The sequence below is a fragment of the Vicugna pacos genome, chromosome 25 (assembly GCF_048564905.1).
Source record: "Vicugna pacos chromosome 25, VicPac4, whole genome shotgun sequence".
Lineage (NCBI taxonomy): Eukaryota > Metazoa > Chordata > Mammalia > Artiodactyla > Camelidae > Vicugna > Vicugna pacos.
Genome location: NC_133011.1, coordinates 10,195,422 through 10,267,510, shown reverse-complemented (window position 1 = coordinate 10,267,510; position 72,089 = coordinate 10,195,422). Strand labels below are relative to the sequence as shown.

The window sequence follows — 72,089 nt, the reverse complement described above, 5'->3', positions numbered from 1 at the left end:
TGATAGCCAACATCAATAATTCCATGAATATCAAAGCTTTCTGCCTATAAAATGCAGGCTTCTTAAAGCTCTTCCTTTGCCTGTTTCCTTCAGATGTCTTTCATTAGATTTTTTTTGTAATGGTTTTGTAAATGGTTATCTTCTTTTTTCAGAGGTTCATCCTGTTTTGGTAAAATCCTGTTGAGTAAATCCAAGGATTGAGGGAATCCGTTCCTCTACCCTGTTCTTTACAACTGTAGATGGTTCCCTAATAAGCATTTTAACTACATTCTTTCAGCATACCATCATCCTTGGGAAGTATCTGTAGTTTCAGGTTACAGCTTGTTTTCATCTCAAAACACCGGAGAAAGAAAAAAAAACCCAGCAAGAGATGAAACAGCAAGAAGAAAAAAAAAAGGCCTTTTTTCCAGGAGAGTCGCATTTAGTTTCCTAAACCATATACCCTCAAGTGTCCACCACATGGGTTAGTTGCTTGGCCCGGTATGTTGCCTTCAGGATTGGCCACGCCCACTCACATTTGCAAGCTTGCCGCAGGTCCCCAGAAAGGGGATCCAGAACAGGGTGAAGTTTTGTGTGCACCACTCTCGGATTTTCCCCTCCTGTCCTCCCTCTAGCCCTCTGTTCTCTCTTGTGACCTTTATTCATCTTTCCTTCCTCCCAATATGTTGTACTGAGGGCTGATAATGGGCCACATACTGTGCTGGGTACTGGAGATGAAGCCGTTGAGAAGACAAATGCACAGATGGAGGACTACGAAATCAGTCGTCAATTCATTAATCACTTCATTAATCACTTCAATTCATTAATCACTTCAATTAGGAGTGCGACGCAGGAGCGCTGCAGGGAGATAGGACAGGGTCTAAGACTGGTCTAGGGGCTGCCTTGAGAAAACAGTGTCTGAGCTGTTGCCCAAAGGTTAATTAGTGATGAGCCAGGCAAAGAAAGAGGACCTCCTTGTCCCCTGGAGGCCACCAGAGAACAGAGTGCCCCTACTCCTACTTGGCACCTCCGACTATTGACTCCACACTGACCTTGCCCAGTGCCCTCTGTGCTAACAGCTCTGCAGCCCATGCTTGGACACTTGTTTCCATTCTTGTCTGTGTCTGACCTTGGCCTGGACCATTTTCTGCCCCACTTCTCCCATATTGGTGCTGACAGCTCACAGGATCCCTCCCCAGCTGGGGAGCGAGATAACGAAGGCATCACTTTCCCCTTGGTTTATTAGAAAACACTTTTTTCCTAACAGAGTTCTTTTTTGCTCACAGGACAATAACCCAGGCTCATTGCAGGGTTTATGTGTGTGATCTGGTCAGCGGTCGTGCAGGAGATCATTTCTAACACAGCTGCATCTTCTCAGTGCCAAGTTCTCCCGCGAGGTCTCCGTGGCATGTATGGTGTGCTGGAGACCCCGTGCGTGCGGGGTCAGGTCAGGTTGCATCTTGCTGATGCCCTCACTCCGGCTGACGGAGTTTCCCATGTGCTTCTCTCTGGGTTGTACAAGCAGCGGCTGGGCTCCTCTCCCACTTTGGATAAATTCAGTTGTTTTGCTAACTGGACTTCAGCTTCTTTTTTCAGAACATCGCAGGCATATTTTGAGGCTTCTGTGAACAGGTGCTACAGAAAACACGATTCATTTGTTTATTAGGACGTTACCCTGTGTTTTGAAAAACAATTTGAAAAGGAAAATGGCCTCTCTGATGCCCTTTGCTTTTTCTCATCAGGCCCTGAGCTGTGAACAACTGCTGTTACCTTTAGTTTACAGAATCCCCATCTGGTTAGGTACTTTGATTTACGTTGGCTGGAATCCAGAATGGCTGATTTGGTTTATTTTAAGGAGTTTTATTTTAAGAAACTTTTGACATTTAAGAATTTAATTGGAACAATCTGTACCCAGAAAAAATTTTTTAATGCAGTCTAGGATTAAAAGATGTTTTTTAGCATGTGTAGGGTTTAAAAGAAAGCAGAGCTTTCCATACCTGGCTAGTCTTTCGACTTTAGGAGTTTACTCAAGATGTGGTGGGAGAATCTTCAAGTTGGGACTTTTATCGGTAATGAGATGAGACAGAACGGCTACTTCTAAAAAAAAGACTGTTCTGACCCTCAAGCCCACCCATAATTTCCACTGTCAAACTCTGCTGGAGGGACCGTCTGCCATGAGCCGGTCACAGGGAGATGGAGGCTGTGCTGTCTCACCATCTAGCCCGCTCTCATGAGACGGTCAGGCCTACACTGGGTTGGATTTAGGAAATTTGCCTCTTTCCCTTGACCAAAGGTCAGGTTTTCCTGGTTCTGAGAGGCAGACTGAGACCAGATTGGATTAGAGGGGCTCTACCTGAAAACAGAAGTCACAGCTAAAGCTCAAGAGCTTGGCGGGGTCTGCTGCTCCCAAGAAGTGCCCCAGCTTCCAGGGGCTGGCCCGAATCTCCAAGGACATTATGCACAATCCCTAGATTTCTCAGTACTTTTGGTGAGCCTCAGCTGATCTAAGATCCCCGGAATTGCTGCTTATTGAAACAAAGGGCTTCCAGCCTCTAGGAGGGGACTGAGAGAGAAAGCCCATGGTTCATCAAGCCCAGCGGAGCCTAAGAAATGGAAGACAGACTGGCGTTCACTAGGCCCTGTGAAGCGACTTGCAAACCACACCTCTAGCCCCCGCTTCTCTCTGCAACTCCGCCTGTACCGCCGGTATTGCCCCACGTATGCACGACCAGCACTCAGACTCAGAGGGTTTCCCCTAATTCTTCTACTTCCCTGTTTCCCCAGACAGCACCTCCCTTCTCCCGATGGACAATTTCTTAATCTCTCTGAAACTCAGTTTCGTCTATTTCAAAAATACCTACCTCACAGGAGCTTGGGGGGATGAAAGGTGTTCACTCTTTTTGAGCATGTCCTATAGGTCAGGCTCTATCAGACATTTTGCACTGAAGCCTTAGACTTACTTAACACATCCCGCCCTCCACTTTTCAGTTGTAACTCCTATTATTCTCAGGCAAACTAGATTACTCATTCTTTCTCACTTGAGCAAGCTTGAATTCTCTCCCAATTCTTTGTCTTCGATCATACTCTTCTACTTGGCATACCCCATCTCTCCAGAGTGAAATCCTACACATCTTTTAAGGTCCATCAGCGATGTGCTGGTAAATATTTAAAAACCAGCTCTGCAGACAGAAAAAGCCCTGGTTTATAGTGTTTGCCAATTTTTATAGTGTAAAAACTCCCACCATGGCCAATTGCAAGCTACCAACCTGACATTAACTGGCTCACAAACTTTCTTTTTTTTTTTAAGTTTTTTATTGAAGTGTAGTTGGTTTACAATGTTAGTTTCAGGTGTACAGCCAAGTGATTCAGTTATACATACATATTTTTTCTTTTCCGCTTCTTTTCCATTATATGTTATTACAAGAAATTGAATACAGTTCCTTGTGCTATAACAGTAGGTAGAAAATTTCTGAAAACATAGCCATCAGTTCTCAGAGATCAGAATGAGCTGGCTGGAGTGCCGCGCTGGACCTACAGGGTCATCTTTCTTGATAGCCACAAGGCGCAGTATTCTTTCCCTCCTCTGAACTTCGTTAGCACTTTGTTCTCTCTCACGAAAAGTATTCTTTGTTATATTATGGTTATAACGAATCCCTGTTATCATTCTTGGCTTTTCAAGGACATGAACTGTGTCTTACTCATCTATGTAGTCACAGTGCTGCCTGAAACAATGATGGTGTTCAAGAAATATTTGCTGCATCAGGACTGATGATGAAGGATTATAGCTAGGGCTTGACACACTGTTGTGGGGAGGATACAGTGACATCATGTTGTGCTCAGTTAGTGACAGCTAATTTTGCTGTCACCTGTGGCTTCTGGAATTAAGGGAGCACAAATTTTCAGTTCTAACGGTGGTTCTCAACAACTCCCCCCACCCCCAAATACACACACATTATAATCACCTGGGACACTTTCACAACTCCCAATGCCCAGGCCAATGAATCAGACATCAATATTTTCAAAATTCCCCAAGTGAGTCTGCTGGGCACCAAGGTTGAGAATCTCTCTTCTATATGTGTCCAACCCTCTTCCTGGCTGATATAAGTCAAGAATGTCAAAAAGGAAATAGAACCAGCTATTCCTTTAAAAATTCTCCTGTTCACTAAACAATTCCAGTAAATAGGAGGCAAACTCACTGGCGGGATTGCCTTATTTGGTGATCAAGTTGGGTGGAGTCATCTGGGAGGGGCAAAGCTGAGCATGAGTAATACAGCCTTCTGCAGGGGCAGGAGAGAAATACCTCTTTGTCAGCAAACTCCTGTAAGGGAAGTTTTTCAAGCTGGAGAATTTTAGAGGCATCTCATTTAAACTAGATTTGGTCCTTGTGATGATTTAATGCAGATTAAACAAAAGCAAGTTTTATTTCAGTGAGCGTGATGAGTGTGTTTGTCCTGATTCTTCCATGTCATTAGAATTCTGTCATATTAAAATAACTGAGCTATTCAAGCTCAAAATGATTCTTATTCTCATGTTTGTGGTAATGAGGATGGACTTCCCTGAAGTCAAGACAAAACTGCATTTCTGTCTTTAAGGAGCAGGCAATGCTTTCCCCTTTAGAGTTGGTGAAATTGAAATGGTGTGAAATCTAATTGGTCCAAAGTGATGTGGGGGGTGCCAAATAGGGAAGAAAAGATTCCTGTCCTGACCACTTGACACACTTCACCCTTTATGGATATTTAGTTATCATGATTTTATCATCTATTTCTCCTGTTAAAAATATTTAACAAACAAACAAAAAAATCCTTTGAAAGGATTTGATCAAAAAGTAAATTAAGCAATTTTGCTTTGGTAGGTTAGTCTCCTTGCTTTTCTTCTAAAAAATGATAGCCTGGGAGTTCACTTCAAAGAAGGGGGAATTGGGAAGAGGAGAAGACAGTCTATGTGTGCGTGTGATACAAAATCACATTTCAGAGGTCTAATGTGCTAAATTACTTTGATGTGTCACTATGGGTGAATCTTTTTTAAAAAGATATTATTTTTTGAGATACTAATGAAAATGTGTATGGAAGTGTTAGGTGGCTAATGTTAATGCTTCAGAAAGCACTGTTGGCTGCAGTGGACCCCAGATACTTTTGCAAAAACCATGTTTATTCCACACTTAGTCCAATTTGGAACTTTCTTATAGAGACTTTGGATTGTGTTTGAAATAAACATTTTTAGCACGCTATTCAGTGGATTATAATTTTTTTCTCCTATGGTATATGCATAGCATATCATTAAAATATATAGGATTTTTAAACTCTAAAATAAAATGAACTTTTAAAAGAAATCTTGGCAGAACCTCAGATTTTAGATCAAGGCTCTGTAATACCATAAACCCTTCAGATTCATGGCATCATCAGAACTCTGACTGCTGTGTGAATCACAGCCTCAAAGCCATGACCTGCCTTTCTATCACTTTTTCTCTGTTCTAAGATTATAAATCTATAAGGACATGTGTCATGATACCAACTTCTGTTATATCAAGTTTATCCCAAAGTGCCACTGACAGGGTCCACTGAACATCCTTCTGGATAGAGTTCTGAACCAAGAATCAAGTCTACTATTATCCTCAAATATCATAGTGATTTTGATTCACTGGATAAAGTTACAGATCAAGCTATAGAATCAGACTGACCAAAAGACCTAGCAGATTCCACTTGTTGCCATAAATCTAAAAACAGACAGTAGTAGTAGAAATGGAAATGTTCTCCCTACAGGTCTTATACATCATTCTTTGTTCTTTGCAGAAGGACTCTGCAATAATCTTTCAGCCAGAATGTTGTATGACCACTTAGGGAGCACCTCAGACTTCCCTTTTCTTGAGAAAATGGGAAGGGTTGTACAAGCTCCCTGAGGTCTTTTGGGGGGGAGTAATTAGGTTTATTTATTTGTTTATATAGTTATTTTTAATGGAGGTACTGGGGATTGAACCTAGGACCTCATGCATGTTAAGCAGGCACTCTACCACTGAGCTATACCCTCCTCCTGCTCCCTGAGTTTTTTGAAATAAGGGGCATGTCCAGAATCACAGTAACCTAAAGCCCCTTTGTGTTATAATCAGTGGTAAACAGGATGATAAACCAAGGTCCAGTTTGGTTGCAAAGATGAACTGGGACTAGGAAAAGAGGAAGGGGCTATTGTTATTGCAAAAATTGTCTGAAGGGGAGAAGGCGATGGATGAGTTCCACTCTCTCAGAGCCTTAAGTCAGGACCTTTTGGAAGCCTCCCTGATTGCAGCTCCTTAGGAGGGAAGCTCTGAATATACTAAAAGAGCAATTCGCCTGCAAATATGCCCCCATTTAAACCCTGGGAATGGCTAGACAGAAGCTGGCCCAAGATTTTTGGATGTTTACCTATTACGAAAGGTGTTAAGATGCAGAAATCCTGATTTCAGAAGGTCTGGCATTGTGTCAAGTTCACAACAAATAAGGACAGGACACCAAATGTCCCCAGGTGAGAGAAAGACCCTGCTTATCAGTTAAGATTGGCTTTAGCTGCACATAACAGACAGCTAACACTGGCTTGAGTAAGCCAGCAGCCTCCCTTTTCATCCTGTAAGAGGCACTCTAGGCCTGGTATGGTAATTGCATGGTTTCAGGGACCCGGCTCTGCCATCCTTGGCACATGGATTCCACTTCTTGGTTCAAGATGGCTGCTTGGGTTCCACCCAACCGGAAGGAGGAAGGGGAGAAGGAGGAAGGGGAGAAGGAGGAGGCAGAGGAGCCAAGGGTACACATCAGCTGTCTTTTTGGCAAGCCTGCCAGAAACTGCCTTCCATTCATATTACCTAGATTGACCATCTATAGCTGCAAAGGATCTTGGGAAATATGGTGTCTATAGTACATAGTCATGGCACAGGTGAAAACTGGCAGTTCTGTTATAGGCAAGAAGAAAACAGATATTGGAGGAAGAACCCGTCAGAGTCTGCCACAGCCTGAACAACATCAGGGCTGATACTCAGATTTGAGAAGCTGCCATAGTCAAGTGGAAAGCCTGGAATTCAGGAAGCCTGGATCCTGTTCTCACTTCTACCCAAGCATCCAAGTGACTAGGTAGTATCCTCTGTAAAATAGATATTTCATGGCTGAAAAACAAATGCTGTGACACATGATACTACAAGCATATAAGATAAACACTTGTTTAAAGTACCTGCTGAATTAATTACCTGATCCAAAGCACATAGCTTGTGAAATTCAAACACATCCATGGGAGAAAAGAGACGGTCAAAACTTTGAGTTGAAAGGGATATTCTAGGATGTCTAATTCAAACTCTTTCCCAATATAGGAAACTCTGTTCCTATACTGTGTTCTCTGCCACAGTAACCCTGACAGATGCCCCCCTGTCTTGTGTGTAAGCACCCAAGAGTGTGTTATTTTGCAGTTGCTTTGACGGACAGCTCTGATTGTCAGGTATTTATCTGGATGGTGCTCTAAAACCTGCCTCCCTTGAACCCCCCTCTCCTGAAACAACACAGAACAAAGCCACTCTCTCCTCTTCAAGGCAATGCTTCAGCTATTGGAAGACAGCTCTTATGTTAGCTTTTAGTCTTCGACCCTTCAAGCTAAACAATCCTGATTGTTGCGATTGTTTTTTAAGTAACTGGGTGCCTATCCCTCTCACCATCTGGGTACCTTTCTCTACATTAGTGTTTTTTGAACTCTGTTGACTCAGAGTTCTATTTTGTATATCATCAGATACGTGCATGTAACTGAAACTGAAACGATTCGTAGCCTTATTGGCTGACAGAGTCATCTGTCTTCCAGTTCACTTCTATCCTATTCGGTCTATTGTGTTCTATTTTATTTTTTTAAAAGCTGGTTGCTATCCACTAAATGGACTTCATACTTACTCATGGGTGGCAACCCATAGTGCAAAACTCACTACTCGCAAAGTACTCTGTCCTGTAAATATTCTTAGAAGGTGGCGCCTTGTTACTGCAGGCTGATCAGAGTGAGCAAAAGGGGCTTCTACTTCCTGAGTCCAGAACCGAGTGTCTTTATTTTAAGGAAATCTAAATGCATTAAATTTTAAAGTAAGCACCATCACACCATTGGCTGAACATTTGAGTCAGTTATAACTGACTTTCTCCATATGAACAGCTTCCAAAGCTGCTTCCCCCCACTCTCTCCTTGTGCGATTGATTTTTAAAAACCTAGATACAGAGTTTTAATTTAATCCTGTTAAACTTCATCTTTTTTTAGTTTCAACTTTTTTCAATGCTTCAAAAAACTTTTTGGATCATTTTTGTCATCAATCTTTCCAACTTTATAGCATATGCATGTTTTGTAAGTATATTTTCCATAGAAAAATAAGGTTGTGGTTTAGCACTTAAAAGACAACTGTTTACCTAAAGTCTCTGTCTCTGTGAGAGCCCTTATAAACAAACAGTTGGAAAAGAAGCAGGAAAGACAGAGCTGTAGGGCACGAGGCAAGAAAATCCAAGTCCCGGGAGGCTGGATTTCAGATGATTATTTTTCATATAGGCTTTCTACTTAAACTCAATTTAGATAATGTTTACCCATCATGTGGCAAGAGAATGCCAGCACGCTTCAACCTCTCGGGCATTCAATTTGTGAAGATCAAACATATGTGGATTATACTGCTAAGACCTGGGAGTCCCTCCAGAAACGCTGGAGAGGGAGGTCTCCGGATGCGGTACCCTCTCTTTGGGCTAGGAGGTAAAGTAGGGAAGTGCACACGACTTTCATTCATTTATTTATTCATCTATTGATTCTAGAGTTATCTGTTGGGCCAGACACTGAGAAGCAAAACTAGGGAGTCCTAAATTAGGCTGTGGAGATGTGGGGGCCAGAGGAAATGCAAAGCAGGAAGCCAAAGGAATCGTCTCCTACTTAGGGAGGAGTAGCCCGTACCATCAGCCACTAAGCCTCATTGAGCTCAAGAAATAAGGCCTTAAGGGTCGGTAAGAGTCCGCTAGACTAAGAGAGAGCCCCGTGCTGGGAAGTTCAGAGGTGAGAACATGGAGACTTAATGAACAGCAGAGGACAAGGGCATTGCTAAAGCTCTTCAAGAAGGGCATGGTTTTGAACACGCTGATTGCCACAGGTCCAGGCTAAGGCTGTGATGAGGGAACCAGAGGAGGTGGCCTCCATTTGTGTCCTGCAAAAGACACCCACCTGTCTACTTGGGATCCTTCAGGGTCCAGGGGCAGCTTGAGGACACTTAATGCATCTGCTACCTGTGGGTTCTAAGTTCTTATCAGATCAACAGGAGCCGAAAGCTGTCTGCCAGGGTGAAAGAAGGAATAGGGAAGAAGAGATGCAGTTAGCAAGAAAGGGAATCATTTTCATTTGATCTTTACTCCAAATTCCAGTCTCAGACGAACAAAGTATTTTTCCCCCTTAGTATTTCTTCCTTTTGTTTTTTTTAAACTGTCAGGTTTGTTTATTTTTTGCTTTTTGTATTTTTTTTTAATGAGTAGTTACATTCTTCATGGTCCAAAAACTCAAAAGTTTCCAAACAGATGGGTGGTCAAGTTTCTTTCCCTCCTCACCCACTGCCACCCAACTTCTCTACCCAGAGACAAGCAAGGTCTTTTTCATATTTCCAGAAATAGCCTATGCACATACAAGCAGTAGGTATGCATATATCCTTACGTGTTTTTTCTTTTTTTTTAGCCAAATGGCAGCGTAATGTACACACAGACAACAGATAGCATTTTCCTTTTCGTTTTACAGACTTGACCAAACCAAAAGGGGAAAAACGTTTTCAAGTGAAAAAGAGGAGACCAGTCTTCAAGGCATAAGAAAACTAGTGAATATCAAGAAGACAGCAAAAACAAATTTTTTGATATATGTATCTATTTTTTCCCCAGTTGCATCATTTATATATTTCAGTTTCTCAGGAAGAAATTTGTTGGGAACAAAATATAAAGGGAAATATTGTTGGTTCTTCTTCAAGATGTTTACTAAAATCCTTGAATTTTAAAAAAAAAAAGCTTACAATTGTTTGCTGTCAAATATAAGAAACATGATAAAAAGAACACTAAGTAGAGTTATACTTTGTACTTCAAATATTATGCAAGCCTGAGAATTCAGAAAGCTACACACGACTCTGCATGCAACCTTCAGAAATATTAACAATCTGTACCGACAAACAGGGCCATCTCATTTTCTCTTTTGTACTACCAGATTGATGCAGAAACTAGGGAAAGACTGTTCAGGCTGAAATGAATAGAAAGAACATTATAAATGAGTAACAGGGTAATTAAAGCCTGAAGCCTTCCACATCTCAAGATAATGGTAATGGAAAGAGTAGTTTTAGCTAATTAATTGGTTAAGAACAACTTGCCTCAATGACTCTCTTACATTTGAATATGGAATACTTTTTTTCTGCTAGAAACTGAGAATAGAATTGTCTTAGAGCTGGTAAAACAAACAGCTTTTGGCCACCAAAAGTATAATTACAAGTCAGAAAACCCAATCTGAATTAGTCCCACAGAGATAGTTTTCCCCTTCACACTGTGTGGTTCGTGGAGACTCAGAGAGAGAAGGTAAGTCTCCCTTCCACTAAAACATTTCCTCTTCAAAACCCTGTTACCACATAAGAAAATAAGGTCATTGCATTTTGAACTCAACGTGTTCTTAACCGGAAACGATATTGCTCAGCTTGAGGGATCATGCACCTTATTCATCAGACCTGATAACTTTTGGAAGTTTCCAAATATCAAATCCATTCTCAAAGTGGGGGAATCTGTCAATCTGATAACAGTCAAAAGAAAATGACATAGATTCAGAAAGTAATTCCATAGGAGGAATTCCAGAAACATTGTAAGCTAAGTTAACAGAATTGAAACAAATGTGTCATGATATTATGTCACTGTCTCCCAAGTTACCTTGAGGAGGACTTGCTCATTTAGATGGTTAAGTTCTGAGAGATGCTATAAATCAGCATTCTTACCTTGGAGTCAAACCTTAGAGACATACTGCAGAGGAAATCCAATCGTCCAGGCTTAGAGAATGATGAAAGGAAGCAAATTCAAGAACTATCTTGCAATTTGAAACTGATTTTCAAATTAGTTACTTTTCTAATCGAATCATAATTATGTATAAAAATCATGCATAGTAAACAAAATGGAAAGAAATTTACCAGAACTTTAAAATGAACGAGATTAAAGGGGAGTTTATTCTCCATTCCTTTAGAATTTACTTCCTGCATTTTCCACAATGATTATGTAATACTTTGGTAATCAAGATCAAAGGAAAAGTTTAAAACCAAAAAATATATATTTTTTCTCTCTACACATGTATTCCTTTTGCCCTGTGCAGTAGGATGCTCTCCTAAACATTTTTGAGCTTGTCCAAGTTCCAATTTATTGTTCTCAACAGTAGTTTCCTTGGTAGACTAGAAAAGAAATTGAGAAATAAAAAAATACAAACCACTTTTTGTAAAATAGATTTCCTTCACCTCTACTGCAAAGCAATCTAAATACTACATCTTTACTCTTAATCTTCTTAAGAGCAAAGAGAACCAAGGTGTTCTCTTCTGTTTTCCCTAAAGGGGAAAGTGGTAGATCACTTGCCTTCCCCCTTCCCTGCTCCCCCCAAAAATTTGGCCTTTTTCTATCTCATGCTGGATATTTAGAGCTCTAAATGGTCCCCTGCCTTTTACCCAGGGAAATAATTTCTGCATTTTACAACCAGTCCTGCCAGCCAGTCAGGGTAAACAGTCTTTTTAGAAGTTGGCCTCAGATTCTTCCCTCTGTCTCCCTCGGGAAATCTGCAAGGTATTGGCGGGAGGTGGGGGCACGACAGCTTTGGGGAGCTGCGGCTCTCTGACCTCCCAGCCCTCTGGCATCCAGACCCTTGAAGAGGAGGAAGAAGACTTCTTGGCCAGGTAAAAGGGCCTATGTTTACCTTGGGGCATCTCGACCTTCTCTAGAAGTCTGCTGTGGAAGGAAATTGCCCGGATTCCTCCCTCCTCCAAATCCAGTAGACCCAGGACTGGGGTGCGACCCTGAGAAGTCATTGTTCCAGTTCTTGGAGAGGGAGTTGTACTGGATGATCCCCAATGCTTCAAAAAGCCTGTGACTCCAATTCCGGTTTATCCTAATAGACTTCAGGGTATCTGAGGACACATGGGAGAACCTTGTCTCTGGCCTCGTTAGTAAAGAAAGTTGTGCTTTTCCAGGGCTGGTTTGTTTTTTTATCTGGGAATTGGGAATCTTGTAACACTTCCGACTTCTTGCGAGGAGGCTTAGTGGCCGATTTGCAGCCTCCCTGGAAGAAATATCTAGGGCTTTAAGGCATGTATTTTGTACACTAATCTCATTCTAGTTTTCACCTTACTTTCCTGTTTTTATTTTCCTTTTTGTCATTTTTCTTACTTGTTTTTATAGTACTGTCCTTACTTGTTTTATCTTGTTATATTTCATGTCCCTTTTAAAGCCTCAGAACATTTTTTCTTGAAGCAAAGTAGAATATAAATAAAGTTAAATCAATTTTGAAAATATGGATATTGGGGGTGATCAGTTTTCTTCTTCTTCTGATTATGCAAATATTTTAAACCACAAAATTTTGGTATAATTAATTATAAATCTCTAGTGGGCAGGGGTGGGGTCTGAGGAGGGGTAATGCAGCCGCGGCAGGAGGAGGGAGCTTGGGCTGGCGTTGTGTTTCCAGCTCTGCCACATACCAGGTGTCTGACCTTGGGCAGGGCCCTTCTCTCTGGATCTCAGTTTCCTTATTTATAAAACAAATAGGTTAGACCGGGTCACCTTTAAAATCCCTCCCAGCTCTGAATTTCATTGACTCTCTGACCCATGCGGGCACTTAATAAGCAACAAGCACACTTTCAGAGAACCTCAAGAATGACTTGCCTTTGGACACATCAGTCAACAAATATTTACTTGGCATTCACCCAGAATGTGGCAGCCTTGAGGGACGAATCAGAGATGGCCCCCTGGGGGTCCTGTGGATGCCCAGACCTAAAGGGGAGACCTAGACACTTGTTTGTCCTCACTGCCTGAGGGCTCCAAGTTTTTACAAGATCACTAAAAGCTGAAACTCCTTGCCAGCGCAAAGAACCAAGGGCACAGGGCATTCATTTGAAGAGGAGTTCATCTACTTTTAGAGAGATAAAATTTTGTAGTTCTTGAGAGTAAAGGGGGATAGAGAATTTTTTTAAATTAAATAAGGTCAATGTTTAATGTTAAAAGTAGCCTATTTAAGAATATGGAAGCTATTACGTGTAATGTAGTTTTGCCACAAAACTATTGTGCTTGATATATTTCCCCTTCAAAATGAATCATTGTTCATTATAAACGTGCTGATTGATTTTTGTTCTGAATTGTTTGCGCTTTGTAACACACACGGAGTCCTAGGCTGCTGATAGCATCTTTTAGGGTTTGCCAGTTTATGAGGACTGGAGCCAAGTTAAGCCTAAACCATCAACACTGTAAAAAAGCTTGTGTGTCTGTTAAGTGTCCCATAAACAAGAAGTACCCGCTCATTTTCAGGAAAAGGCAGAGAGAGAAGGAAAGGAGGAAAAAGCCTTGCCAAATGCAATCTTTGGCCCATGCAAGTTTATGTCCCTCATTTTTCTAAACTATTCCAGGAAGACTCCTAATACCCAGTGCTTCATTTAATCACCTCAGAGGATTTCTCTGGGGACATGTGTCTTTGCTTTTCTAATGACCAAGTTGTGGTGTGCATGTTTCCTCCTAAATATCCAGCGAGGCAGATTTCTGTTTGTATTTTACAGGGTAGAAGTGAGCAGTGCCAGTGGTGAAGCTGCACAGAGGACCTGCCTCCCAAGGAAAGAGGGATGCAGCTCGCAGAATCCCAGACCAAACATCTGGACCAAACATCTGAAAACCATCTCCTGTCCTGCACAGGTGAAAACTGTATCTACCCACATCAGTGGCCAAGTGTGCTTTGTGATTGCAACAAGCTCAGGAACATCATAATTGATGCTCATGCCTTCTGACTACTTCCTGCTTCATACTGAGTATTTCAGTTTGCTTCCTTCCATCCTTCCGTTACTGAGTCCAAACTCGTTCCACTCGCTGCACCATAGGCCAGTAAATTGGAAGACAAGGTTTTAGGGAAAGGATTAATGACTTTAATCAGAAGGCCTGCATACCCAGAAGATGGCAGACTAATGTCCTGGAGAACTATCTTCCTCAAGTCAGAATTCAGGCTCCTTTTATACGAAAAAGGGGAAGAGGTGTGATTGGTTGTTGCAAACTTCTTGATATCAGAATCCTTTGTGATGTTCCTGTAAACCTCCGACCAGACAGATGTTATTCTCTGTTCTGCAACTTTTTATCTCTATATGAATAGAAAAGTGTTATACCCTTGGAGGTCAGAGTCTTGAGAATGGGCCATTCTGTATATTTCAGGCTGTATGCAACATTCTTTTACAAAAGGTGCAGAACCAGCATGACTGAGCCCAGGAAACAGAGCACAGGGTTAGAACTAAAGGAACAGATCTAATATGGAGTCAGATTGGTTCTTCCCTGTTACACTTCCAAGTGGAAATGACCTTGAAGTCTGTTTTAAAAATTGTATTAACAAGGTGGTTGCCTGAGGGGCAGCTGGCAAAGGGGCATTTAGCTTGAGACAAGGCCTCTGGGAGATTAAAAAAGGCTGGAGGCACTTCCATTCTTTGAAATCCCAGGTCAAATTCCCTTTTAATGGAGACAATTGAAAATAGAGTAAAAATTGTGGGTTTTTTTTAAAATGCTTAGTTTTAACAAGTTGAAACTCATCACTCACACGCACACAAATACAATGCAATAAGTAATAGTAATATAATCAATAATAATAAGTAATAATAAAAACAATGGAATGAAATAAGGCTAGCTAATTGTGGAATTTATTAGATGTTAACTCATTGGTGTGGCATGTTGTAGGACTCAAGTCAAAGTTGTGTGAAGATCATTTTGTTTTAATTCCATCAGGCATTTCTGTGACTGTGTGTTTAACTTCATCTGAAGATAAAGAGGAAGCTCTTAAACATAAACTGGAGACCCCAGCCACATGCTCCCCTCCTCCCCGCTTTGGGTTGTGGCATGAAACTGGTTTTAAAGTCTTCAAGGCCACCTGCAGACAACACCGTCATCAGGTACAATGATCCTTAAAGCTGAGGAACTCGAAAGTGGTTGTTAATCTGTGTTTTCTTAAATAGCCTCTTTATTTTTCAGAAAATCCTAAGAATAGAACCACACCTTTTCTATCAATTTTCTAGGGTTTTCAATGACATTGTTTTATCCTTTATGAATTCTTTTCTTTTGAAGACAGCAACTTTCCTATGAATAGCTTTTTATATTCCTTATCCCATTCTTGGATCTCCTGGAGCTCTGGAGAGCACCCAACTCGATGATGTCACGAGGAAGCAAGTTCGGGCCATGAAAAGAGCATCCTGTTGTAAGCTGCATCTCCCTTCTGCTCTCCCCTACCGCGTCCCCATTTCCTGCAGAGTCAGCAAACCAGAGTCACCTCTCCCCACCTTTTGTGGGTCCTCCCACATTGATAACCCATATCTGGCATCTCTCTGGCATCTTCTACTCTCGGTGAAACAGGCTAAGCCAAACCTCACTGGGGTGCTGGATTCATATAAGCCATGACCCCTCTATCCGTTCATCTATAAATATTTTGAAAGATTGCTACTTAAGCAGATTCCCTGCCCCAATCATACTCTGACTCTAAGAGAGACTTTTCTCAGAGCCTGTCTGCAGGACAAACCATTACGCTGCTCTTAATAATTAAAGCACTTCCTGCCAGGATGCATTTTCACTTGTAGACTGGGTAAGTGTTCCAGAAAATATAGATCGGGCTCGTCATTACCCATCCCCCGCTCCCTGGATCAGAAAGGAAGCCAGGAACGTTTTTAATTTCACAGCTTCAAATATTTGATTTCTTGAGGCTAATGATGAGGTGCCCCTTGTAGCAATGCTTTAAAAACAAAAATAAAGATGCAGCAGCAGAAGTTTTAGATCAAGGACACATGGAAGAGATAAACCAACAGTTATAGGACATTATTCACTGTAAGGCTCTTTCAATCACATTTAAATTTTTTATTTTGTTAAAGATACAGATGAAAATCTTTATGAATGTCTTATTATAAATTATATTTATTAGTTTTAAAATATGCCAGGACAAAACATTTCCTCTTTTTATTTAATTTGGAGAAGAGATCTTCAGAAAAAAAAAAATGAAGCAAACAACCATAGATGCCTCCCTGTTATATCCTCGGGTCTCCACCCTCTCAATACTCTGCGGTTGCCCTCCTGCGAACATCACTGAGCAGCCAGGTGTAGTCAGAAACACACACACAGAAAGGCAGAGCTAGGTTCACATGCTGACACCAGCATTATTAGCAGTGAGACCCAGAGTAAGTTGCTAACCCCTTTGTGCCTCCATTTACTTCTAGAGCTTTCGTGAAAAGGCAAAGAAAGAAAATACCTGGATTTGCTGGAATAAATTCGTTGTAGATGGTGCTAATCCCCACCCCTCTGAGATGGTGAAGGTTCTGCAGAATATGAGAAGCTTGTTCAAGGGTCTTGGGTTGATGGAACGTCAAAGGGGAGGACGCCAGTACTACCACAAGGAGGAGCCTTTGACATTTTGCTGTGGGTAATGTGGTCCCCACCGCCAACTTCAGGTCCCTCAACCTGGCTGCCAACTGCCACTCGCCTGCAGCTGCCTGCGTTACAGTCCCTTGACATCATCTCTTCTCTTCTTCTCCCCAGGATGATGAGGCATCCAAGAGCAGATGTGGTTGATCCCACCCTGTAGAGATAGACAAGAAGCCTCAACCCTATAAGATAGACAGTAAATACATTCAAATTACCGTGAAATGGTCTTTAAAAAGTGACCTCATGCTAGCTTTTGACTATTTTTGAGAAGCGCTTTTAAGTAGAATAAGCAAACCTAATACAATTTCACATTTGCCTATGTCTGTTTCCCACTGCTGACTTTCATGATCAAGGACTTGCTATGACCCTACTCAGAACCCGCTGCACAAGCCCACATTCACTGGGCTTCCTGATCCCTCTGTCACATAAAAGGTTTGTCCCCAAGCTGCCCTTTTCCAAAGTCCATCCTTCTGATGTTAAGTACAGTGAAGATGAATTAGGATACTTGTTGTATTAGTTGTACTTGTGGGTAGAGATATAAGCTCTTGCCAGACCTTCAGGGAGAGCTATAATTGATCAAAACTAGAAATAAATTGGGATTCTCTGCCTTGGGTTTGCTACTGGATGCTCACTCGACCCCCACTGCTGCCCTACTCCCTGCTTCACAGTCTTCCTTCCAATTCTCTGAGCCTCATCAGAGTGAGAGTTTGTGGTTTTCTCCCATCACAGCCTTGAAGTTTTCTTACCAATTCATTCTCCTTTACATTTCCTTCTTGCTGTCTCTTCCTTGTTTCCTGCCATTACTTTTTCTCGTCTCCTTCTCTGACACTGGCATTATTTCTTGCCTTCTAATCTCTCATGTCTCATTTCTTCCGTAAAAGGAAGAACCTTCATCATTGCTGACCAAGTCTGTCTATTTTTTGATCTCTGTGGGCTTATGCTGAAGCTCTCTCCAAAACTGCCAGTGCGCACTGGGCCCTGATAAAACCATAAAGTGGAGAACCCACCCCAAAAATAAACAGTCACTTCCTTCTTGGAAGGGCCATTCGTAGTACAACCAGTACCTCTTTCATCCAAAGCTGAGAAAGGCAAACTATTTCCATATCAAATGAGCTCCATGAAACTGGCCTCCTGTGTTCAATCAACAAATACTTCTTGAGCCTCACAGGGCCAGGTGGTATGAGAAGTGTGGAGAGAAGACTAGCTTGGTGTCTGCCTCTGAGGAGACCCACGAGTCAACAAATAATAAAAAGACCATCAATGACACTCCTTCTCCCATCACCCCATCCTCTTCCCTGCATTATTTTTCTCCATATCACTTACCACCATCTGACATGCCCTATATTTTACCATTTTAGCATCAGTTTTCCCCCATCTGGAATGCAAGCTCTGTAAGGGAGAGATTTTGTGTCACGATGCGCGGCTGAATCTCTGGTCTCTGAACATTGCCCAGTATGTGAAGGGCTTAAAAATATACACTGAATGAATAAAACACAGCATGAAATGTGCAATATCAGAAATGTGGACAAAGAGCTATGGAATTACAGGAATCCCCACAGAACTAAGGGTCATTTTGTGTCTGTGCATAAAGATCAGATTCAAAGAGAAATTTGATGCTGTGGGAGTGATGTAGGCAAAACATCAAAGGGTTCAGAAGAGGGTTGGTCATCTGGTGCTGAGTTGGAAATCTACAAAAGAAGTGAAAACGTGACATGTTCCAGCCTGAAAACTTATGAAAGTGCTTGTTCCTTCATTGAGTTGTATTAGAAATGCTTACATTTCATTGGGAAGGAGAGGGAATGGGAAGCAAGTTCAGGGCTTCCTTAGAACACAGAAGGAAACCTAGGTCACAGCAGTCAGGCCGACAGGAGGGGCTTAAGAACTCAGCTGCGGGGAATCCAGGTTTCTCTCCTATCTCTACTGTGTGACCTTGAGCATGTTGCCTTACCTCTCTGAGCCCCACTTCCTCAGAATGTATAATAATGCCCTGTACATAATACCTTGGATTAAATGAGAAAATGAATATAAAGTGTTTCACGCTGGTGCCTGCCTGTTAAGCCCACAATTTTAAAAGGTAGCTATACTTATAGTAAGGTTACAGCAGGAAATAAACAGCATTCATCCTCTTTTGCACCCATACTGCTGAGGAGTCGGGACAGCACTTTGCTAAGGGCATATATATAGTTTCAGGTAAGGTGTAACCAATTTTCCCCCAGCTCTTTACATAAAGTGGCACTGAACAATACAAATTAGGTGCCAATAAATATTAAGATTCCTCTCCCAGCCCCAACCTTTCCCAAACCCAGAAGAAAAGAGAAAGAGATCACGTTCCCCTCCCTTCTCTCCTGCTCTGGAGGAGCCGGGATGGTGTTCTTCCACTCAGACTACGGTTACCTGGGTGACTAAGTCATTATCCTGTTCCTCCCTCCTCACCACACTCGCCCCTTTCTCACCCCCATGACTTCTGCTGGAAAAAGCTTTTAGAGGAAAAACTTAGTCTACAATTTTACAAGCTGCTATAGCCATCTATTTAAAACATTGTCTTCTTCCCTGGATGTATGCAAATATATTTTCTAATATACTGAAGAAAACCCCTCTTCTCTTGGGTAGAGGAAGGGAGTAACAAAGCAACAACAGAAGAGAAAACAGGAAGACCTAGGAAACCCAGTGGGGTCCCCTGGGCCTGGTTGGACTTTCTGGGGGGTGAGTTTCTGGGGACTGAGTAGCTTTGTCTGTGTGGGGATTGACCTCTGGAAAAAATTGGGGTCTGCTTGGCCAACTTGGAAACTACATGAACTTTTGGACCCATAACGTAAACCTGAGGACTCTAGGTTCTCTCTCTGTGCCTGTTTCATCTGAATCCTTGATGTTATTACATATAAAGCTGAACCTGATTGTTGCCGGTTCTAATAAGAATTCTGTATGTGCCTTGCTACTTGAGTTGTACACAACATAATCAACCCAGATCAAGGTATAGAACATTTTCTCTTCTCTAGAAAGTCTTTTCTTTCCCCTCACAGGTCAAAACACCCCCACTGTTCACCAGGAAACTACTATTCTGACTTCCATCAGAATCTAGTTTTTGCCTATCCTTGAACTTCATATAAATGGAATCACATAGTAGGTACTCCTTTGTGTCTGTCTCCTCCACTCAACATTATGTCTGTGGGATTCGTTTAAGCTGGTGCATATAGCATTGATTTGTTCTTTTTCATTACTGTGTAGTACTCCATTGAGTAAAAACATCATGATTTATCTAATCTCAGTTGTTGGCATTTGAGTTGTTTCCAGTTCGGGACTATTATGGATAAAGCAGTTGTGAACATTGGTCTATGTGCCTTGGGTGGACTTAGGCGCTCATTTCTTGGGTATTAGGAGTGGGATTCCTGAATGATAAAGGAGACATATTCAGCTATCAGTAAATCCTGCTGAAAAGTTTTCAGTGTTTGTCTCCTTTTATACTCACATCATGATTCTATATTACTTCCTGCCTAAATGAAGGAGTAACTCTTAGTTATGAAACCAGATATTCTTTTGGTTGCCCTGCAGTCTCAGCCTCATGTGCAAATCCAGGTTCCACCAGTTACTCTCAATAGTAGTCTGTGTCTGTTATTGCCTCTGCCTGGAAGACTCTGCCACTGGGTATTCCCTGGTCAGTTCCTCCTATCATTCAGGTCCCAGCCCAAGGGATGCCTCCCCAGGATGGCCCTCCCCACTTGCCCCAGCTAAGTGAGTGCCATCTCTGCCTCCCTTGCTGATCTCTTGCTATTTCAACCCTTGCTTCATGACCTTTCTGGCACTTACTCTGTTTGTTCATCAGTTTGGTTATTGTCTTTTTCCTCTCACTAGGAACGAAAGCTTTGTGAGGGCTGGGTACGGCCTGTCACAGAGTTAACTACAACCAATACAACCTGTACAACCAATAAAATATTGCAGAAGTGACCATGTGTGGGATATCCGAGATTAGGGAATAAGTCATACAGCATCTGCTTTGCTCTGTCTTAGATCATCTGCTGTGAGGGAAACCATGTTGTAAAGACATTCAAGCAGCCTGGGAAGGTGTGTGCAGCCAGGAACTGAGGTCTTCTGCCAACAGCCTGCACCATGTGAGAGAGGAACCTTGGAATCAGTGCCTCCAGCCACAGTCAAGCCTTCAGATGACTACATCTTGGCTGACATGTGGACTGCAACCCTATGAGACACCTTGAGCCAGATCCCTCCCCTGCCAGCCACTTCCACATTCCTGACCCACAGAAATTGTGAACACATTCACATCACTGTGGTTTTCAGCTACTAAGTTTTAAAGTATTTTGTACACAGCAATACTTGACAAATACCAACAATCAGCAAGTATTCATTAAACAAATAAATGAATAAATGAGTGAGTGAATTAGATTAAGAGCAACATAAAACATGGCCTCATACTGTCTCTCTCCTTAAGTTTTAATTTAAGCTAATGATCTTGGAGCAAGGTTTCTCAACCTCGGCACTATTGTTATTTGGAGCCAGAAAAAAATTTTTTTGAAGGGCAATCCTGTTCATCGCTGACACTAGATGACAGTAGCAACTCCTCCCATCAATAGGATCGTCGTCACAGCTAAAAAATGCCTCCAGACATTGCCAAATGTGCCCTGGGGTGTATAATCACCTTTACTTAAGAAACGTAGCTGGGGGAACTATATTATTTTGTCATGGCCTATAATGAAAAAGAATATATATATATGTGTGTGTGTGTGTGTGTGTGTGTATAACTGAATCACCATGCCATATACCAGAAACTAACACATTATAAATCAAATATACATCAATTAAAAAAAAAAAAACAAACACTGCTCTAAAGTTATCATTGAAGAGAGGTTAGAAGAACTCACAATACTGGCTGGTTTCAGGCTGGTACAAAATTTTATAATGGTTTTAAGATATTTGATTTGCAAAAATCCAATCAACATGTAACTTATCTTTTCCAAATAAATAAGTACTTAGTTAAGCAAAGTGTACCTATACATAATACAATTCTTTCTTCTAAATAAATGGCCCAATTAATACATATTGTTGCTAGGTGTGAAAAAATGGCACCACCATGACCAACTCAAGTTCAGCCTCTGAAATAAAATATTGAGAAAGTGATTTGTTCCATGAATCTCCCTTTGGAAGAGGAAGAGAAGTTACTCTTAGAGTAGAGCAGTGCAAGAAACAAAGCTTCCTCAGATATACCGTTTATTTTCTGTTCCCTCTAGCCTGGAAACCTTCTCAGGAGAGCTTGTCTGCTTACTTCCTTCAGGGATCTGCTTAAATAGCTCCTTATCAGAAAGGCCTTCCAAGACCAACCTTTAACAATAGCACTCCATCCCCCACCTCCCACCCGCCCCCAGTCTGGCGCTCTAGCAACATCACCATCAGATATGCTGTGTATTCTGTTTGTCTTTGTTGTCTGCCTCTGCACAGCTAAAAGGTCAGTTCCAGGAGGTCAGTGATGTTGTTTATTCTCTGCTGGATCCTTGCACCTGCAAGAGGTGCCTCACACCAGGCAGGTGCTCAATAAATATTTGCCGAATGAGTGAATGAATGGAAGGTGTGGGTCAAAGGCCACGGAGGGCTCAAAGTGCTCCCCTGGAATGAGACTGGGTGGGAGGGGGACTGCTCACCCATATGGTATTGTACCTTTTGCAATTTGAGTTGTGTGGAAATGATAACTACTTAGAACAATTTTAAAAGTAAAAGAAATAGGCGGTCAGTTCCCATCTTTCACTGAATGGAGCAAATCAAGCCTGCTCCACCGTCTCCACATTACTTCACGTGCGTGTCGTAGTCAAAAAGTTCATCCACCATGTCTCATTCACCCTTAGTGCAAATCTGGCTGTGTTGTTATTATTGTTGGAAAAACATTAAATGATGAATTATTTTGGATCCTCATTCCTCGTTTGAGAGCCTCTTTTAAGTCATGATTTATGATTTAGTGTTTCTGCAGTTCTTTCGAGTATTTTCAGCCATATAAAAGCAAAAAAAAAAAAAAAGTAAAGCTATCATTGTGTGCCATCTACAATTTTGAAGAACAGTTAATTCAAGCATATTATATCTATTTAACTTGATAGTGACTTTCTGAGAAAAGAGAAGTGTACATTCAAATTTTATAAATCAGAATTTAAATGCACCATGGAGACATTCTGAGATGATCCTGTGGTGAATAATTTAACTCACCTGAAAAAGAATCCTGCAAAAAATGAATGAAAGAGACAATAAAAGGAAGAAAAAAATTACAGTGTTGAACCCAAACCTGGTGATTTGTACCCAATTTTCTTTTTTTTCCCCACATGATGGTTATTCAAGCGTTGGGCACATATTTATGTTTTCCTTCCCACCTCTCCTCTCTAGGTAAGAAGCCCACAGCACTTCCCACTGTCCCCAGGGGGGACTATCAGCATCACTGAGATGCGTGCAGCATCTTGGAAGACTTTTTCAAACTCCACAGCAGATCTCGCAGTGGAATCCGACATGCCTCAGGGTTAGGTGAAGGGAGCCAGCATTGCAGGTTAGGTTCTCTGGGATGTAGATGCTGAGAAAGAACTGGGAGTACAAAAGATTTCTTGGGAGGTAAGATCAATAACAAGAAAAGAGGAGGAAGCAGAATTGAGCAGGTGGACCAGTCCAAAGGCCATGGGACTTGACCAAGTCTGCCAGCCCCATAAGGAGCTCAGTCACAGAGATTGCCTGTTGGAGGGTCTCACACTGAGGGGAAGTGGCTAGTCAAGGGGAAGTGCCGCCATCTTGTTCAGCTCTTGGCTGAGGATCTCCCCAAGGAGAGTGTGACCTTGACTTGAATCACTGAGGCAGATCCCAAAGGAGCTGACAGCTGTTGGACAATCACAGTTCCCTCAGTGCGCAGTGAGTTATCTCTTAAAGAGGGCTCTGAGCAACACACGTCTGTCTGCCCCAACAAGGGAAAAATGGGAGAATCTGACAGACATTTTAGAGGAGTCCTAGCAACTCTTGGTGATTGGCCAGCTCTACAGGAAAGAAGTTGAAGAGAACCTTCAACCTCTGCTGTCAACAGACAGCGTTTGGTTGGGATATAACCCCTTCCCACCCTACCCACAGCCACCTTTTACCGCAAGTAGCCTACTTATTTTCTGCAGAGGTTGCCATGGCTTGTGCCCTCTATGTTGAGTGACTAGCCATGCTCTTTAGCTGCTTCCCTGCTCTGCTCACTAGGGGATTGTTCCACGACCCAAGGCAGCCATATGCAGGCTGGGGGCGGCTTGATGTGAAATGGCCCCATTTTGAATGGGGACAAATGAACTCAATACTCCCATTTTGGAAGATGAAAGTATTTAGTGTAAAAGGAGGGGTGGGAGCAAGTGCTCAGGCTGCATCCTAAAGGACACTGAGTATTGTTCCCTTCCTCTCCTGCCACACTGAGCTGACCAGAGAGCAGTGGACATACACTCTGTTGTCACGTGAAGAGGCAACATGTCCTTTGCTACCCAAGATTCTTGCAGGAGGCTCCAGTCATCCCAGGTAATCTGGGGATGCCACTTCCTTAAAGAGTCTGTCCTTTGAACTTCAAAATGACGATGCTGATGGTTATTTCTCCTTTGTAAAAGTGGGTGAGAAGATGAAGTTTGACTCTGAACCTCTAAGAGCCATCCTTTAGTTCTTGGTTTGGGCAGCTTGCCTTCCCACCACCTCTGGTGGTTCTTCCCACAGAGGGAGCTATCATGTCTCTAAATTTTGAATCTCAGGTTGATCTGCCTGGCATTCTTTACTTGCAGCAGGTGATACAAAGAACACTGTCTTTGACTCTCAGTTCACAATCTAATTAGCAAGACTCTGCCTCAAGATGACCTTATTTATTGTGTATAAATAAAACTGTTTATAGTACTATCTATTCAGTATTAAACCTCTGTAACATCCTCCCAGTATGTGAAGTCTTAAAAGCATGATTTAAAACTTGAATTGAGTTACACACACACACACACACACACATCACTTAGAAGCAGGGAGACTCTGTTGCTCTAATTCCCTGCCCCTACTACAGGTCTGGAATTCTTTGACCTTCAGATCATGAAATAAGAATCATCTATTTCTTTGAGCTTTTGCCCAGGGAGAAGCCAGATTAAAATGGAACAAGAGAAACCACTAAGAGGTTGTGTTGCAAGGAATTTTAATTTTTAAAACGTGTCACTAATTTTCACATTATATCTGATATTATTATCTCTATTTTATAAAGGAAGAACTGAAAATCAGAGGATCAGAGAGGTTGCAAGTGACTCTATAACCTAATCTGTATTCACCATGCCACACTGCCTCTAAGAATTGTGATGCCACCAAAGTAAACTGTAAATAAAGTTAATTTATTTTAAACTATGTAACCAATTGCTGACTTCCATATCATTCCTGTCAGATGTCACACAACTTTTGTTGGAATATTTCCAGTGATGGGTAGCATCACCTCTTTGAGGCAGCACATTTCACTGCTGATCAGATTGATGCCTACAGGACGCTCTTTTATTTTGGTGAAATGTGCTTAATGGTTGATGTAGAGGAATTGCCCTGATTCAGTAAATATTTTAACACCTTTCACCGTGTGATTAACTGCTACTCCTGGGTTGGCATCATAGGTCTTAGGGTGCTTGGTGGACCTTGGCCTCGAATCTATTACTGGTCTTCAATCTACTGGATTGAAACGAAAAGGAGGATGGAAGATTCCACTACCCTCCATCTGTCTCTAGTGCCACTACTCCCCTGGACTGGTACTTCCTATGATTCCTAGAAGAGGCATGCCATGGGACACAGCTTCTGCAACGCAGAGAGGCTTTTCAAACTTAGACAAGGAATGATTACCTCTGCAAGGGGTCAGAAAAATTACTAAGAAGAATTATTCACTAAAATGCTAATAGGCTGGCTTGAAGAAGTTAAGTTCTTCACATTTGCTTAGCGGTATGATCACCAAAGTATCATGTTCACTCCTAATTTACCAAAGGATGAGCAGTAAGCACTACATTTTTTAAAGTTATTCTCTTGTATACCCTTCTTTAAACAACATAGTACTTAATGGAAATCCAAATATGTACACTAAATAAATCAGGAAAATCGTTCTCTCTCTCTCTCTCTCTCTCTCTCTCTCTCTCTCTCTCTTTTTAATGAGGAGCAACTTTTGTTTTCTTAAACACCTAATATCCTTTGAAGCTGGGAAGAATCACTTCAGAATTCCTTTAAAGGTAAGCTCCCTCAAAATATTTATTTGGTATTTTTTAAACCTATAACTAATAAGACAAAAAAATTAAAAATGAAGAAAAGATAAGATAATATATAAATGGCAAGTAAGCACATGAAAAAATGCTCAGCAACATTAGTCATTAGGGAAATGCACTTTGAAACGACAATGAGATAGCACTACACACTACCCAGGGTGGCTGTAAACAAAGAGACTAACAATACTAAGTGCTTCCAAGGATGTAGAATAACTGGGACTCCTGTACATCGCTGGCAGGAATACAAATTCGTACAGACACTTTTAAAAGCAGTTTGGCAGTTTCTTATAAAATAAAACATACACCTCCCATATGATCCTTCAGTCTCATTCCTAAATATTTACCAAAGAGAAAGGAAAGCAGATGTCCACACATAACTGATATGTCAGTGCTCACAGCAGCTTTCTTCTAATAGTCAAAAGCAAAAAGCAACCAAATGTCCAACAATGGGTGAGGGGTTAAAGATACTGTGGTATATCCATACAATGAAATACTATTCAGGAATAAAAAGGAATTAACTACATAGACTCACACAAATTTGCCCAGCTGATTTTTGGCAAAGGTGCAAAAGCAATTCAATGAAGGAAGGATACGTTTCCCCCAAAAAATGATGTTAGGGCAATTGGACAGCTATAGGCAAAACCACAAAATGAACCTCAAACTACAGTCATAGAATTCATGGCAAGTACATAAAATAGATAACAATTTTGGGACTATTTATGCCAATATTGGGTAGAATTAGGTTTGACTACAGATGACAGACACTTCATATTAGCAGCAGCTTAATTTCATGAACAACAACAACAATAACAAAAATGAACATCGGGGCTAGTATGGCAGTTCCCAGGGGTTGTAATAGCCCAAGGCTCCTTCTGCTTGGCTGCTCCACTTTCCTTGGGATTCCACCTGGTCCAGGTTGGCTATCCCAGCCCTCACCATGTCCATGTCCTGGCCAGCAGGAAGGGGACAGGACAAAGCAGTGAGCATCCTTCCCTTTCTGGACACTTCCCAGAGGTCTCCCATCAAACATCTCCTTACATCTCTTAACTGTCACTTATTTACAAGGCCCACCTAGCTGGGTGGGCAGTAAGAAATGTGGTCTTTTTTCCAGGGAGTGTTGTGCCCAGCTGAAAATCAGAAATTCTATTAATGTTTCTAAGAAGAAAGGAAGAAGGTATATTGGAGAAACTTGGAGACTCTTTCACAGGCCACTTTTACATTTGTTTCTTCAACTGTTCTCAAGTCTTTACCTTCTTGAAAAGTCTAAACAAAAAATATGACTTCTGTAAAAATATAAAACACTCAACACTCATTAGATGATTTATCATTCATTTAATAGGTATACTTTCTTTTTTCAAGAAATTGTGCTAGGTGCTAAGTTATTAAGAAAAGATACACTCTCAAGGAAAAAAAATTCATTATTAGTAGCAATTAAAAAAACTTACTATTGATCTGTAGTTTTTTAACTATACCTGGGTTATTTTTTTTTTAAGTTCTATAAAAGTGATCTAATCAGCAGGGATTACATTTTGGCTTTTAAAAAAATTAGATTTTGTCATTATATATAATCCTTGGTTTATTTGGATATCTTTTCAGAACTAGAGTTGAAGGTGATATTTTAATTCTAATAGCCTTTTTTAAGTTTGTATCTAGAGTCTGTCCCCCAAATAAATATTTCAAAAATGACAATGTCAATTTTATTGTCAGTATTTATACATAACTGGATCATCCTAGTCTTGTTTCTCTTCTCCTTTCACTCCCTTATCTCCTTTCATCACTGACCAGATCTACATCGAGGTCCTTGCAGAGAAATGAACATAAAGAAAATTTACTCCGTTTTTCTTAATAAAGAAATAGTTCCTAGTATTTCTGGGTTTAAATAAATACTGAGAATGTGTTTATCAGTGAATTTCATTTATCCATGTTATTTATTCATATGCAGCAATATTAGCAATCTCTAAAATGCTATTCTCTTCTTTTTAAAAAAAATCCATTTATTTATTTATTTTTCTTCCATTCAACCAGTCTTTACCAATTACCTACAAAGAAGTGGCTCATATATTTTTCTTTCCCATCAAAATATGGCTCTACTGTGGTTCAAAAGTGTTTTCTTTGTTTCCATCTTTCCAGTCTCAGCACCTGTTACATCTGGTATTTAAGTAATTGTTCAACAGACATCTGTTTAAGAATGAAAGAAAGAATAAATGTGGTCTTTCCAGAGCCCAGATCCATTGATGGTGTGCTGTTTTCTTAAAAACAATGAAAACAATCTATGATGATGTTGAGTGTTTCACTGACACTCCAGAATCTCCTGGTCCTGGTATTATTTATGTGCCACTCTATAAAGGCCCTTGCGATGTTTCGGTGGAGAGGAGTCAGGTACCATACCGAAGACCGTGTCTTAGAACGTGCTCTCCATGCTGTCTCTGTACAGAAGACATCGGTGCTTTCCCTGAGTTTAGAATTCCCCTCTATTCCCTACCAAGTACAACATGTGCTTCTCCCTGACATCTCACCCTCAACTTACTCTAATAAAACAATCAAGCCTTCTTTGTCAGCAGCTCAGGGTTAATTGTTCTTTCTAAAGCTTGACCTTCGTACTGTTTCTAATCCCTACCCTCTTGTATCCGCAGACACTGCCTATCAGATATATTTTGACTTACTTATGCCGCTTGTATGCATAAGCTATTGCTAGCTGCTCTGCTGTGATAGGAAAGTCACAAAAGGAAGGTGACCTCATCTTATAAATTGCTTAGATAGATCTTTTGGCCAATGGTGGTTTAGAGAACTAGTTCAACCCATGTGTCCTTTCCTTCTACTGGTCACTTACCAATTAAAATGTTCCTACAGTTGTTACTTATTCATTTTTTAATTGACCAAGCTGGAAGCTTGCTGATTCTATTAGCCTGACTGAAAAATCAATGTTTAACAGATAAGTGAGGCATTCACTGTATGAAATTTGGTCATGTCAAAAACGCACATCTGACTTTCTCAAAATAAGCATCTCATGTACTATAGAGTGGGTTTGGTTTAAATTTCCTATTAAGTGGCTGAAATATTGAAATATTTCAGAGATTCCTGAGGATTTCATGCCTAAGAAAGTGTGTGAACTCCTCCTAAAAATAATTTCAAGTTGAGAGCAATTGTCCCAGAGAAAGGACCAGGGAAACTAGAATACAGAAATTCTGCTCTTAGGTCCAGGAAAAACTTTATATCAGGGCTTAGGAAAACTGCCAGAAATTCACACTGCCCTCGATTCCTTTTCCAGATGCTTGTTTTGCTCAAGGGGTGGGAGGGTTTAAAGTATTCTGATATATATGCATTCATATTGTATTTTCAACTCTTAATGAATTCCAAATGTTTCCTTTGCTCCTTCCTGGGCACTAAGGACTGAAATACAGGCCAGAAAGGGACAGATTCTTCTCCTGACTTTTCCACTTCATGATTACTTTTGAATCGTAAATGATGCACTTTTGAAACTGGGAGATCCCAGCTGCTTTTACCTGCCTTAAACTATTGTCAAAAGGTTTCAGGCTCCAAGGGATGATCAGACATAGCAGTACCTGTAGCTTCTCTCATTTTGCTTTGTCCATATGAGTCCCTCTCATATGAAATGATTACTGAATTCAGATAACATTTCTGATAAGTATTAGAAACCAGCACCTTCATTTCTACGCTACTAATCTCAGTGGTGACATTCAAATTAAAGTCTTTACTTTTGCTTACAAATATGAAAATATAATACAGGAAAAATATAATTGATCAAGATGATGAGAAAGCAAGCCATAGACTGGGAGAAAATATTTGCAAAAGTCTGATAAAGGACTGTTACCCCAAATTATGCAAAGAACTCTTAAAACTCAACAGTGAGAAAACAACTGGATTGAAAAGTGGGCCAAAGACCTTAGTAGACACCTCACCAAAGAAGATAGACAGATGGCAAAGAAGCGTATGAAAAGATGCTCCACGTCAAATGTCATGGGGGAAATGCAAATTAAAACAACACCTATTAGAATGGTCAAAATCTAGAACACTGACAACATCAAATGCTGACAAGGATGGAGAGCAACAGGAACTATCATTCACTGCTGGTGGGAATGCACAATGGTTCAGTCAATACGGAAGACAGTTTGGTGGTTTCTTATAAAACTAAACATATTCTTACCATACAATCTGGCAATGGTACTCCTTGGGGTTTACGCAAAGGAGTTCAAAACTTATGTCCACATAAAAACCTGCACGTGGATGTTTATAGCAGCTTTACTTATAATTGCCCAAACCTGGAAGCAACCAAAGTGTCCTTTGATGGGTGAATGGATATAACACAGTTTTGTGGTACACCCAGACAACAGAATATTATTCGATCCTAAAAAAAAAATCTGAGGAAAGTCATGAAAGGGTGTGGAGGAATCTTAAGTGCATATCACTAAATGAAAGAAACCAATGTGAAAAGGCTACACACGGTATGATTCCAACTATATGACATTCTGGAAAAGGAAAAACTATGGAGACAATAAAAAGATCAGCGGTTGCCATGGGTGAAGGGGAGAGATTGAACAGGTAGCGCAGACAATTTTTAGAGCAGTAAAACTAGTCTCTATGATAGTATAATTATGGATATGTATCATCATACATTTGTTCAAACCCATGGAATGTACAACACCCAGAGTGAACCATAAGGTAAACTTTGAACTTTGGGTAATAACGATTTGTGTGTGTATTTTAACAAAATATACCACTGATTTTAAACAAATCAGTTTCATCCATTTTAACAAATATTTCACTCTGGTGGGAGATGTTGAAAATAGGCGAAGTTATGCATAATTTGGGGCTGGACTATATGGAAATCTCTGTACTTTCCTCTCAGTTTTGTCGTGAACTGAAAACTGCTCTAAAAATAAATTCTACTATACACATATTATATGTGTGTGTGTGTGCGTGTGTGTGTGTATAAATGACTGTGAATGGAGACTTAAATGTTAAGATGCTAGAATGGTGCTAGGCTATGATTCTTGCTACAATTTCCCCCACTTTTCCATTAAGATATCATGAAAAGGTTTTTGAAAAATAAGTCAACCATTTGCAAGAGGAATTTCCCCTGATTGAGGTGCAGAGGAAGCCAAATCAAGAAGTTTATCATGAATAGTTTATCCTCCAAAAGAGAAGAGCAAAATTGGTAGGAAGAAGTTAAGCCTTCACACTGTTATTCAATCAGAATCTCCAAATTCCAGGAGAAGGCACAATGGAAGTACAGAGGGCCAGGGAGCCGGGGTGGCTGGTTACAGAACGTGATGGATAGACCCCTAGTGTTAGGAGCTGCAGATAAGCAGTGCGGGGAAGCGTGCTGACAGCCCACAGTGTTCAAGTTTGTAGTTTTTCCATTTATCACAGCTGATTAAAGAAAACCCCAGATAGCCTCTGATTCTTGACAACATAAATTCTCCTTGCAGACAACTAGACAATGGGTCAGGGGAAGATTCTGTCATGGCGGCTGCTCAACATGTGATAAATGGAAATGTCTGCTGGATTCCAGCCTTTGGGCAAGGGAGCATGTTCCCAATCCCTCCCACAACTTTAGACCTATCTGTTTCCAAGAAGATGGGAAAGAGAAGCAGAGGAAGTTTCATTGACCAGTTGGCCAGCTCTGAGGCTGGAAGGAACTTCCCTCATTGACATGTGATAGGAAAACAATCACCACCACAACCTAAGATCCATCAAAAATTCTATAGTACAAGGAAACAGAATGCTATCTGAAGATGCCAAAGAATCACACGTAACAGGAGATTATTTACCATAGGAAAAGAAAACTTGAGAATATGTCTGTTTGTGTACTTAGTAGGATGCGAGGCAATATGGTGTCTATCAGTGACTCATAAGTTAAAAATGTAAGGAAACTAAAAATTTCACTGTGGAATTAGAAATGCCATTGGAGGCAAAAAAGCAAAATTGGCTCTGCTGATAATCAAATCAGTCATTCATAGGATGAATAAGAGTTTTCTGTTTTTTGTTTTTCCAGGAACCTTCCTCATTTCTCCAGAGACAGTGCTCACAGCCCAGATTTCTCGAAACACAATGTGCTCACCTTTATGAGCCCTGACTTCACTGTGCTTTGCTGTAATTGCATTTGATGTTTGTCTCTGTCCCTAGACTATGAGTTCCTTTAGGGAGGGACCATGAGCTATGCACTTTTGTCCCAATAAGCAGCATAAACTCCAACCAGTGGGTGTGAAGGTATGAAATGAGAGCTCACACTTGGATTTCTTATTAGTTTACATTTTTTTTTTAATCAGCATGCAAAAAACCCAATCTGTGACTACAGTATCACAGAACACAGGGCTAGAGTCTGGGATGTGGGGATAGGCTTGAAAGGTATGGACTGAAAAACAAATTTTTTAAGAAAAACAAGGCTAAAGTAATAAACAAAGTAATGGGGATGGCAAACAGGAATGAGGAACCAAGCAAATAGTAAATTAAAAAGTTAAGTAGTGAAACTGTAAGATTGACTTAGAATTAAATAAGGAAATGTTACTTTCCTAAGGTCATTCCAGGGGTCAACAGATTGGTTGAGAATACATAAAATATCTTTTATCACAAGATCAGTTTCCTTTTTCTTACTCTCTCATTTCATTTCTTTCTCCTCCCCACCCCCTAACCCCACTTTTTCCTTTCCCAGTTTTTTCTTTAAAAAAAAGAAAATCTTTATCATGCTTTGAACTCGCCAAAGACGGCTACAGACAATAGAGTGCTTGCTGTTATAACAGATAAAACCTAAATCTCAGTGGCTTAAAAAAGAGAAGTTAACCCTCAATAAAGTCCAAAATGACAGGGCTGTCTTTGATAGCCTTTCAGGGACTCAGATTCCTTTCATTTTATGGTCCCACCCTCCTCTAAAGCCTTGGAATCCTCTCTATCTGTTACCAAAGGCAAGTTCGTGTGCCCACTGCACCACGAAGCAAAACAAACTGAAACATCGAAGTTTGGAGCAGAGAAAGATTTATTGCAGAGCCAAGCAAGGAGAACGGGGTGGCTTATGCCTAAGAAAACCCTGAACTCCCCAAAGGATTTTGGCCAAAAACATTTAAAAGCCAGGTAAGGGAGTGGGTGTTGCAGGGTATGTGATCAGCTTGTGCACAACCCTCTGACTGGTTGATGTGGAGGTAACAGGGCGATCATTATCAACCCCAAGGCACCAGAAGGTCTGGGGGCAATGCACCCTCGATCATCAAGTAGTTAATTTCTTCCCTTTGGTGGTGGTTTTAAGCATCTGAAGAACTCAGGAAATATACATGAGATACTATGATCTGGGTGCTTCAAAGAGGAGCTCTCCCAAAGGATATAGGGGAGGGGTCTGACCCTGGTAGGCCCCCCAGGGTCCTTCTCCGTTACACATCCTGGTGGCAAATAAAGGTCCATTAAGGGACCAGATAGAGATTCAAACAGGGACGTTTTTATGGACCAAGGGCACAAGTGGAGCACATCACTTTGGTCATATCCTATTAATTAGTGATCAGTCACATGGCCACACCTAAATGCAACGGAGACTGCAAGTGGAGTCCAGCTGTGGCTCTGAGAGAGCAAAATGGGTTTGGTGAATAACTTGTCTGCCTCTGCCACAAACAGGTTATTACAACAATGGATAATTGTGATATAGTGCACTGTATGCAGCTCTCTCCTTACTCTCTCTCTTATCCTTGCAATACTCTGATGAAATTGGATATTAGTATGTCCAATTTAGCAGCCTAAGGTCACCGGTCTGAATGACAAACCAAGATTCGTATCCCATTCTGACAACAAAGTCCACTGCACTATGCTGCATTTCTCCAAGTAAAGCATAATGTGGAAGTGAGCTCATAACCTGACTGAATTGTAATGAAGCTTAAAAGATCATGAAATCGACACATCATCAATAGAGTCCATCCTTTGAGATGTCTTTCCAATTCAAATAATGGACTTAGGCTAATTCACATGAACGCTTTCCCATTTTAACAGATAACACAGAACTGAAGAGATCATTGCAGTCTCTTGCAGAGGAATGGAGCAATTGTCATTTTCCCATCACTTACGTCTCATTTGTGCTAACAGAGTAACAAATTTCCATTTCTAGGTGACCATCTTTAGACCTCACACTTTTCAAAGATGTTTTAAATATGTAGTTTCATTTTATCTTCACAACCCTTTGAACAGTAGAGACATTAGATACATCCATTTACAAAGAGATAGCAAGGAATGCTGCTAAACACTATGTATATAAAATACATAATATTGTATATAGTACTATAATTAATATATATAACACATATAAGGTACTATAATTCATATATATAACACATATAAGGTATAGATCACTTACACATTGTATTACATATATATTATACATTCTATGTATCTTGCATATTTTAAGATTATATTTATATAATTGCTTATATATTATAATCAATGATATAAGATTCTTATATCTTTAACATTTTTTACTGAGTGATAGCCATTTTACAATGTTAAGTTCCAGTGTAGAGCACTTTTCAATTATACATGAACATACATGTATTCATTGTCATTTTTTTTCACTGTGAGCTACCACAAGATCTTGTATATATTTCCCCATGCTATGCAGTATAATCTTGTTTATCTATTCTTATATCTTTTATTACATGTATTTATACATTCATTTAATCCTCAAACCATTTAATGAGTGTTTTTATTACCAATATTTTATTGACTTGGATATCAAGACAGAAGGTTAAGCAACTTGACTGAGGCAATAGAGTTGAGCAATGAAGAAAATAAAACAGGTCTGGCTACCAGTGAAAGTCTCTAGTAACTCTAGTCCCAGTTTAGCTTCATAGATTCTATTTATTCTTTGTTTTCAATTATCCTTGCCATCTATTATTCCCATTCCTCAAAACACTTACCACTTGGGGCTTTCATGACATTCCCTGTTCTTGCTTCCCTGTAACCTCGTTACAGTTTATTCCACGAACATGTTAATTTGAGTATGTAAAACCTAGCCGTTTCTTAAAATAAAACCACAGCTTATTTATGCAGAGAAATCCTTAAACTTCTAAAATAAAGGGTGTATATTTTATCTAGACATATATTTGAGATACTAAAGAAACACCAGTTTACTTTTAAGAAATACTTTTAAAACATTATTTTCTATCAAATTTCTGGTGCCTAGCACCGAAGACAAAAAAAATGTTTTAAGAGAAAGCTTTTGAAATATTAGTCATTTTTAAGTGAGTCACACCCTAAAAGAATTTGCTTGGGAGTCAAAGAAAGGTGACTTTAATATGCCATAAATAAAACCCTGATCAATTTGTTCATCCATTCAGCCTACTATGAATCTGCTCTGATACAGAAAATAAAAGGCTAAACACCAGTAGAAACTTCAGGGAAAACGTAATTTGTATAATAGTTGTGGCCCAGACATTGTACCCCACATACAGGATAAGATGAGGTGCTCAGAAGCACCAGGTCCTGTAAGATTGAGGAAACACTTTATGTATCTGCTACAGACAAATTCAATCCTCTGGGGACCTTGAGGCCGAACTCTTGTGAGGCTCCTTTGTCAGCTGAGACTAACAGCATTTAAAGGAAGACGGGACTAGAGACATTTTACACCGAGTGCATCTCTTTGAACTTCCTTAAGTAGACTGGGTGGAGGCCCTACCGTTTTTTATGTTGGCGCGTTAATGGGGCACCTGCAATTTCCGCCCTTCTCTTTCCCCTCTTCCTGACGGTCCCCGCTCCTCGCCCAGCCTGCAGGCCCACTCCCACCGTCAGCTGGGTTAATCGGGGCCCTGGGAACCACCGTGTCCCTCAAATCTTGCTTCAGGAAAAAACAGGTAATGATCACTATGTTTTAAGCCATTTAAACCACTGCAGCATGAAATCTTCAAGTGAAAGCTTTATTTAGACAGAAAAATCTAACCTACGAGAAAAGAGTCAGTACGGTCAAACCTTTTCCTTTGCCTAACTTTATGTTAAGGCCCCCGTGGTCACTTCCATCTAAGGAGGCTGTCTTTTCCCCTGGGGGGTTGTAGGCTTTCCGAGAGCCACGGCGCCTCCTCCCAGGCTCACCTCCCGCCGGGCCCACCTCACCCCCACTTCGCGCCCACCCATTGTCCCCTCGCAGCTGTCACTGCGCGCAGATTCCCCAGCTCGCGATTGGAAAACCATCCCGTCGCTCAGCCCACACTCTGGGGCCGGATGCCTCACTCTCTTCCGAACCTTAAAAGGCTCCGGACGCCTTCCCGAGCCAGCAGGTAAAGCCACCGCGGCGGAAGGGACAAAGGGAGGGGCCGCGCGCCCCCGTCGCCTCGCCCTGGAGGGAAGAACGGCAGACTACGGGTGGGGGTGAAATCGCGCCACACCGGCCCTCCCCAAGCCTCTGACCGCACGCCCCCACCCCCAAGTCCAGATCATAATGCCCGCGCCGCCAAGCGAATCTTGTAATCCAGCCCCCGGGTGGCCCCGGGGACAGTTACCACCGCGAAGAACGGAGGGCGGGGCGGGCCAGGCGGCTTGGAGGGGGGTGGGGGGGAACGTGAAAAGTCCCGGATGTTGCTGAACCGGAGCCCCTTCTAGAGGGAGTAACAAGCGCAGGCGCAGAAGGGCCGCACGAAAAGCTAAGGTGGGGGCGGGGAGAAATTTCTTCCCGGCTGGTTTAGAGGCGTGAGCCGGCGGTTGCGGGGGATCTGAGGGGAAGGCGAGGTAGGTGGGGGTAGTAGTGACCAGGAGGGGGACAAAAAGAGGGGCTTCCTGCCCAGGCGTACTCGGGACAAGAGTAGAGAAGTTGGAAGCCGAGAGGGCTGGGGAGGAGTGTTGGTAGCGGAGAGGACGCACGCTCCTCCGCTCGCCCTCTAGCGCGGGCGGGCAGGGCGCGCGCGCTGGGGAGCGGCGGTTGCTCTGGGCCCCCAGAGCTGTGGGCACCAATCAACGGTTGCCATAGCAGCGTTTGACGTCATCGTGCGTGTGGTGCCCCTGCTGCCGGGGCTGGTGATTGGAGGAAACCCCGTGTCTGCGGAGCGGCTGTAGCCTGTGAGCAGCGAGATCCAGGGACAGAGTCTCAGCCTCGCCGCTGCCGCCCAGAGACTGCTGAGCCCCCGTCCATCCGCCGCCACCCACTCCGGACACAGGTAAGGGACCGGCCGCCGCCTCGTCGCCGCGCTCCTTCCTGTCCCGGGCCAGCCTTCCGAAAGAGCGGGGCCGTCCCCGCTCCACCTCCCCTCAGTCTCTTTCGCCCCGCGGTAGCGGCGCTGGGCTGAGGCGGAGTCTCCTCAGGCGGAGACGGGCGGCGGCTTCTCTTCCGCTGGATTCGGGCGGGCGGGCGGCTCGCGGCTGCCTCGGGCTACTTGTTTCCGGATCGACGCCGCGGCCCAGATGAGCGTCCGTTCCCGGTCGGGTCCCCGCGGGTGGGAAGGGCTCCCACAAGCTAGGTCCCCGGGGACCCGCCCGCTCCCGAGGGTGGGCCAGCCGCGATCCGACCCGCGCGGCCCCGAAAGCCCCCTCTTCCGCGCCGCCCCGCTGCCCGCTTCCGCCCGAGATAATGACTCGGCGGCGGCGGGCATTGCAGTGGCGCAGGTGAGGCCGCCCCCTCCCCGCCGTCCTCTTCTTCTCTCCCCTCCCCCTGCCTCTCCCGCCCGCTCCTCGGCGCAGCCTCCGCGCCCTGCGCTGCGGCGCCTGCCGCGGCACCCAGCCCTCCCCCACCCGGGCGGCGGCGCTGGCTCCGGGATGCGAGCCGAGGGGCCGGGAAGCGCCGGCCAGGTAGACCAGGGGGAGGCCGCGCTTCTGGCGAGCCGGCTCTAGGGTGGGGCTCGCCCGCGACAGAGAGCTGAATTTCCTGGGTCCCGGGGGGGGGAGGACTTGAATTTTCCCGGCGGGGTGGGGGATGGGGCTGGCTGTCTCTCTCTGGGTGGAGGGGGGCTCGGAGCCCAGGTTGGGGTAGAGACGAGGAAGACGGCGGGCGCTAGAGCGGGAGGGTCCCTGTCCCTCTCTGGGTGTGTAGACGCCGACTCCGCTCTGCAGGGCGGGTGAGCCCGAGCGTAACAGCCGGTGATGGCCGGGCCGGCCTGGGTGTGGCTCGCCCCCTCCCCCACCTGCCGCAGCTGTCGGGTCCCCGTAGACTAAAGGAACCCCCGCCGTGTCCGGTGGCGGACGGACGCCGGTGGGAGAGTGGGGTGTGTCCGTGGCCCGGCGGATCGTGGTTCCGCTTCTGAGGGTGGCGCTGGTGTCTGTTCTCCAGGCACAGGCGGGCGGCTCCCCCTCCTTGGCTCGGGCGGGGGCGCTCGGCTCCTCCCTCCGGCCCTGGTGGGGGAATTAACTCTCGGCAGTAGGTTGGGCTCCTTGACACAGATCCGCCATGACAAAGAGGGAGACTCGGGGACTCGAGCGGAGGCACACGCTTGGGCGGAGCCAAGGAGGGGCGGTGAGGATGGAGCGGACGGGGCGGACTGAAGGGTTTGCACTTTAAAGCCACGGTCGGCCGGTTTTCGTCTCATCCCCCTAGATGTCTGACGTCGGTTAAGGGTTAAATGGGTGCGGCAAGGCCTAGGAGCGCTGGTTATTCTATGAGAAACCTAATCCATTTCCCCTTGTACCCGAAGGGTTGGGGAGAGAAACCTTTGTACTGGTTTTAGATAACTTTTTATTAGAAGCAGCATTAGCCTAAGAGCATTTTCGAGTTCCTTGAGGAAAAATCAATAATTTCGAGAAAGGGGTTGAAAGGGGATGTTGATGCGATCACAAATTTTAGTTTTCGCATTGAAACAGTGTACTTCCCATTCAGGCTGATGCTTACTAGTTTAAATACTGGGGACCTGTACCAATTTGGTTTTTGGTTTCTGGTTTTAAGTATTGTGGGATTTCCCTGGGAAGGTAAAGGGAGTCAAGTCAGTTCCCATAGAGACAGTAGCTCTTGTGTTCATCACTCAGGCTGTACATTTTTCCTTAAAATCATTTAGCCTGTGGGATCATTGTATGACTTACTATCTTTCTGTGCTATTTTAGGACCTTTCAAAAGAATATCTTAAGGAAGAGTATAGCGAGGGTAAATTGAAAAGTTCAGGGAGCTTTAAAATGAGAGAATTAGGAAGTCATGATAAGAGTAGCTTGAGTTTGAGTGATAACGTATTCAATTAATTTGGACTACTAGAAACAAAATGTAATTATGCATTTAAACTGAAAGTGACATCAGAAACACTGGTTCCCCTGGAGCACTTAATGTGTATATTTTAGTGCTCACAGAGTTAGAGTTCCAGGACTCATGAATATATCTTTTAAGCCTGTGCATATTACAAGGTACCGATAAATGAAGCTTTAGGGTCGGTTAGATACTGATCCTTGGTGGTGATTTTATATTCAGAATATCGTAAAACAAGCAATTTGGTTATTTCTCCCAGAAAATTGGCATGCTATGCTCAGCTGACAAATGTTGCAAAAATCAGTGGACTTGGGGTGGTGGGGGTGGGGTACCAACTAAAATTTAAACTCTCTTGAAAGGACTAGCTATTAAAAAAGTAAAGATATGTATTAAACTGACATGAATCGTGATTCTGGAAGTATGATAGAAAGTAATGTTCTTCATAGGTGGTGTTTTCACTGAAGAAAGCTGCTTAATTTTGGATTACTTAGTGATACTGCAAACTAGAGTTGAAATTTTGACCAAGTAAGATTAAAGTTGTTTGCAAGGTAGCCTCTTGGTCAAATGTGCTTTGACCTTATTTGAAATTAGGGTCTTCTGAGCAAAGATGAGGTAATGCAGTTTTAGTTTTGCTAAACCAGTGTTAGTGGCTTTAAATGTACCGTCTGCATGCTTGAGTGTGCCTTTTTTTTTCTTATTCTGAGCATCTTTTTGAGAGGCTGCATTAAATTCCTCATGTGAAGAATATCCCATAGGTAATTAGGTTTGAGAGATTAACATAGTTTATTTACATAGTTTATAATTTTGAGTCTGTTTGTTTTAATGGAAAAAGTATTTAAATGCTACTTTTTTTTCCTGCAGAACATCCAGTCATGGATAAAAATGAGCTGGTGCAAAAGGCCAAACTGGCCGAACAGGCTGAGCGATATGATGACATGGCAGCCTGCATGAAGTCTGTAACTGAGCAAGGAGCTGAATTATCCAATGAGGAGAGGAATCTTCTCTCAGTTGCTTATAAAAATGTTGTAGGAGCCCGTAGGTCATCTTGGAGGGTCGTCTCAAGTATTGAGCAAAAGACAGAAGGTGCTGAGAAAAAACAGCAGATGGCTCGAGAATACAGAGAGAAAATTGAGACCGAGCTAAGAGAGATCTGCAATGATGTACTGGTGAGAATCAAACCATTCAGTCTGGGGTCACTGTGATACAGGGCACCTATAATGAATTATCAGTTATGTTACTCACAACTTTTTCTTTCTTTGATTTTTCTTTTCCGTTTAAAGATGGGGTGTTCTAGAAATCGAAGTCTTTTAGGGTGTCATTACTGAGATGTTAAAACACTTGTGGTTAAGTTTGTACAAAATAAGTGCAATGATGATTATCAGTCAGTTCAAAGAGAGACTGGTAGTATAGTTTGTTCTAACTGAAAAGGTAAAGTAATAGTATTACCCTTTCAGTTGTTATTAGAATATTTGTTGTAGTTCTAGGGCTGATTTTCTTAAAAGAACATATATAAATGCAGAAATTTTACTTACCTTGTTTTATGTAAGATGTAGTAAGAGAGTTGTTGAACACTGTACCCTTCCCTGGGTTAGCCACTATAATGTGCACGTAATGAATAAGCTACACAGAAAACTGACTTCGGGGTTGCTTTTGCCTCTTCCTGAATTTAAGTGTTGGAAGTCTACTTTGAGCACTGACAACCACAATGAAAGGTTATGAAAAGCTCAAGCTTGATTTTCCAGGTTCAGTTTTAACTATTCAGTACCTACTGTGTTGAAGCACTGCTTCTCTAAATAGCTTAAGAGAATTGAACATTATTACAGTTTGATTGATTTTAATGTTTTCTTCCAAATGGTGACTTTCTGCTTCAGGAAAGTTTAAATCTGAGGGTAAGTTGATAGAAAATCCAATCATTAAGCATGTAATATCCTATATACAGTAATACTTCTCCCTTTTAATGAACCAGGAGTTTTTGGAATAATAATTTAAAGTGGGTTTTACTAAATGATTACCCTTATATTGCAGGACTTCAGTTTACACAAGGTTGGGTCTCAGTATGATAGGGCTCTCATATGTGGAGAGATGCAGTATCCCAGTTTATCTGAAAATCCAGCTGCACTACTTACTATTTGAACCTTATTCACAGAAGAACTACTATAATGATGTTGTTGTTTGGGGTTTTTGTTAAAGTTGTAATAGTATTAGGATTCCTTTACACTAGCCTAACTAATGAAAGAGCGAGTAGCTTCAGTTTCTAAATCATGAGTATTGTTTCTCAAATTTTCTTTAGGCTGCCTTTTTAAAGAACAATAGTTTTTTATCTTAACTTGGGCTCACAGTCTTCTCAGTTGCTGTCTGTCTTGTGTGTGGTTTGTCTTTGATTGCTTACTAGAAATTTTTATATTGATAGCTATCATTTATTTCTAAGATCAGAAGAGAATTCCATTCTTTTATTGAGGCTAAATGACAAATGCTTATCTTTTGGTTTGCTAGGGTAATAATATTTAAAATTTGAAAATACCATGTTTTTCTTTCTGTAATTAAAAAATGTGTTAGGCTTTTTCCATCTTGCTCAATTTACTGATTAGTACCTGTGTACATGTTACTGAATTTTGTTCACTCTGATGTTTTTCCCTCAATTTTTACACCTAATCAAATTTTATTCTGGTTTCAAAGAGTTTGTTTCAAGTTACAATATCCCTTAAGAAAAGTCAATTTTATAAATAAAAGGGGATGTGGTATGGTAACATTTACCCTCTACTAACAAGCTTATTTGCAATTCCAGGTAGGTATTTGCATGTTTTCCACACAAAAAGAATAAAAACTCCTGTCATTGTGAGGGTTTTCCTAGGATAAGACTGTAGTGGTTTTAATGTTACTCCCCTTTTCTTTCCTTATCAAAAAAAAAAAAATACTGCATAGGATCAGTGGGTGAGAATTACTGGATTAATCTCTAAATAGCTTTTCTTCTTGATACGATTATTTAAGGGGGTTTAATATTGGTCACTACTCATGTTGTTCTTCAAACTAGCACTGGGTTCTCACCAAGTCTAAATGAAATTTCCACTTTGAAAGTATAGGTAAATAAAAATTTAATTGCTTTAGCATGCAAAAGGCTCAGAGAATTCTAAAGCGTTTGCTTCCAGCCTTAGTCTATTCAAAAGTTAAGTTCTGTTAGTGATCTTTGCACGGCTCATGCCTCCTAATATATAGTAGATACTCAAGTATTTGTTAAGTAAATGAGCAGAAAGGCTTTGGGAAAGAGAATAATAGGAATTAGGTTAGCAGCACTGCTAATTTTCCAAGGCCTTTTCTGTTTCAACTCGGGAAAATTTGATATTTACAGATACTGTGATTCTTTACAGGCAGGCCTCTTTTCCCTATCTTTTTTCAGAGAGGTCATGTTGCCTCTGGAAACATATTGCATGAAATTCCTTTTCCCCTTTTTAGTAAAATGGGAGAATAAAATACAGCTGAACTGATACTTCTTCCAGGGAAAAAAATTCTTTGAAGTGATGTACTTGGTGATTAGTGAAAGTATGCTTAATTATATCCCAGGATCTTACTTACATGATAAAAATATAACCAATTATAATTTTTATGACTCTACTTCTTCCCCCCCCCCTTTGATTTTTGGGGGGAAAATAAGCAGGTAATATCTTTCCAGAATTAATGTTACTGGCTTGTGGCATCAGTGGTGGACCAGACCTCATTGTTTTATTGAGTACCTGTATCATACTGGCTTATTCTTTCTTCCATTAGTGGGAGCTAGCCTCCACTGTTCAAAGTTTTTCTGAAGAGCTCTTTAGTCCATTATTAGGTTACTGCCATTCCAGTTATGTGCATCTGTCAAGTGTTTAGTTTATATAATTTCCTAAGAAAAAGAGCAGGGACCATGTTACTTTGTACAAGAGTCAGAGAGCATTACTGTGGGAAATGGTCACTGGTGTATTCTTCCCAACATGGACTACTCTTTATGCAAGATAATTTGCTGTTCTTCTCTTCTTTGGGTTGTTAATTTAAAATTGCAGTATGTGAACTAATGCAGTCTGTCTTTTCTACCAGATCTTAGACCAGATCTCTTTGTTAGTGGGGGTGGACCTCAGCATTAATGATGCTTAGCATCTCTTCTGCCTAATTTCACAAGAAGCCAAAAATTGGGTAGTTTTGTCTTGAACATGATGAAATGGAAAATGAAATGAGGAAATGCATATTAGATTGAACCTAAATCAAGCTCAAAGAAGAATGTAGAGCTCCAGGTTTTGAATCAAACCAACTTTTTATCATTGAATAGCCAAGTGGCCTGAAGAAATCACTCATCTCTCAGAGAAAAACTGAGCTCAATTAAATGGGAATAATATCCACTCCATTGGAATGTGGGGAATGAAAATCATGTAATGCTCTTAGCATGCCACCTATCTCAGCTTTGGACTTCTGTTTAAAGCAGTGACAAGAGTATAAGCTGGCCTCTAATATTATAGAGGACTCTTAACTCAGGAATCCAAGAATTGGATTTAAAAGATCCAAGAAGCCTTAAAAATTGGGTGTTTTTTTAGAGGAGAAGGTCCATACTGGCCAGCAAATTTTCAAAGGTTTCATTTAAAAATTTGGAAACCACTGGTGTATAAGGTAAAAAGAATGGCTTCCTCTCCTATTAGGACATAACAGTTGGGAACAGTAGTTGTGTGATTCAGTTGACTTGACTGAGTTCCATTTTATTATGCTTTTCTACATTTTAAGGAGTGGTTTTTAAGGTGTTGCTGGGCACTGGTTTTTATCGCCAGTTCATAGAACTGCCATTGAGCAGAAGCAAGCTAGAAAACCAGGCGGCTTTGGGGTCCTTCCTAGACTGAATATATTAATATATGTCTTGAGCTTTAAAAACTGCTATATAGAGTTTTAAGTTGAAAATCACTAGGCAGCTCATTTATTGGAATAAGGGCTTCTTAAAAGAATTCTGGTGTTATGTTCATTTTTATGACATGTGTTTTGTCAGGCACTGCTTTTGATATGTTTCAGAGTACAAAGACTTCATACGACATCGCAGATAGCAACAATCCCTCTTAGGAAAGAGTACATTAGACAGTCTTTTTGGTAATAAAATTCAGTAGTCATTTTAAAAGAGTTTTCATGATAACCATTAAGTATTACACCTAGTGAGGTATTGTACAGTTGGGGAGTCTGAGATGTATGAAGTGGAAATGAGAGAAAATAAAAGAACATAGAATGGAAAGGCCTAGCATAAAGCCAGTCTATCAGTTAAGTGGGATTTGGTTAATCTAGCAAATTAAGTGATGGTTCTGTAAAAGAGTTGTTGGAGTCTAGATCATTCTATCAGCATTATTAGGTAGGAATATTGCTTCATTTAAAAATCCTTTTCCAGTAATTTTGTAGTAAATGAGCCTAGGAGAGAGGGGTACTGGTTAGATCATGAAGGGCCTACTATATTGGAAACAAGGATTATTATTAACAGCCACGGGCAAACTTCAGACAAAAGAAATGACACGAGATTTTGCCTAACAAGGTGGATTGACATACAAAAACAGTTTTCCTTTTATAAAGGAAATCAGAGCTTTTGATTTGACCCTTTTTTTTTTTAAAGATTTGATCTCTGATAATCTGGTTCTGTTCTTTGGACTAATTTTCTCCTTTTATTAATATCAGAATAGATTCTCAGTGCCCTCCATCATAGTTTATCATCTTTTATACATTAACTTTTGGTTTTTTTGGAATTGGGGCTTTAACCTATGAAAAACTTAGGAGGTTTTTTCCCCCCTGTGAATATAATATCTATTTTCATATCTGATGAGTGGTTCTACCACATCAAGGGAGCCCAGTATAGGAAATAGTTCTGTGTTTATAATACTGAATTGTTATTGGACCATTTAGATTAATTTGACCACAAGCTTTTTATTCCAAAATAAATGATACTTTGGCACATTTACATGGAAGAATGTATGTATGAGAAATAAATTTTTTAAAGTCAAAATTATGGGTGTTCTGATATCAGCTGACTTAATATAGTCTCTTGAAATTGTAATAATAGGCTTTAGAAATTTTTTTTTCTAGAATTCCTGAGATACCCGTATTGAGATTTCATCCCGATTTCCATAGCTCTTGCTTTATTATGATTTTAACATTGAGAATAAACATTGCTCTTTAGGAGATTTAGAATTATTGTCAGTTTCAGTATGCTGCAAGCAAGAGTTCATCTTCCTTTTGAAACTACCTGTCCTTTCTAGCCACCTAATTTTTAGCCATTTTCTAGCCTTAATCAAAAATGACATCTTGAACTCAACTTTGACTTCATTTTCTGATTGCAAGTTGTTATTGCTGTGTTGCTTAGATCATTGGTTCTCTCGACCCTTTACTGTCATGTTGATACTCATGTGTATGACACTTCTATGGGTAGTACCCAGGATTATTTGCTATTCCCATTGTACTAGTAGTTCTACCCCTTACTCTCTCACTCAGAAGCATATTGGCAAGAAAGTGATGTTGTAAGAATAAACTTGACCTAGTGTTAATGGGCAAAAGCTAAATTGTAAACTTTTTACTGCTGCTGGTGGTCATTCATTTGGACTGGGTATCTTTACTGTTCTTTTCCCAATTCCATGCTACATACAGCTCTTACTCTTATTTTATAAAACAGTACTTTCCTTCTGTCCATTTGCTTGATCTTTATCAAAATATTCTACACAAAGCCTTTGACTCTGATTTGGTCTTCTCACTGTTCCCGACACCGACCGTTGCTAATTCCCATCTTTATGGCCTGAGGGTTTCCTGCTTTATTACTCTGATTTATAGCTTATTTTAATATTGATGTCCTTTTCTTTTTTTTTAAAAAACTCTAGAAGATTGGCTCTATTCCTTCATTCCCCTTGAAAACAGGACCATTGGCGCATGTGGTGTTTAATCTGTGAAGTATGCTGAAGAAATGTGATATGCTTAATGTTTAGGTGGCACAAGTTTGAATTTGGCTTGAGAGAAAAGGCATGCTTAGCCACCGTGTTCTTATCAGTTCCCATTGTACTGAGTACGTTTTGCAACAGGTCATTCCGTATTTGTTCCCTAGTGAGTAATTCCCTATAATGAAGAAAAACTTGTATCTGAAAATTGCTGTGCAGTAGCAGTCATTTGTCATTTGTCATTTGTCATTTGTCATTAATAAAGTTTTACACTTTCTGGTAAGGTATAATGTGACATAAGTACTAATGTGGTGTAAAATAGTCTTGGTAGATTTCACTAATTTTTTCTGTTGACTTATTCTTTTGCTATAGTATGGATCTTGGAGACAAGAAAGCATGGATAAATATAGCTGGCTTGTTATGTTACCAGTATGGTCCTGTTGTATTGCAGCATATTGCAAAAGGTTTCAGCATACAAGCTTTTTCTGAGTTTCTTTGACAGAATTTGTTGTAAGCTTTCTTCCCTTCTCCCCCAAATAAAAATATGGTTACAGTGGTATTAGCCATAGTAGGATGGCAAAGTAAAAACGTAAGGTCAGTCAAATGTTAATCTGTAGAGTTAAGTAGATCAAAATAAGACTGTCCAGTGGGTTGGCCTTATTTATTCTTTTAAATCTAGGAAAGATCCATTTGTATTTAATTTTCAAGGAGTGCCCACTTTTTGTTGTATTGGAATTTCATTTATTTGAATTGTTTAATGAATTGGACATCATTAGAGAAGTTAGAAACATTTTAGTGGAGGTTAACTTCCATCTTGCAAACAAGTTTTGGGACCTAGAAGTTTTTTTTAAATTAGCAGTATTACCGAGGAACCCAGTGGTAAGTTTAATGTTTCTCATCTGAGTAAATACAAATGCGTTTCTGAGAAATACTACTTCTCTTGTTGATCCAAGACTGATGAATTGTCAGCTCATAATTATTTTTGCTTGTTAAAATAGTATTAAACACTATTGCTCAGAGTTTCAAAGGATACTTGAACCATGTTCAACCCAGAGACACTTGATGAAAGTCCTACTCAGAACACATTAGCTTTAAAATGTGGTTCTGAAAAATGTACTGTTGAGGACAATGTTTTATATAGGCATGCTGTAGAATACTTAGAATAAGCAAGTTCTCAATCCAGTAATTTGATGAATATTTTACTGCTGTGTTTAGAAGATGTTTGAAAATAAGACATATCAAAGGGATCATGCTCTTGTTAATAGTAATGACTTTTCCTTCCAGTTTTCCCTTTGGTAGTTTCCATCTGATAAGAGATGATTACCATCAGACAGTTAACTTAATTGGATCATAGGGATGAGACTCAAGAATAATCTTGTGTAATATTCCTAAAAATAAAGCAAAATGTGTACTGCCTTACTTAAAAGGGGTGATATAACCTAGCACAGGCTATGTACACTTTTGGGGTTTGAATTTTTAATTTATTTTACGACTTTGGGCAAGTTATTAATCTCTGACCCTTATTTCCACGTCTTCAAATGGGAATGGTAATGGTAGCATCTACCTCTAGGATGTCTTGTATATAGAGTTAATATATCCCCATGATGATATTAAATAGCAGATACACTGCTTACTTTCTTTTGTGCTTCTGTGATGTCACATCATTGTGGCTTGATTTATTAATTTTGGATTAAATTTAAGAAGTTTTAATAAACAGCTTAAAATTTAATATTTATTGATTACCTGCTATTTTACAAACCCTGTGCTATAAAGAAAAATACAATAGATATAAAGAACCTCTGCTCTTAAAAAAAATCTCAACAACCTATAGGGGAAAATACTGTGTGTTGGTCGAATTCAGAAAAGCTGGTCTTCAACTTTTTTAAAAGTGGCTGATAAAATCTGGTCCCACTGAGGGGTTTATACATAATATGCAACATGCACGTGCAGGTTTAAAAAAACAGTAGAAAAAAATGAAGTGTTTTAAACAAACAAACAAAAATGCTTTGTGATAGAAATATTGAGAAATGGGGCCTTGGTTGGTGAGAAACTTCAGCCCAGGCCAACATTAATGCCAACTCTGAAAGGGAGTCAGGAGGTAGGGAGAAGGAAAGCCCTCAAAGAGTGTCAGTAAGTTTTAGCAGTTACCACTCAGGGCTCGGTGGGTTATTTTTGGTATCTTTCACCATTTTACTTTGAATCTTTAGGAGGTACATTTTGAATATGAAATTTAATTCTCCTGGGGATTATTTTGCGAGCATTAAGGATCCAGAGGCAGGCAGTTCTGATTTAATTTAGTAGTTTTTAGTCCCACTTATTGTTAACCCTTTCACCCAATTGATTTTTCCAAAAAAAAAGAATTTTTTTTTTTAAGAGCACTTGAGGCGTTCTATAAGCATTGAGTTTTTGTGTGATTATCTTTTGGTTTTTTGGCAAAAAAAAAAATGGTGCCAACCACTCTTAATTTTTAACAGGAATTTAAATGAAATTTTAGGCTGGTCTTAATATTCCTTAAATACCAGGGATAATCTATTTGGTATTCTTTTTGGTATTTTAAAAGTTAAATGGTGAAAATGTGCCATCTATTTCTTATTAATGAAAAGTGCATTCAGTTAAGTGATTGGTCAGAATTCTCTATGATTCCATTCTTGAACTTTATTTTAGCAGCTGTCTCTTTTCTATATGACCGTATCATTTGTAGAACACATAAAATTTTAGTCTTAGGCCAGCATTGCACAGAAAGATGAGTGCGCAGAACGTCAAAATGTCTGCAAATATCTACCAAATTAGTTGTTACCACCACCTAATTCATTAGCATTTTGGTGGAATGCTTTTCTAACTGGTTGGAAGCAACTGGTGAAGTTGCAAATGAAAGAAAGAAAGCCATTCCAGCCACAAGAGGGAGTAAGAGACTAATTTCCAAATTGATGGGCCTCTCTTGTGACAAAAATAGCTGCTTTTTTTTCTTTCTTTCTTTTTTTGAGAATTTTGAGGGTTCTAGGAATGATAAAGGTCTCAGTGGCTCTGTAGAATACAGTGGAAGTCCTGGGGAAGTTTCCTCTGTGCACAAGGGAATTGTGCAAGACCAGAAATTTAAACTTCTACATTGTGCTGTGGAATTTAAATTAAATTTCATATTGATGATATTTAAAATGACATTTGTGGGGCTTTTGCATCGTTAATAATAAAATAAGTTAGGAATTGAATTTTATAGAATCATTGAATTTTAGACTTACAGAAGCATCCAACCTAGCTTTTTGATTTTCACAGGTCAAGAAGCTGAAGCAGAATAAGACTTTGTCCAGTTACTTGATCTGTATGCATGTTTGTTCTTTTAAAATCTAGGAGAGTCCCTATTGCGTTTAATTTACAAGGAGTGCCCAATTTTGGTTGTATTGAAATTTCATTTATTTGAGTTGCTTAATGGGTTGGACATTCCAGAAATTAGAAACGTTTTTTTAGTGGAGGTTAAATACTATCTTGCAAACTGGAAAATTTACCGTTTTGTTTAAAAGTGATGGCTTCAGTTTTAGACTATATTTTAGGGCTCTGTGCTTAAATAAAAATAACAAGAATCACACTTGAGAGCCTTGTGCCTCAAGTTCTTGGCACTTTTTCTATTTTAGCTGTCGAGATTTTTTTGTGCCTGTCTGGTACGAAAGGATAATACCTATTTTCTGGCCTCTTTTTCTTAGTTGTGTTCATGGAAGAGGGCGGTGATAGTACAATCTGAAACAGGAATGGGTTATGGAGGCTTGGTCTTCCCCGTGCTCATATCTGGTATGGTCAAGGCAAAGGAGATTGACCCAGCTATGTTTTCAAATTGCAGTCCATAAATGTCTCAGTAGAGGTTGATTCTTTTGCTTTGATGTTCTGGGACTGCTTAATATTTGCTTAGTGACATTTTATATATATTTTTATCTTAATGGAAATTAAATTTAACACTGACCAATTGGTGGAATACTCTTAAGACAAAGTGGGAACCTCCTCTCCACCCTTCATATTTTTATTTACAAATGCATCATTTGTTTCTGTGCTGTTTTTCTCCTTATAAGTTTTACCGGCCCAATAAGGAAATTTAAAAAACACAAATGAGCACAGAAAGGGTATATGGGTGGAGAGCAAAACTCACTGGAAATGCCATCTTCCAGAAATAGTCACTATTAAAAAGAGTTTTTCTTTAAAACTTATTTTTATATAATAGTAATATCAAGTAACCAAAAGGGAAAATAACCCTTTCTACATATGGTAGTTAAACTGCCTTTCTGACGAGTTACTTGTGTTTTAACTCTGTTTTGAAATAATTCAAGTTGGGGGGGTAGAATTTCCCATATATCCTTTACCTGATTCCCCAAATGTTAACGTGTGTAACTACAGTATAATTACCAAAATCAGTAAATTAATAAAATAATGAATAAAATAAACTGTTATATAACCTATAGCACTTATTCACAGATTATACCACTCACTGTCATTGTCTAATTCTAATCCAGAATCAAGATCACAGTTTGCATTTCATTGTCATGTCTCCGTACTCTCCTTTAATTTGAATCAGTTTTTCAGTCTTTGCCTTTCATACTTTTGTCACTGTTTTCAAGAGTACTGGCCAGTTATTTTGTAGAATGTCAAATTTCAGTTTGGATTTGTCTGGTGATTCCTCATGAGTAAATTCAGATTTTGTATTTTGGGGGGATATTCCTGGAAATGATACTGTGCCCTCCTTGGTGCATCATATTAGCAGACACATGCTATTATCCTGTTACCTAACTATTACCTAGATAGGACATTATATTTTTGAATTTAAACAACAGTGAGGACTTTTAAAATCACTCTATGGTATAAAAGTATCAAAAAAATTTTTGTAGATGGCCCCATAAGTATGATTACTTTATCAAAGGTTAGAACTAAATATATTTTGCCAACATGTTTTCTAAATGTATTATGTCATTTTATAATAAATGGATTACTTTTTGAAAGGGGGCAATATTGCAGCTCTATAACTTATAATTTTCCTTCGAAATACATTTTCATTAATTGGCTTCATGTATTCTAATTGGCAACCCAAATCACAGCACATAGCCCAGTGATTTAATTTGAGTGCATAGTGGTAGGTGATCATTCTTTAGGACTGAAATAAATATATAAACACTTTGTAATGGATACTTGTTAATTTTTTAGAGTTTAGTCTGAGGACCCTTAGTCTATGTATTGTCTGATTCCCTTTAAGAAAGAAAGGAAAGGAAAAGTGACCTTTAAAGAAAATGTAAGGAGTAGTGGTAGGGTGGGAAGTTGAGGGCATTAGAGGAGCTTTCCAGAGATGAAATTTGGGAGGAAGGTTTTGAAATGAATGCTATAGTGAAACAAGAAGATTGAAGGAGGTGATGGGTTATCATTCTGTATTTGAAACTCCCATCCATCTTCTTGGTGACATAGTTTTAGTACCAAAATCTAGGTCTGACTTCTAAACAAGTTTATTTGCCTTGCTGCTTTGAGCTATCCTACCGTGTCTCTAGTGATGTTTTAATTTTTTTTTGTCTTTTTCTTTTTCTTTGTCTCCTTTAGTTGTCTCCTCCAGAGTCACTACATAGAAACTCAGAGCTTATCCAAGGGTCCTGAAGGCATATTAGGATGTACTGAGCCTGCCCTTCAGCTGCTGTTTCTGATTATACGTGTTTATTAGTACAGCACCCAAACACCTGTCATTTTTGAGCAATTTCTCGATCTTTAGAGAAGGAAAACATTGTTTTTTCTTTTTGAGCAAAATACTGTCTAACCTACAGTATAAACCTGAATAATTTCTATCCTGCTTTATCTTAACTAATAAAAGTTAGTTAAGATGATGAACTTTTGTCTTTTATCTTTGAAAAATTTTTATTTTTATAAGATGATGAACTCTTGGTCTTCAGGATGCTAGGCTAAGACTTCCTTCTCTCTAAGATTGTTCTACATTTCCTCTATTATATTTAAATGTAGCTGTTCAAATTAGTATGTGTACTAATTGGGCCTGGGGGGTTGTAATCTGTGTGCCTAATTTGTGCAAAATGTGTGTCTTTAAGGAGCCTATAAGTAAGGCAAGAATACATACATGAAAGGTCAAAGGTGCAAAATCATAATTTAATTTTATTTTTAATTATACTTGCTCTGGATAATAGACGTTATAGAGCATAGGATATAAAGTTAAAAAATAAAACTTCTCTGACATCATCCCACTTCCTCAGAGGTAATCTCTAACAGTCTTTTTTTTTCACCTCCTGGGAACTTGCTGTACCCATGCAAACAGTTCTGTCCTTGAAGCTCATACACATAAGGCTATAGGATCATATACAGACTATTCTGTAACCCACACACACAACACTTTGATGTATATCTTATGTTTCATTCCATTTTGGCACACAGGCTCACTCTTTTTAATGTCTCTATAGTATTATGTGGGCATAACATAATTGTTGGATATTGATGGAAATTAGGATATTTCCTTTTGTTTCTCTTTCAGTTAAAAGCTCTTCACCAGACGCTAGAGGTATAGAAAATGGAGGCTAAACAATATTTTTGAGAATTAGCTTTAGGGAGAACATGGCATTAGAACTGGATATTGAAAGATGGACGGCATTTATTAGCTCAGATTCCTTGAAATCAACCAACAGTTCTTAAAAGTGATCTGTGGACCCCGTGGGGGCCCTGTTGGGGGGGGTCCCATGAGGTTGCATCTATTTTCTTGATACTCAAGTTGTGATTGGCTTTTTCCACTTTGGACATTAGCACTGATGGAAAAGCAGTGGTAGGTAAGACTGCTGATTCCTTAACACTAATAAAGTCATTGGCAACATACTGTACTAGTAATTGTTACAGTCTTCACCACCATGGACAATGTTCTTTAAAAAAAAAAAGAGTGGCTTTACTTTAATGTCCTTGAAGAAGCTGTAAAATTATTTTATTAATAGCTCTTATGTAGACATCTTTCTAAATTCTGTGAGGAACAGTGGGAAATAAAATAATTTTTTTTTCCTTTCATGGAACACTATTCAAAGCATAGCCAACAGGCAAGATGTGATTATTCATACTTGGTTATTTGGCAAACATCTACTGAAAATGAATGAGGTGAGCCTGTCATTTTAAGAAAAACAAATGGTATTGTGACCATGGTAAAGTTTAAGCTTTGAAGCAAAAAGATAATTTTGGAAAACTTGTGTCCACTACTGTCATCTTGACAGCTTTCAAAAAAATTTGTATGAGTATAAAGTGGTCTTAAGACCAAAAAATTTTACGCTATACAGGTGGAACATTTGTTGTTATTTTTTGTTTTCCTAGAATGTATACATGTTTAGAGAGAAATAAAAGTACTACAGTTTGGAGGAATAAGTTAGCATTTTTTAAACAAAAGGAAATTTATTCACATGAAGGAGAGTCCAGAACTAAGAAGAGTTTTGGGGAAGATGGTGGGTTGATTGGTTAAGATGTCATTTTACAGTTACTACAGTGCAAATACTTTCTAAGGTAGTATACTTGATTAGTTTAACCAGTGCTGGAATGAAAGAAATGGTTAGGGACTATGATTCGTATTATACTGTTTCACCCTCTAAGAGGATAATACTTCTACTGTTTTATGTGCTTTCAATAGATTGACTCATTTAATCCTCACAACAACCTTGTGCATTCTTTCTAGTTGCTAATATCTCTCTTTTACAGGTGAGAAACCTGAGGCCCTGAGAGGTTTCAGAACTTTGGCAAAGTGAACACAGCTAGTAAGCAGTGAACTGGGATTTGACCTTAGGCAGTAGGCAGTGTTTTCCAGTTTGTTCCTTTTACAAATCTGCTGGGGGGGGGAATATATATATAAAAAAAACATTTTCCCTTTACCTTTTGTATTTTGATATGACTTAATCCTGTTTTCAAATAAAAGGGTTTTTGCTCACTATTTCACCAGTCTTACTAGATACTCAAAGTTTTAATTACTGAACCCAACGTAAAGAACTAAAATTGAGAGTACAAGTACACTAAAGCAGGTTTTTGAATGTCAGGATCCCCGTATCTTGTGTTTACATCTAACTGAATAGAGTGCCTACTATGTCAGAAGCTGTGATTGAAATATATTTTTCTATTAAAAAATAAATCATTTTATAAAAATAAATTTTATTTAATCCTTTTATAGGTGAGAAAATTAAGGCTCTGGGAGATTAACTTGCCTGAGATCTCGAAATTAATAATGACAGTGGGATTTAAGGTCTGCTTGATTTTAGTGTGTACTATTTCTGTTACACCAATCTGTTGCTCCAAGAAATGCTTGCATGCCCAGCTGTCAGGGCCTTGCCACCAGCTCAGACAGCAGTTCTGATGTTTTAGGTAGTTTCTAGGCTTGATTGTTCCTACAGATTTGATGTTTCACTCTTCCTCTTAATGTCAAGCTATAGGCATACTAAAGGGCAAGGAGAGAGGTATTTTACTAGAATAGAGATGGGTTTTCAGTTTATAAACCTTTCATTAGAAATATTTCACCACAGGTGGGATTGAATGTTTATTTCCTATTAGTGGGGACAGGTTAAGCCTACCTCAAGAAGGGCGGTCAGAACTAGATGACCTGTCAGTTTATGTGGTTCCTCAGTTTTAATACATTCCAAAGTCAAAGCGTTGATGTTACTTATGTAGACCATCTTTGGATCAAGGCATGTGTTAGAAACTATTGTTAATATATTCTGCCCTGGGTAAACTGACTGGCTCAAGGGAAAAATCATTACTTGATCTCATATGTCTTAAGTGTTTTTACAACCTGAGAGGTTAATTGTTGTACCATGCTGCTGTAGAGGAAGAAAAATATTTTATCTCTAAAATCTTAAGCTCCACTTATTTTATCCATTGATTGAATTTAAGTTCAACACCCTCCCCAGAACTAGCATGTACTTAGCTCTGTATTATGAACCATTTATGGAGACATTTTGCATGTGGGCTTCATGCTTCCAGTCCCACTTAAAGGTTATTAGGATGACTTCTATATAAAGTCAGAATAGGCATTAACTCTAATTCAGCAAATTAATTTTATGTATTTTTTAAATGGCCACGATTATCTTTAAAAAAAACAATGGCTGTCATCAAAACCAGATATTTTAATTGCTTGAGGAAATACTGTGAATCTCTAAATCAAATTCTATTTTGGCAAGATTCATAAGTATAAACACTGTAGCCCCAGTTTAGTGCCTGGATGTAAGATGTTCCTCAGTTTTGTGTTAGACCTGAAAATCCTTTTCTGTTATAAATTACATTTAGAGTGAATGTACTATGTCATATGGAGAATTTTCCAAGTAGAAGGTACATCAGTGGTCAGCCTAACCTTCATTTTATAAGTAGAGGTTGTGACTCATTTGTTCTTCCCTTATGTAATGCTATGTCTCTCCTTTTAAACTTAGATTCTTACAGTGTCCCAGAATTTTCATCACTTTCATTGTGCTACCGTAGGTGAATGAAATCTAGCAGGTTGTGTGTATACTTAGCAAGATATTCTCTGAAGTTTTTGTACGTTTTGAAAATAGCTATTAGTTCTTACCTCCTGTTTTTATTCTCCATTTTTCCTGTCACTGCTGCTTTCTGGTAAGTGCTGCTACTACCTTCACTCTCACCCCCTTTGTTTTTATTTCCATCATGGCCCTCTCCCTACATTTGCCTCTTTCCTCTGGCTTCCAAATCTAGAAAATTGAACTTTTATTTCTTTTTGGTCAAATTGATAAATTAACATATTTAATCACCTCGGTAGTGTTACAATTAACTTAATTCAGTGAACTCTATATCTTCCACATCTTAAGAGTTGAATGAGACTACATCTAATTTATGAATATCCTCTACAAAATACCCAAGTGAGTTTCTCATTTCTCCTTAAGGTCTCTAAAAAGAGTAGAGCTTGCTATCTAACTAGGTGGCCTATTCCATATTTGGACCACTCATAAGTTTTCTCATACTGAGCAGAAATCTGCCTCTGCCTAAATTTAACTAGTCTTGTCTTCTGGAGCCGTTCATGTCATATTCTTTCAGTTTTCATGAAATTTCCAGTTTGCTCAACATTTTTGCTTCCTTTTCTGGATACTCCAGTTTGTCTGAGCCTGTCTTAATAACATTTTTAAAGAAACTATACTGTAGATATGTAGATAATGTAGAATCATCCTTAATTTTGATTTTAATTAATATCTTGGCATCACACTCTCCTTTTCAGTAAGCATATCACCCTAATGAGGCAGAGAAACCATAGCATTATGTTTTAGTACAGGTCAGATTGCTTAGTTGGAGTTGTACCATCACAACTTAGCTGTGGTTTTGAGCACATTACATTACATTGCTGGGCCCCATTGTCTTTTATAAGATGGGGATAATTGTAGTTTGTACCTCATAGGTAAGGTTATGGAAGGATCAAATTAATCATATAAAGTGCTTAATTAAAGTGTCATGTTTATTATTGAAACGATGTTTTGATTCTTTTTCTCAGATATCTGTTGCTATATAACAAACCAGTCAAAACTAAAACAGTGATTTATTATTTTCTGTGACTCTGTGGTTTGCCTAGATTCTTTGGGGCTGTTTTGCTCATAGTGTTGGCTGGGGTCGCTCATTGCTGCATTCAGCTGGTGCTGAAGTACCCAAGTGACTTCACTGAACATGTCCCATGACTGGGGCTTTCTCTCCAGCAGGAGAATTTGATTTTTCAGATGGTGGCTTAGGGCTCCAAGAGAGCAAAACAGGAAGCTGCTGTCCTCTAAAGCATTAGGCTTCTTAAGCAACAGTCACTTGCACCGCATTCTAATGATTAGTTAGCCCAGTCTCAGGGAAGAGAAATAAATTCCACCTCTTGACAGGAGAAATGAGTGCCTACCTGAACACGGGTGGTGAGGAATTGGTGGAGGCCATCTTTGGAGACCAAGTCTACCACAGTTTGATAGTTAGCTTTTGAACCACATTTAATCTTTTTTTTAATTATTTCATTTTTTTAATTGAAGTATAGTCAGTTACAGTGTGGCAATTTATGATATACAGCACAATGTCCCAGTCACGCATATACACACATATATTCGTTTCATATTCTTTTTCATTAAAGGTTATTACAAGACATTGAATATTGAATATAGCTCCCTGTGCTGTACGGAAGAAATTTGGGGTTTTAAAATCTATTTTTGTATATAGTGGCTGACATTTGCAAATCTCAAACTCCCAAATTTATCCCTTCCCCATCCCCTTTCTCTTGGTAACCATAGGATTGTTTATTATGTCTGCGAGTCTATTTCTATTTTGTAGATAAGTTCAGAACCATATTTAATCTTTAATCCAGTCTTTCTTACTTTTTGTTACTTAAATCTTAATGGTTTTTACCTTTATGTCATCAGAGGATTTTAACAGTATGTCATTTATCCCTTTCTCAACTTTTTATTTTTAATAGCTTTATTGAAGTATAATTGACATACAAAGGACTGCACATATATAATGAGTATAGTGTGATGAGTTTGCTTTTTCAAGTTTTTATAGTCATTGTTTTACCAGAAACATTCACCACTGTAGATACTTGGTCCTTTTGGTCTATCATTAGGCCAGTAAGCAGACTACCTACTGTTATCTCGCCTTCCTGTTACTTGTAGGTTCTGGTTAATAGCTTTAAAATAGTTTTTGTTGTTGTTTTAATCAGATACTATAGCTAAATTCAGTGTTCACTGTAGGGGAAGAGATGCTTCATTGCTAATTTAAAAATTCTCTGTGTGAGTACCCCAGTGTAATTTTTTTTTTTCAGAAATGCAGGAGTTATTACTCAGGTGGATTACAAATTCTCATAGCATTTATTGACACTTTGCCTAAATAACTTCTACAAGTTTTCAAATGTGTAAAGTTTTATATCTTAAGCGATTCACGTTTAACTAACTGCACATTTGTGGCCTTCATCTTTACATATATATAGTGGGCTAGATAACTAAATCGTTGAAAAGTGAAGAATATAGTGAGGCAGTATTCTTAGTTTCAGTTGTCTTCCCCGCTAGACAGTTTATCCTCAGACTTGGAGACTGTCTTGCTCACTATCATATTCTCAGTGCCTAGCACAGTGGCATTTAAGTATTGGAGACTAAGTGAATGTAAAAAATACATTGAAGCAGTAAAATATGAAATAGAAATGCCTAGGTAGATAATTTCATGGTTAAGCTTTTAGTTCATGTCACTTCTTTTATTTGAAATTTTTCTTGGTATAATCTTAAATATACATAACTGAGCCAGAGAGCAGTTCACAATTGAATTGTACATGGGATCTTCTTTTAAATTTATATCTTACCCGTTATTTAATTTTATTTAATTGGAGTTATTTGTGAATTCTTGTTAATCACAGCACACTTTTTCTTTAGTCTTCATAGTCTAATTTTTAGCCTAGCCAATCAGAAGCGGAATTTATTCTTCAAAGTGTGGAGTGCTACATTTTAAACCTTGCCTGATTCCAAAGCCATTATGCTATACCATCTCCCATAGTTGAGTGAATGATGCGTTTTGTATTAAAATACAAAACCTGAAAAGACCTGGTCATTTGTTTAAGTGAAAAAAAAAATCCCCTTACTATATGTTAAATGGAATTATCTTGCTATTTGACACAGATCCCCAAAAAGCAGCCATAATATTCACAGTGTTCATGCCTCAAAGAGAATAATGGTATTTAAAGGACAGAATGGCAGGAAGTTTGAATTTTGACAAGTTTTAGGTTGCAGGTGTTCCCGCTTCAGAGACAGCAGGTGGTCTTCCAGTCCCAGAGGGTCCCTTCACTTCTAGTTTGGTTGAGATTCCAGGTAGAAGCTGCCTCAAAATGTGAATGAATGAATGACAGCATTTTTACAGCTTAGAGATCTTTGAATAGGAGAGTCTGGGTGTGGTATAATAAGAATTTTGTTATCCCAAAGTGCTCTTTTGATTTCAGGCCAGTGGTTTCATCACTTAATAATCACAGGAAACATTATTTCATGTTGACTTTTCTTACCTCTAACCTTTCCTGTAGTGCATTGCAGCCTGTTCCTACTGCCAGCTTGGCACTGCCCACTTCTTCTGGGTGTCTGTAGTTTAAGTTGTAGAAAGAGGAGAAGCTGGCTTAAAGCTCACCCACCCATCCACCATTTGGAACATAATAATGGGGTAAACATACAAAATTAGTTATTATTTAAAAACATTCTTTGAACAGTTTGACATATAAGTAGGTGTTATATAGTCAAAACTACTGGGTGAGTGCCAGGAGAATAGAGACCAAGAATTAGATGCCCCTTTTCCTTGTACAAATTGAGATTTGTTTCGGGCAAATCCAGTTGAAAAATAACTTCACCTTGATTCCTAAAGTATATTCAGTAGGAAGAAATGGAGTTTTTGTTTTGTTTTTACTTTGCCTAATTCTACTACTGAAATATTATCTTTCTTCCTTTTAAAATAAAATCACTAGTTTATTGTGCCTTATCTTCCTAATACAATGATATCATGTTTTACTTTATATCAATTATAAAATATATTAGCATGTTAGGATTTAATTAGAGTGTTACAATTTTGAACGGAATTATGTAGGATGAAGTTTTACATTGTCTGGGTTAATCCATAAACATGTATCTTACTAGCTGAAAATCACTTTAATGAAACTAAGGGTTTACTCGTCAGATCTGTGATTCTCATAATCCTACCAGTGTCTTAATTTAATTAGGAAAAATAAAACTTTTACTTTGAACAGCTTTTTACCTGTTGTGAGGTATTACCTGTATTCTTATAAGTAAAGTTAATTTTGTTCTGCTTCCTCTGTCATGGCCTCTGGTAATGTCTGTTATATTGTTGGTTTCTGCTTAAATCATATATTCCTCTAGAATCCCAAAAGGTTAATCTCTTATGTATTTTCCATTCTAATGTTTTGACTACCTTGAAAATGAAGTTTGCCAACTGGTTAAATAATACAATAACATAATTATGAAATATTATGAGCTATCATGCTTCTATATTTGTTAACGTGCAGTCTTTATTGGCATGTAAATTGATAGCACAGTGAGGGGAGAGGCCAGTAATCAGGTATATCATCCTTAGGTAATAAGCTGAACACTAATTTCAAATTTTAAGTGTTGCTGTCCAAAGCATTCTATTTTTAAACCACAAATATTTGAGGCTACTACATTGAAAGGTTGTATTATTGGTAGTGACTGGGTATTAAAGTTTTAGTTAACCTAGGCTGTAATACGCTCTTAGGAAATGCAGATTCTTTCAGTTTTGTAAATATTTTAGTCTTCTTATGACTCTCTTTCTTTTCTTCCCAAGTCTCTTTTGGAAAAGTTCTTAATCCCCAATGCTTCACAAGCAGAGAGCAAAGTCTTCTATTTGAAAATGAAAGGAGACTACTACCGCTACTTGGCTGAGGTTGCCGCCGGGGATGACAAGAAAGGTACGCTGTGTCCTCCTGTTGGCTGGACGTTTATAAAATAACACAGAAGGAAAGTAGTTTCTTTTTGTGTAGACAGCTGTTTTGTTGTTTTTCTTAATTGCCTAGAGCACTTAATGAAAAGCGGTAATGGACTTTTTTCTACTTTTCTTTCCTTTTTTTTTTTTTTTTTTAAATCCTGAGACTCAACAGTTGACCCTTGAGTAACACAGGTTTCAGCTGCGCAGGTCGATTTACACACAGATTTTTTCCTGTAAATACTATAGTACTGCATGATCCGAGCTTGGGTGACTGTGGATATAAAGGGCTGACGTTAAAATGATATCCAAATTTTTGCATGTAGAGTCGGCACCCCTAAACCCTGTATTGTTCGAGAGTCAGCTATATATATATATATCTACTGCATGATAATTGGTATTCTAAAGTGAATGCTTGCTGATAAGCCAATTTTATGTTTAGGAATGTTTCCTCACAATTTTAAGAGAGAGTGATTACAGTATAACTGTGAAATAGTACAAACTAATTATTAAAAAAATCACTGAGGTGATTACAGAGTTCTTTTTGTCTTGACATTGATCAGTGGCTAGCATAATATTCCAGGAGAAGCTTATTTGTTAAAATTTAAGAGCCTATTCAGTTAACTTTGCTTAATATTTCAGAGGATATCGTTGGGTAGTAAAGATTTGGTTTGAGAGATGAAGGTGAAATGCAAACTTTTATCAGTACATTTTGGAACATTTTGTTATCTAGGGATTGTGGATCAGTCACAGCAAGCATACCAAGAAGCTTTTGAAATCAGCAAAAAGGAAATGCAACCAACACATCCTATCAGATTGGGTCTGGCCCTTAACTTCTCTGTGTTCTATTATGAGATTCTGAACTCCCCAGAGAAAGCCTGCTCTCTTGCAAAGACGGTATGTTTGGTTTTTTTTTTTCCTATTCTGTGGAAATTAATCATTATTATTTGAGCACTGAAATGTATTTTTGTATCATAGGCATTTGATGAAGCCATTGCTGAACTTGATACATTAAGTGAAGAGTCATACAAAGACAGCACACTAATAATGCAATTACTGAGAGACAACTTGACAGTAAGTACATAACAGCATCATGAGTGGTCAATGTGATTGAAGAGATTACAAGCATACCTCTATTTTATTGCACTTCACAGATACTGTGATTTTTACAAATTGAAGGTTTGTTGCAACCCTGTGTTGAGCAAGTCTGTGGGTACTGTTTTCTTAAAAGCATTTGCTCACTTCGTGTCTCTGTCACATTTTGGTAATTCTCACAGTATTTCAAACCCTTCACCAGCAAAAAGATCACAACTTGCTGAAGACTCAAGTTGATGGTCAGCATTTTTTAGTAATAAAAGTATTTTTTAGTAAGGTATGTACATTGTTTTTAAAAGACATTCTGCTATTCCATACTTAATAGACTACAGTGTGGTGTAAACATTCGTGTGACTCACTTTCTTTTGATACTTGCTTTATTGTGATGATCTGGAATTGAGCTCTCAACATCTCCGAGGTATGCCTGGATGTTGTTTGATAGATTACTACAGGAGCATTTCTAGGCTTTTTAAATTAAATGTAAGATCCTGTCTGCTGTTAAAACCATGAAGAAAAACACCCTTACAGAAACAAATATTAGACCAAGGACTGAAAATTTGCCCTTTCTACTAATTATATGCCCATTGTTAAAATTATGGTTTTTAAAATAATTTCATAATTTTTTGAACGTTTTGGACTTTCAGTCATATAAGCCACTTAATTTTTCATTTCAATGTAGGTGATTCTGTTTTTTTTAGTCACAGGAGAGTTTAGCTTCTAGTATCAAAGTATACTGAAATTCTCTTCATAATTAAATTCCATTAAAAATGGTGACCATAAAGTTGCCTCTGTATTTATATAGCTATGGTAGGGTATTTAATAACCTCAGTTACAAAATTTCAAGGTACTCTACAGAGTCCAAGTGGACATCTGTTTTGCCTGGTCTCTTAGCAAAAGAAAAAATTACTTACTATGGCAGGTCATGATTGTCCCTGGTATACTTCACGCTGAGAAAAAAAGAACGACAATGCCGTTACCACACCAAAATAATATACTGTTAATTCCTTAGTAATGTTAAATTTCTAGTGTTCGTATTCCAGTTGTCTTTCTTGTATTGCTTTTCTTTCCCAAGTATTTTATTTGCATTGGGATCCAAATCATGTCTATGTATTAGTTGGTTGATGTTTCCTTTGATCCCATAGGTTTTCACATTCCTCTGCTTCAGGTAAATACTAAATTTGAAGTTTTGAGGCTTAAGTGAAAAGAGTATCAAATATCAACCATGTGCCAGGTAAAGAGCTAGGAATGAAGATTATAGTCCAGTGCTGCATGTTTTTGTTAGTTTTAGGGCCGTTTCTCTTGGGGACTGTACATCATTATTTTATACATTTCACTTTGTCCCACTGTATCCACTCCACTGCCAATTTCCTGAATCAGTTATAATTCTAGTGTTGAATAGTCTCAGCAGTTTTTTGAACAGTACTGTGTACTCGTTTATTAAACACTGAAAATTATTTTAGAAAGTGTAATTGGAGGCTACCTACAAACTTGTGAGATTTTTATTTTACTCAAGAGGCCAAGGTAACATGTAGTTTCTTAGAATGAATCATTGTATGTATATCAAATGAAAGAAGCAGTTTAGTTTGTTAGCTAATTTTAATTTTCAGAAATTTTCATATTTTTCTGGTTTGAAATGATGAGATAATTATTCTAAAAGGTAGAACTTGAAGCCTAGTCACTGCTGAGATACGTCGTCAGCACTTTTTGAGAAGGCACGATCTGAAATACATACTTCCAGCTGAATTTTGGTATCAGTATAGCATGAAGAGCTGTGTGACTATTACATCTGCTACTACATACACTACTCACTTCAGCAGCTGAGTAAGAACACCACCAAGGTTCTGATTCTGATTCTGTCACTATTTACTGTGTGTCTTCTCGGAACCTTGGTCGTATCACCTGTTACCATATAGTTTGAGAGTATCATTTATCTGTCAAGTAGAGAGATTTTTGTCTAAACTATCTAGTATTCAAGTCTAGATCCAAATGACCAATATTGTCAGTGAATAACCCTAGGAAGAGAAATAATCTTTCATCAAATTTTTCATGTTTATGTAGAAAATTCAAGAATCCTTGAAAGTTAGAACTGGAAAGAGATGATGGAAGATAATTTCATCTTGTCTTGCAAGACCCCCTATTTAACAGGAACACATAGACTTCTAGAGGTCATTCGGCTAACTGTATGATCTTCAAAGGAGTCTTACCAGGCTAGAGATATATTTGGTTAATATATAAATAAAACTAATGGGTGATTGTGGGGATAGGAAAATTTTATTAACTGAGTTTCCTCCCCTTCATTTTCCAGTGTATAAACAATATAAAAGTTAAGGTCATCTGGAGTCAATCCTTTTATAATTATCTCTAAAAATTATTATAGAATGATGACTTAATATTTAATATTTGAAGCAGCTGCGATAATTTTGATACCATCTTTTTAAGCTGTAGAAAAACTATAACATTAATCTAAAAATTAAGACTCCATAGTCTTACCACTTTGGGACAATTCAGTCTTTATATCTCAGAAGATCTCATTCTTAGCAAACTGCTTAGCTACTTATTTTCAATCATACAGATTCACAAAGGAATTTTTTTTAAACTTAAAAATGTTAGAAAAGCTAAATTTGTATCTTAGTTCAGACTTGATCCTGGCTCTTGAATTCCATAGTGTGTGCGATTCCCTTTGGAGTGAGCCTAGAATCTACCAGGAGAAAGTAGTCAGCCTGAGCTTCTTGAGCATGGACTGAATTTGATGATTCATGGACTGAATTTGATGATTCTGATTTAGTTGCACTAAACTTATGCATCTGTCTCTCAATGGGGCCATCTGATATTCTAATCATTGTTGATAATTAGTATTTTGCATTTCTATGATTTCTTCTATTTTTTTCTTTACCTTCTATGAATAACCAAGAATTTCTTATATCTGACTTACTTATTTGAAGACAACTCTGCTATGTACTTACAGAGTGATTATGGAGAAAATAAAAATATTATATTGAAGTTTGTATCTTGAAACTGTCTTCAGTGCTGCTTTTTATTTAAAGAAAGCCTTTCAACAGAAACTGCTTACATTCTGGTACTTTGGAATATAAAGATTTTTTTCAAACTGAAATATACTAAAATATCTTTTTTTACTTTTTTTTTTTTTTTTTTTTTTTTTTTTTACTAGTTGTGGACATCGGATACTCAAGGAGACGAAGCTGAAGCAGGAGAAGGAGGGGAAAATTAACCGGCCTTCCAACTTTTGTCTGCCTCATTCTAAGATTTACACAGTAGACCATTTGTCATCCATGCTGTCCCACAAATAGTTTTTTGTTTACGATTTATGACAGGTTTATGTTACTTCTATTTGAATTTCTATATTTCCCATGTGGTTTTTATGTTTAATATTAGGGGAGTAGAGCCAGTTAACATTTAGGGAGTTATCTGTTTTCATCTTGAGGTGGCCAATATGGGGATGTGGAATTTTTATTCAAGTTATAAATGTTTGGCATAGTACTTTTGGTACATTGTGGCTTCACGAGGGCCAGTGTTAAAACCGCTTCCATGTCTAAGCAAAGAAAACTGCCTACATATTGGTTTGTCCCAGTGGGGAATAAAAGGGATAATTGGTTCCAGTCACAGGTGTAGTTGTGGGTACTTTAAGGTTTGGAGCACTTACAAGGCTGTGGTAGAAATGAATATCCCACGGATATCAACATCTGGAATACTCGGTCTCTGTGTGCACGCCTTTGACTATAGCTGCAGAAGTGTTCCTTTAGTTGTGACCCAACTTCCTCTGGATAAGGGCAGAAACGGTTCACATTCCATTATTTGTAAAGTTACCTGCTGTTTGCTTTCATTATTTTTGCTACACTCATTTTATTTGTATTTAAATGTTTTAGGCAACCTAAGAACAAATGTACAAGTAAAGATGCAGTAAAAATGAATTGCTTGATATCCATTACTTCGTGTATATCAAGCACAGCAGTAAAACAAAAAACCCCATGTATTTAACTTTTTTTAGGTTTTTTTGCTTTTGTGATTTTTTTTTTGATACTTGCCTAACATGCATGTGCTGTAAAAATAGTTAAACAGGGAAATAACTTGAGATGATGGCTAGCTTTGTTTAATGTCTTATGAAATTTTCATGAACAATCCAAGCATAATTGTTAAGAACACGTGTATTAAGTTCATGTAAGTGGAATAAAAGTTTTATGAATGGACTTTTCAACTACTTTCTCTACAGCTTTTCATGTAAATTAGTCTTTTGGTTCTGAAACTTCTCTAAAGGAAATTGTACATTTTTGGAAATTTATTCCGTATTCCCTCTTGGCAGCTAATGGGCTTTTACCAATTTTAAATAAGTCTATCGTAACAACAAAATACTACTAATATAACTACTACTGTTCCCAACTATGTCCCATACTCCCCTCTTCCCCTGAAAAAAAAATTTTTTTTCCAGAAGTGGGGAGAATTGATTGAAAAAAAGTAATGTATTCCATGTAAAATTTTGGTATATGGCGTTTTCTAACTTAGGAAGCCACAATGTTCTTGGCCCATCATGACATTGTAAGTTTCATGCTTCCAAATCTCTTTTATTTTTAAGAATTTCTTGATACTCTTATAGCCTGCCTTCAATGTGATCCTTTATTCTATTTGTCAGGTGCACAGGATTACCTTTTTTAGCCTTCTGTCTTGTCACCAATCATTCCTACTTGGTGGCCATGTACTTGGAATAAAGGCCGCATGATCTTCCTGGCTCCACTCAGTGTTTAAGGATACCCTGCTTCCTTTGCTTGCATCCCACAAACTATTTCCCTCATCCTACTCACTGCAGCAGATCTCTCCTGAGTTGATGAGATTGTGTTTATCTCCCTGTAAAGCCTACCTTTCCTGAATGGTCTGTCATTGTCTTTGCCTTTAAAATCCTTCCTCTTTCTCTCTTGAAATAATGATGGGGCTAAGTTATACCCAAAGCTCACCCTACAAACTATTTCCTCAGTACCTTGCAGAAAACACCAAACAAAAATACCATTTTAAAAGAGGTGTATTTTTTTTTCTTTTAGAATGTAAGCTCCTCAAGAGCAGGGACAATGTTTTCTGTATGTTCTATTGTGCCTAGTACACTGTAAATGCTCAATAAATACTGATGATGGGAGGCAGTGAGTCTTGATGATAAGGGTGAGAAACTGAAATCCCAAATACTGTTTCGTTGCTTGTTTTATTATGACTTCAAATTAAGTTGGGAAATATCAGCCCTGTGGGACACTTGTCCCAAATATTACATTCAAATAAAAGTGCAATGGAGGCCTTGGGGTCTTTCTTTCAAGGAGAAAAAGATCTCTTATGCATAGAGGGCAACATCATAATGCATCTCAACTCACAGCTCTTTCCCTATTGATTTCTCCTGACCCCCAGGCCAGGGACGTGAAATAATCATTTGATAGCTAAGAATTAAGCTAGACTGAGGAGATGGATCTTACTCAAGTAAATTATAAATAAAATCTAAAGGTTGTCACATTACCTGTTCATGTGCATCAGTCATCTGCTAGTTTCATTCTGATATAAATTGTGATAATACTTCATTAATATTAGCTGTTAGCTATATTTTTACATTAGTGCCCAATTGATAAAGATTTCAACTAGAGGTTTTTTGCCTTGAGATTTGAATAATAAATTTTGTGTAACATTTCTTAAATTGCCCCAAATTCAGGCTTCATGTCTGTTTCTGTCAGTGTAACAGTTCCAGGAATTTGGAGACTCAACAGTGCAATGTACTGGGTGTGTGTAGTAGTAAGAGCTGTTAAACTGTAGAGGTGTGCCTTGAGAGTGGAGCAGCAGTGTGATCAGTTAAAAGGATGGATTTTGCTGCCACTCTGGCCTATGGTCCTGGTTTTTCCAGTTAGTGTTTGTTCATACTATAAAGATCATCAAAACGGGTGAGGCTGTACAAGAGGATTAAAAGGATGTAATGTCAGGTGGCTTCATAGCTATAGGAGCACAGTTCATTTTGTTCTTGTCCCTAAAAATACTCACCAATCCTGCCATGGCTCAAAGCATATTTTAAAACTAGTTAAGGCCAATTTGTACTCTGCAATCTTAGATTATTTGTTGTCGGACCTCAACTTGATCGAATAATTTGGGAACTCATCAATGGTGAGATGTCTAAAAATCTTCAGTTGAGTCTGGATACAGATCCAGATACAAATTTGAGACTTTCCAGCAGTCACAGCATCATTTAAATGATCTGTGTCTGTTACGAGAATGGCACTCTCTTCGGATGTAAGTACATCATAGTCACTGCATGCGACCCTGCAGCGTGTGAGGAACTCTAACTGGTGCTTATGTGCTCTGGTATATGTGTTCCTGTAGGGAAAGCTCAAGAAGTCATGAATTATTTTGACACATACCACATAGGAGGTAACAGTGGTAGAATTGAAATACTTAGCCTTAAGGTGGTGGCTTAGACTGGGTACTTGGAAAATGGCTGGGCTTGGATCCTTTCTAAATGTGAAATTGCATCTATAAAGTACTTTACTGTTACCTTCAGTGTGATTGATATTAATCAATCTCGATTAATTCTCTTTTTAAAAGACTAGAGACCTAAAAATAAGATACTGCTGGGTCTTTGTAGGGTTTTTTGTCTGGTTTTGGATACCAAAATCATTGAAGAACCCATCACAGTGGTAGATCTGCTTTTAAAGCCTGAAAGCTAACCATGAAAATGTATGTGTACATCCAAGTCTGATTACGCTACTCACCTGAGTCTTTTGAAGTCTATTTTACGTACAACTCATGATACCCCCAAGAATTTTAAGACTTGAGTAGCAAATCAACTAATAGCAAACTTGCTGGTAGGCCAGCTGTTAGGAAGACATCTACAGCACCTGACTTGTGTCCCGTAATTACTCAGTTTTTAAGAATATCCTGCCATCATGCTGGTTGAGCAGGCATTTGTGTCTTTTGAATGCAGAAACTAAGACTACATTGAATGGATATATTTAGACACATTAAACAAAAGCACCAAGATAGAAGAACTTAAAAGGTAACTTCATGCACTCGCAGGTGAGAGGCCCTGTGACAGTGTAGGAAGAAGAAATAGATTCTGCTTCCTAAGTGACAGGCCTCTGATTTTCACTTTTAATGCTTAACTTGGGGAGAACTTGTTTAAAATGCCTACTCCCAGTATCCAGTCTCGGGAATTCTCATTCTCAGGTAAAAGCCCAGGGGTAAGTTTGCTTCCATGGGCTGTAATAAGTTAGTGTCCATACTGCTGAAGTCTGTAGGAGGAGAGGGAACACACATTTGGGAAAACAAGAGTGTGGAAAACTATTTCAAGCAGTAACCACCTCTCCCCCGAAAAAACTGTTTCTAAAACGGAGAATTTCAGTCTGCAAAACAAGTTTGTGGATCTGCTCAGCAGATCATGTTTCCCAAACAGATTAACGATAAAGTTTACCTGTCACAACAGTTCTTTCACATTAATGACCCTTTTGCTTGGAAGAAGGTACCATTTAGAACTGATACTATGTCAAGGGGAGAAAAGTGTTACATGATTTTGTGGGTTTTTGAATGCCATTTGTACTGTTTTTTTCTTAACTCCTGCCATACACGAAGCAAGTCCAGAACAATGAAAAGACTTGTAAAAGCAAACTTTGGAATGTTCATAGGATGTAGGTGAGTAACTTGCTGACCTTGAAGTTTGTAAGGAAAGATCTATTAAAATGGACACAGAAAGCGAACTAGAAAAATTATATGTAAACTCAGAATATTAATATATGAACCTTAATATAAAATTCAACTGTATAAAACTTTTGACAACTGGATGTGAAAAGCAACCAAGTCAAGACAACATAAAAAAAATTTAGTATAAATATATAAATTATAAGAAAACAGAAAAGTAGACAAATGGACAAAGATTTTGAACAGGTATTTTTATAGAAAAGATACCTGACCGATAAATACATGAAAAGAGGCTTAACCAGGGCAATGCCAACCAAGACCACAATCAGATTACCACGATTTTACCTCATTTAATTAGTATGATTTAAAAGTCTAGTCATAGCAAGTGTTAGCAATGACGTGGATGGAGATCTCTTAGACATTGCTGATGGAAGTTTAGATTAGTACATCCCTTTAGAAAACAATTTGGCGTTATCTTGTGAAGTTGAACAGTCACATCCCTACAGCTGAGCAGTTCTCTTCTGAGCATCTCAAAAACACTTGGCGTGTGTGCCCCAGGAAGTTAAAAAAAGTATTCAGAGCTCCACTGTTTGAATTATGAAAAACTGGAGATAATGTAAATGTTCATTGAGAGGAAATGGATGGAATTGACAGTATTCATTCATGAAAGTGAGGCAACCATAGTCCAGTCAGTAACATGGTTAAATTTTTTATTATTACAGTGTATCTTTATAGAATTGATAAATGAACAGATCTTTTGCTTAGACATACCTGTATGTGATAAAACTTTCTCTTCCGTCTATCAAGGATATGAATGACAAGTACAAAATTCAGAATAGATGTTAACTACAGAGAAGAAGCAGGGGGACAGGCTAGGGCAGCAGGACAAGGTAAATAAATGTAAGTTACTAGTGCTGTTACCAGTTCAGGAGCAAGGCGGCAGGTTCACAAATACTCATTAGAAAGAGATCCACTCAAGAACAGGGATGAACCAAGGATTATGATAAATCCAGTTCTGGGACACAGGAAAGGAACTAAATGAAAGTACACGGGGCCAATAAATTTATGAGTCAAAATCTTGCTTGAATGTAAAAAGATTGGCATAGCTTTAAAAATATGAAAAATAGATAAGTTTGATGAAACAGCTCCTGAAACTGTCAACAGAGACTTAAAACTTGCTACCCTATACATTAGACCCTAAAACTGTCCTACCATCCTTTTCTTCTAACTCTGCAGGAGCAGGGAGCAAGAACCAGAGATTGGTCAGAAGAATGGCTAAGCAGGGAAGGCTGTGTTCTGAAACAATGAAACAAGTGAAAAGTGCAGGTCCTTCCAATGAAGGCGCAGGAAAGTCTTCAAGAACTTTAGGTGGCACATTCTGAGTATCCTTGCAGGGCCTGAAGAATTTTATGTCATACCAGCCAAATGTAATAATGCAATGTAAATGTTCACTTAATTCACTTCTTAACCTTTAGAGGAAACATCCTGCATTCAGTCCTGAATCACTGAGGCATCTTCTATTACACCTTATGTTTTTCCAGGTCTTAGGATTTTCAATACTTTTTCTCACCTCTGGGAATCTTCAATTCTTTATTTAATGTAATTGGTTTCTGTAGGGAAAGTCTGCTGACTTGACAAGAGTTTAAGATACAGAATCTACTTACTTATGATCCGTAAACAGTATTAGGTCAAATAGAAATACAGCTGTTGGTCCTTTCTTTTCTTTCCCAGGATTTGCAAGAGAGGTGTCCAGAAAGTCATTACTTGGAAGGTCTTATAAAGGATCAAAATTGAAGAGCCAAAAATTAGAAATGAGAGTTTCTTTGGACAACACTTTAGAGTGTTGGGAATTTCTTCCATCACCGCCTGCCCACTGGAGGAGAGGAGGGGTGCTCCAGCGGGACCGCTCCACAAACTATTCCGGAATCTAATGTGTGACACAGAGTGAAGCTAGGCTCATTGGAAACTCTCGAGCCCAGGGAGAATGTCTAACTGGCTACGCTGATGGCAGAGTAGGGAGAAGTAACAGCATTAGAAACGGGCCGCTCTCTCAGGATTTGTGGAGTCTGGCAAAGAGTGTGGACATGTTTCCAGGAGGCCTGGATCAAGACCAGAAAGTTGGCTTAAAAGGCTTCCTGGATAGGATCCCCAGTCTAGCAGCAGCCAATTGAGAGTGCTCAAGTTCTAATCCCTTAGAGAACCAGTGAGGGACTAAGAAAGCTGGCTGTAACATCTGTCGCAGTCAGCAGAGAGCCATGCCCAATTTCCTTTAGTTCCTGTCATGTGAGATCTTTTATGTTCCCACCCAGTGCATCTCTGGTGGAGCCAGTGCAGCTGGCGTTGGAGGGAGGAGTGGCTAGGTGAGGGCATGGAGAATGAAGCTGCCCGAAGGCCCTCCAGCCATCAGACCACAAATGAAAGAAGTTTAACAGGAAGTGCAGTTAGAGCTTCATCTCCACTTATAAAACAATCTCAGCTCAGTGAAAAAGGACAAGGGTGAGTCTGCAAACAATGAATTGAAGGATTAGCTTCAATTCAAGAACTTGAGCGAAAGAGCCATCTGAAAGAAACTATTAAATGTGTTTGATATAATTAAGAAGGTGAAAGAAAGAACAGAAACCAAAATGAAAAAAATAAGACACTAAAAAGCCCAATTAGGTAACTGAATAATCTGGCAGGTGCTCTATGTAGCACTAAAACCCAGCTCAATAAACTATGAAAATATATTCCTATTTCCTACTTGATTTTTTTGTTTTATTCTTTTTTCCTTTCAAGGAAGTTTAAAACACCAACAATGAGGAATTTTTCTTTTCCCAGGAAATAAAATCTTTTCTACCTAATGACACAAAACAGCAACTTTTTTCCTGAGAATAAAGTCTTGTAATGATTCTTTTATTTTAAAAAATTCATATATTAAGGTATTAATATTTCCTGTTATCTTATTTTAAATACTTTGTATCATTTAGCAAAACTTGAGATTGACCTCTCATCCAAA

General features: G+C 39.2%; 1 protein-coding gene and 1 long non-coding RNA gene across 6 annotated transcripts; one reads left to right on the top strand and one right to left on the bottom strand.

Moving 5' to 3' along the window:
* Positions 1-36,404: 36,404 nt before the first annotated feature.
* Positions 36,405-66,719, top strand: YWHAZ (tyrosine 3-monooxygenase/tryptophan 5-monooxygenase activation protein zeta). 5 transcript variants are annotated; one of them, XM_072949522.1, is made up of 7 exons: positions 36,405-36,503; positions 36,825-37,008; positions 39,873-40,177; positions 60,197-60,320; positions 61,068-61,231; positions 61,313-61,408; positions 64,599-66,719. In XM_072949522.1, exons 3-7 carry the CDS (start codon positions 39,884-39,886, stop codon positions 64,656-64,658), a joined length of 738 nt encoding a protein of 245 aa, XP_072805623.1. In that variant the 5' UTR covers positions 36,405-36,503; positions 36,825-37,008; positions 39,873-39,883; the 3' UTR covers positions 64,659-66,719. The 5 variants fall into 5 exon arrangements, with proteins under 5 accessions (XP_072805623.1, XP_072805622.1, XP_006212232.1 ...); XM_072949521.1 differs by having other exon boundaries at positions 36,419-36,503; positions 36,822-37,008; XM_006212170.4 differs by lacking the exon at positions 36,405-36,503 and having other exon boundaries at positions 36,654-37,008.
* On the bottom strand, positions 60,355-63,360 carry LOC140689248 (uncharacterized). The gene is made up of 3 exons (XR_012064126.1): positions 63,162-63,360; positions 62,341-62,376; positions 60,355-60,608 (listed from the first exon to the last, which is right to left on the bottom strand). It is a non-coding gene; the product is annotated as an uncharacterized lncRNA (long non-coding RNA).
* Positions 66,720-72,089: the final 5,370 nt, after the last annotated feature.

Bases quoted from the DNA above. Each gene is read 5' to 3' on its own strand.
- YWHAZ (XM_072949522.1), top strand. From the start codon at position 39,884: ATGGATAAAAATGAGCTGGTGCAAAAGGCCAAACTGGCCGAACAGGCT. The intron at 60,321-61,067 runs GTACGCTGTGTC...TTTGTTATCTAG, and splicing joins CGCCGGGGATGACAAGAAAG to GGATTGTGGATCAGTCACAG. The intron at 61,232-61,312 runs GTATGTTTGGTT...TTTGTATCATAG, and splicing joins CCTGCTCTCTTGCAAAGACG to GCATTTGATGAAGCCATTGC.